This window comes from Oryx dammah, unplaced genomic scaffold (genome assembly GCF_014754425.2).
Source record: "Oryx dammah isolate SB20612 unplaced genomic scaffold, SCBI_Odam_1.1 HiC_scaffold_2, whole genome shotgun sequence".
Lineage (NCBI taxonomy): Eukaryota > Metazoa > Chordata > Mammalia > Artiodactyla > Bovidae > Oryx > Oryx dammah.
Genome location: NW_024070186.1, coordinates 121,899,738 through 121,971,826, shown reverse-complemented (window position 1 = coordinate 121,971,826; position 72,089 = coordinate 121,899,738).

The window sequence follows — 72,089 nt, the reverse complement described above, 5'->3', positions numbered from 1 at the left end:
AACCAGTCCATCCTAAAGGAGATCAGTCTTGGATGTTCATTGGAATGACTGATTTTGAAACTGAGACTCCAAGACTTTGGCTGCCTGATGTGAAGAGCTGACTCATTTGAAAAGACCCTGATGCTGAGAAAGATTGAGGGTAGATGGAGAAGGGGAAGACAGAAGATGAGATGGTTCGATGGCATCACTGACTCAATGGACACGGGTTTGGGTAAACTCCGGGAGTTTGTGATAGACAGGGAGGCCTGGCCTGCTGCGGTTCATGGGTTCGCAAAGAGTCGGTTATGACTGAGTGACTGAACTGAACTGAAAACACCTTCCCAAGACAATTATCAATTATAAATCAAAATAGTAACTTTACCATGGAAAAACTCTATGGAAAAAACTCTCAACCTAGTTGTCAAGACTAATAACACCAGTAATAAGACACATCTCATCATGTACTGTTTCACATAAAATGCTGAGAAAGACACACCACTTCTGTGATATATCTATTAAAACAAACAAACAAGCATAAGCTTACTCTTACCATGAGGACCCAGAGAAACTTAGTATGAAAGAATATTTCACAAAATGGCTAGTACTCTGAAAAGCATTAGTACATTGAGAGATATTATAAGACAAATAAACCCACACACTTATGGTCAATTAGTCTATGACAAAGGAGGCAAGAATATATAATGAAGATAAGACAGTCTCTTCATTAATTCATGCTGGAAAAAGTAAATGAAAAGTGAATTTAGAACTTTTTTTTCCAAACTTTAAACTTTTTATTTTGTATTGAGGTATATCTGAGTAACAATGTTGTGGTAGTTTCAGTGAACAGCAAAGGGACTCTATTATATATATATAATATATATATATATATTCATTCATTCTCTTCTCATCCAGGCTGGCATGTAACAATGTAATAGTGAGTAGAGTTCTATGTGATACACAACATGTCCTTGTTGGTTGCCCATTTTGAATATAGGAGTGTATACATGACCTTCCTAAACTCCCTAACTATTCATTCCACCCAGCAATCATAAATTCATTTTCTAAGGCTTTTTGTTTGTTTTAATTCTTTAATTGACCAAAACCTGTTTTCTAAGTAAGATTTGTCTCAAAGTATTCTCTATGTACAACAGAGCTGATATATATATTAAAGATACTCTTGAACAAGAAAAGGCATGCTTCTTATATATATCACAAAGTCAAATGAGTATGCAAAGTTTTTCAATTTTTTTTTTCTAATCAAGTTACCATAGACTATAAACTAAGAACACTGAAATATATCCAGAGACATAAAAGTGGTAAGTGAAAGTCTCTTAGTCATGGCCAATTCTTTGTGACCCCATGGACTATAGCCTGACAGGTTCCTCTGGACATTGAATTCTCCAGGCCAGAATACTGGAGTGGGTAGCCATTCCCTTCTCCTGGGGATCTGGCCAACCCAGGGGTGGAACTCAGGTCTCCTGCATTTCAGGCAGATTCTTTGCCATCTGAACCAGCAAGAAAGCCCAAGAATACTGGAGTGGTCAGCCTATCCCTTCTCTAGTGAATCTTCCTGACCCAGCAATCAAACCAGAGTCTCCTGCATTGCAGGTGGATTCTTTACCTTCTGAGCTACCAGGGCAGCCCATTCAGGGACATAAAACAAGGTACAAAAATTTCATTGTCTAAAAGTATTTAAATCATCCAGAGCTTCTTCTCTTATCACTGTAGAATTCTGTTATAACATACTATCAAAATAATTTTAAAATAACCCCCATAGTTCCAAGTGCAACGTTAAATTTACCAATGGAGATCTGTAATTTAGCTCTTGAAAGCCTTAAGAAAGTTAGAAGACAGAAAAAACATTGAGGGTGATCACAGATAAAAAGAATTTAAGTGAGAAATTAATATACCTTAAAAGATCCCGTGTATTTGGCAATTAAATGTCAACTTTTAAATGTTGGGTGTATCTAAGAAGCCATAACAAGTAAAATTAGAAAATATTTGTAATAGAATAAAAATGAAAAGATAATTCACTAGAATTTGTTGCATACAACTGAAACTACAATTAAATACATTGTGGAATCTTGAATAAGATATGAAAGCAAATAATGGACACCCTAACAAAATTTTGTGAGATTGGAAAAAAATCTGTACCTAAGTTAATAATACTGTATCACACGTTCATTTCCTGTTTTTTTTTAAACATAGTATTTCTTTATATTCTCAGAATTAGATTAGAAGTCTCATGCCACATTCAAATTTTTTAAACTGCTAAATTTCTCGACTTTTAGATGTCAGAATGCATGGAACTATATCAAAGTTTTAAGTGAATATAATTTAGAAATCTAACATTCTAGTCATACTAAGTCAAACAAGTGGAATCATAATGTCATAAGTTTTTAGCTAAGCAAAAGTTCATAATTTTTTATATATTATACATTATATATATGTATACAAAAGTTTCTCTATGACACTTGACAAAGTCTTGAAAATGAGCAAAAATAAAGAGATGGATCAAAGACCTAAATGTAAGACCAGATACTATAAAACTCCCAAAAGAAAACAGGCAAGGCACTCTTTGACATAAATTGAAGCAATATTATTTTGTACCAGTCTCTGAGAGTAACAGAAACAAAACCAAAAATAAACAAATGAGACTTAATGAAAATTATAAGCTTCTGTACAGCAAAGGAGACATAACAAAATGAAAAGACAATCTACTGAATGGAAGAGAATATTGTGAATGAAGTGACTGAGCAAAGGGTTTGTTTCCAGGATACACAAACTCTCATACAGTTTAATATCAAAAAACAAATAACACAATCAAAAATAGGCAGACAACCGAAACAGACATTTCTCCAACTTAGACATAAAAATGACCAAAATCACATGAAAAGATGCTCAACGTTGCTAATTATTAGAAAACTGCAAATCAAAACCACAGTGAGGTATCACTTCACATGATTCAGAATGACCATCAAAAAGTCTCTCATGTTTGGGAACGCATGTACACCTGTGGTGGATTCATGCCAATCTATGCCAAAACCAATACAGAATTGTAAAGTAAAAATTAAAAATAAATAAATTAATTTAAAAAAAAAAGAAAAAAAAAGTCTACATATAATAAATGCTGGAGTGGGTGTGGAGAAAAGGGAACCCTCCTATACTGTTGGTGAGGATGTAAATTGGTACAACCATTTTGGAGAACAGAACAGAGGTTCCTTAACAAAACTAAAAATAGAGTTACTATATGATCCAGTAATTCCACTTCTGGGCATATATTCAAAACAATGAAAATTAATTTAAGAAGATATATGTACTCCAATGTTCACAGTAGACTACTTAACAATAGCCAAGATATAGAAGCAACTTAAATGTCCATTGACAGAGGAATGGATAAAGAGGATATGGTGTATATATATGCAATGAAATGTCACTCAGCCATAAAAAAGAACAAATCAATGTCATTTGCAGCAACATGAACAAATTTAAAGATTATCATCATAAATGAAGTCAGACAAAGAAAGACAAATATTATGTGATATCAGTTACATTTGTAATCTAAAATAATGATCCAACAGAATTTACAAAACAAAAAAATCTCACAGATATAGAAAAGAAACTTATGATTACCCAAGGGTAACATGGAGGGAAGGGATAAATTTGGAATTTGGGATTAGCAGATATACATTATTATATGTAAATCAGATGAACAAGTATCAACTGTATAGACAAGAAATTATATTCAGTATCTTATAATGACCTATAGTGGAAAACAATCTGAAAAAGTATATACACACACATGCAACTGAATCACTTCACTGCATACCTGAAACATTGTAAATCAAGTATACTTCAATGGTAAAAATAAAATTTAAAAAAACCCCAACACCGAAGAATTGTCACAGATATGAACAGGCTAAGGAAATGTTACTCAACATTCAAAAAACTAAGATCATGGCCTCCATTCCCATCACTTCATGGCAAATAGATGGGGAAACAATGGAAACAGGGATAGATTTTATTTTTGGGTTCTCCAAAATCACTGCAGATGGTGACTGCTGCCATGCAATTAAAAGACACTTGCTCCTTGGAAGAAAAGATATGACCAACCTAGACATCATATTAAAAAGCAGAGACATTATTTTGTTGACAAAAGTCCATTTCGTGAAAGGTATGGTTTTTTCAGGAATCATGTATGGATGTGAGATTTGGACTATAAAGAAAGCTGAGCACTGAAGAATTGATGCTTTTGAACTGTGGTGTTGGAGAAGACTCTTGAGAGTCCCTTGGACTGCAAAGAGATCCAACAAGTCAATCTTAAAGGAAATCAGTCCTGAATATTCATTGGAAGGACTGACGCTGAAACTGAAACTCCAATACTTTGGCCACCTGATGTGAAGAACTGACTCACTGGAAAAGGCTCTGATGCTGGGAAAGATTGAAGGAGTGAGGAGAAGGGGATGACAGAGGATGAGATGATTGGATGGCATAACCGACAGGATAGACATGAGTTTGAGCAAGCTCCGGGAGTTGGTGACGGATAGGGAAGCCTGACATGGTACAGTCCATGGGGTTGTAAAGAGTAGGGCATGACTGAGCAACTGAACTGAACTGAAGGAAATGTGAGAACTAAAGGCAATATATAAACATGGATCAGATCTTAGATCAGAAAAAGTAGTGTAAAAACTGATGAAAACAGCATAAAGACTGTAGTTTACCTAATAGTTCTGCATTAAAGTTAATTTCATAATTTTAATTAATGTTCTGTTTATGCAAGCAATTAGTATTAGGAGAAGCTAAGTGGATACTACTTAAGAAACCTGAACTATTTTGCAACTGTTATGTAAATCTAAAATTATTTTAACATTAAAAAAAATAAAAAGCCTATAAGCAAGAGTGCATAAAGTGCATTGAAAGGTTTGGGATGTTAGATATACTTGGATTAGATATAGGAAGGTAGGAAGCTAGAGAGCTAAGCTACATGTCTAGGGTATACAAAAATATGCTATTCACTCAGAAATGAGAAGTATACCACTTTTTTTAAACAGGGGATTAACATGATCAGGCTTGTATTTTGAAAAGCATACACTTGTTAAAACTTAGAGAATAATTTAGAAAGAGCTAAACATGAAACTAAACCAATTAGGAAGAAAGGTCACATGGAGAAGGGGCAAGATTTGTCAGGATGGAAAGAACAGGATGGGTTTTAGAACAATTTTGGAGGTGCAATTAAAAAAATAAAACTTGTGAGTTAAGAGAGAGAATAGTGGAAGTCAAGCAGTCTGAGATTACATCAACATTCATGCTCTAGAAGCATTAGATATTTTGCTGTGAGCTGAAAATAATACTTTAATGGTCAACTATTTAAAATAGCTGCTTCAAAATTGTGAAGCAGCCTAATCTCAACCCTTTCCATCTTGAGATGAAATATCTATTCCCTCTATTTATATCCCTCTCTTTCTCAGAGCTAAGCCCTGTTTCTAAGGTGGGAACATGAGGTGTGATTAATAGTGTCAGATTAGAGTAGGTATTATGTGCAAGAAAAAAAAAAAAGGCTTAGTATTTAAGCTTTGGTGCTATAAATGAACAAGGCTCTTTTTCTACCTACTTCCATTGTTTTTTGTCTTTGGTAAGTTTCTCTCTCCCATATGTTTCTTCTTTTATATCTATAGAATGAGGATAATCCATTTAAATACCACTTTAGCAGTTTTAGTGTTAAATATATGTAAAGGCCTAAGATCAGTGCTTGGCACTAGCACACTTGAAGTGAATGGTAATTATTACACTGAAGCTGATTTTACTGTTAGCTTTGTTCCATTAACAAACCTTCCTCCTTTCAGAAGAGGCCAATAAGCCTGTTCAGTATCTGCTCATTCTCTAACACTTCACATATATCTTATAGAGGGAAGGGAGAGATACAGGAAAAGGGAGAAATATAGGGGACCCTATTTGAATCCCCATGTGATTAATTACATCTCAGATTGCCAGGAAATAATTAATAATTCTCAGCACTTAGACAGCAAAATCTGAAAATCTGAAAATTCATGTGTGTTTTTAAGAGTGAGATGAAAGACAATATTCATTATCTGAATTACACGATAATAAAAAGTATAGATATTTCTTTGTCAAAATATTCCTTTTATTATCAATTACACTGGGGCTTCCCTGGTGGCTCAGATGGTAAGGAATCTGCCTAAAATGCAGAAGACCTGGGTTTGATCCCAGTATCGGGAAAATCCCCTGCAGAATGAAATGACTCTCTGCTCCAGTATTTTGGCCTGGAAAATGCCATGGAAAGAGGAGCCTGGCAGACTACTGTCCAAGGGGTTGCAGAGTCAGACATGACTGAACAACACTTTCACTTCAGGGGATATAATTTCCTAAGTAAAAGAGTGATATAAAAGTAGATGAAAATTTACGGGAAATTATTAAGTTGAATATTCATTTTGAAATTCCTGTGTAATACTAGAATTCAAATATCTGAAAGGTAGTTGAATGGGCAAGTCTAAAGCACAGGTTAATAAACTAGATCAGAGGTACAGATTTAGTATAAATGATATGGAATAAATGTCAAAGATAACACAAGGCAAACCAAACTTTAGTATTACCCCAGAGGGGTGTGAACCATAAAGTTCTATCAGTTCAGTTCAGTTCAGTCGCTCACTGGTGTCCGACTCTTTGTGACCTAATGAATCGCAGCACACCAGGCCTCCCTGTACATCACCAATTCCAGGAGTTCACTCAGACTCACATCCATTGAGTAGGGATGCCATCCAGCCATCTCATCCTCTGTCATCCCCTTTTCCTCTTGCCCCCCATCCCTCCTAGCATCAGAGTCTTCTCCAATAAGTCAACTCTTCCCATGAGGTGGCCAAAGTACTGGTTTCAGCTTTAGCATCATTCCTTCCAAAGAAATCCCAGGGCTGATCTCCTTCAGAATGGACTGGTTGGATCTCCTTGCAGTCCAAGGGACTCTCAAGAGTCTTCTCCAACACCACAGTTCAAAAGCATCAATTCTTCAGCACTCAGCCTTCTTCACAGTCCAACTCTCACATCCATACATGACCACAGGAAAAACCATGGCCTTGACCAAGTGGACCTTAGTCGGCAAAGTAATGTCTCTGCTTTTGAATATGCTATCTAGGTTGGTCATAACTTTTCTTCCAAGGAGTAAGCATCTTTTTATTTCATGGCTGTAGTCACCATCTGCAGTGATTTTGGAGCCCTCAAAATAAAGTCTGACACTGTTTCCCCATCTATTTCCCATGAAGTGATGGGACCAGATGCCATGATCTCCCTTTTCTGAATGTTGAGCTTTAAGTCAACTTTTTCACTCTCCATTTTCATTTTCATCAAGAGCCTTTTTAGTTCCTCTTCACTTTCTGCCATAAGGGTGGTGTCATCTGCATATCTGAGGTTATTGATATTTCTCCCAGCAGTCTTGATTCCAGCTTGTGTTTCTTCTAGTCCAGCGTTTCTCATGATGTACTCTGCATAGAAGTTAAATAAGCAGGGTGACAATATACAGCCTTGATGTACTCCTTTTCCTATTTGGAACCAGTCTGTTGTTCCATGTCCAGTTCTAACTGTTGCTTCCTGACCTGTATACATGTTTCTCAAGAGGTAGGTCAGGTGGTCTGGTATTTCCATCTCTTTCAGAATGTTCCAATGTTTATTATGATCCACACAGTCAAAGGCTTTCGCATAGTCAATAAAGCAGATATAGATGTTTTTCTGGAACTCTCTTGCTGTTTCCATGATCCAGTGGATGTTGGCAATTTGATCTCTGGTTCCTCTGTCTTTTCTAAAACCAGCTTGAACATCAGGAGGTTCTCGGTTCACGTATTGCTGAAGCCTGGCTTGGAGAATTTTGAGCATTACTTTTAATAGAGTGTGAGATGAGTGCATTTGTGTGGTAGTTTGAGCATTCTTTGGCATTGCCTTTCTTTAGGATTGGAATGAAAACCGAACTATTCCAGTCCTGTGGCTACTGCTGAGTTTTCCAAATTTGCTGGCATATTGAGTGCAGCACTTTCACAGCATCATCTTTCAGGATTTGAAACAGCTCAACTGGAATTCCATCACCTCCATTAGCTTTGTTTATAGTGATGCTTTCTAAGGCCCACTTGACTTCACATTCCAGGATGTCTGACTCTAGATTAGTGATCACACCATCGTGATTATCCACATCATGAAGATCTTTTTTGTACAGTTCTTCTATGTATTCTTGCCACCTCTACTTAATATCTTCTACTTCTGTTAGATCCATACAATTTCTGTCCTTTATCGAGCCCATCGTTGCATGAAATGTTCCCTTGGTATCTCTAATTTTCTTGAAGAGATCTCTAGTCTTTCCCATTCTGTTGTTTTCCTCTATTTCTTTGCATTGATTGCTGAAGAAGGCTTTCTTATCTCTTCTTGCCATTCTTTGGAAGTCTGCATTCAGATGCTTATATCTTTTCTTCTCTCCTTTGCTTTTCACCTTTCTTCTTTTCACAGCTATTTCTAAGGCCTCCACAGACAGCCATTTTGCTTTTTTGCATTTCTTTTCCATGGGGATGGTCTTGATCCCTGTCTCCTGTACAATGTCACGAACCTCATTCCATAGTTCATCAGGCACTCTATCTATGAGATCAGAGTCCCTTAAATCTATTTCTCACTTCCACTGTATAATCATAAGGGATTTGATTTAGGTCATACCTGAATGGTCTAGCGGTTTTCCCTACTCTCTTCTGTTTAAGTCTGAATTTGTTAATAAAGGGTTCATGATCTGAGCCACAGTCAGCTTCTGGTCTTGTTTTTGTTGACTGTATAGAGCTTCTCCATCTTTGGCTGCAAATAATTTAATCAATCTGATTTCAGTGTTGACCATATGATGATGTCCATGTGTAGAGTCTTCTCTTGTGTTGTTGGAAGATGGTGTTTACTCTGACCAGTGCATTTTCTTGGCAAAACTCTATTAGTCTTTGCCCTGCTTCATTCTGCATTCTAAGGCCAAATTTGCCTGTTACTCCAGGTGTTTCTTGACTTCCTACTTTTGCATTCCAGTCCCCTAAAATCAAAAGGACATCTTTTTTGGGTGTTAGTTCTAAAAGGTTTGGAGGTCTTCATAGAACCGTTCAACTTCAGCTTCTTCAGCGTTACTACTTGGGGCATAGACTTGGATTACCATGATATTGAATGATTTGCCTTGGAAACGAACAGAGATCATTCTGTCGTTTTTGAGATTGCATCCAAGTACTGCATTTTGGACTCTTTTGTTGACCATGATGGCTACTCCATTTCATCTGAGGGATTCCTGTCCGCAGTAGTAGATATAATGGTCATCTGAGTTAAATTCACCCATTCCAGTCCATTTTCACTGATTCCTAGAATGTCGACGTTCACTCTTGCCATCTCTTGTTTGACCACTTCCAATTTGCCTTGATTCATGGAACTGACATTCCAGGTTCCTATGTAATATTGCTCTTTACAGCATCGGACCTTACTTCTATCACCAGTCACATCCACAGATGGGTATTGTTTTTGTTTTGGCTCCATCCCTTCATTCTTTCTGGAGTTATTTCTCCACTAATCTCCAGTAGCATGTTGGGCACCTACTAACCTGAGGAGTTCCTCTTTGGTATCCTATCATTTTTCCTTTTAATACTGTTCATGGGATTCTCAAGGCAAGAATACTGAAGTGGTTTGCCATTCCCTTCTCCAGCAGACCACATTCTGTCAGACCTCTCCACCATGACCTGCCCGTCTTGGCATGCCCCGCAGGCATGGCTTAGTTTCATTGAGTTAGAGAAGGCTGTGGTCCTAGTGTGATTAGATTGACTAGTTTTCTGTGAGTATGGTTTCAGTGTGTTTGCCCTCTGATGCCCTCTTGCAACACCTACCATCTTACTTGGGTTTCTCTTACCTTGGGTGTGGGGTAAATCTTCACGGCCACGCCAGCAAAGCCCAGTCGCTGCTCCTTACCTTGGACGAGGGGTATCTCCTCACTGCCGCCATTCCTGACCTTCAATGTGGGATAGCTCCTCTAGGCCCTCCTGTGCCTGTGCAGCCAGGGCTCCTTGGACATGGGGTTGTTCCTCCCTGCCACCGCCCCTGACCTCGGACACAGGGTAGCTCCTCTCGGCCGTTCCTGCACTGTGGCAGCCTGGCACTCTCGGCTGCTGCACTTGACCTCAGACGTGGGGTAACTCCTCTTGGGCGCCACTCTTTGGGCATGGGGTCCTCCTGGCTTCTGCCCTTGACCTGGGATGTGGAGTAGCTCCTCTGGGCCGCGCTTAGTGTGCCGTTCGCCGCCGCCTGTGCTTAGTGCACCGTACAAATAGAACCATTGCTGTATCAGGGTGACATTATAGCTTTCAACTCTTTAGTCAATCAAATATTTAGTAAATGTTTAATCAGAAATAATAAACTCATGGGATTTAATGGCAATTTATACTCTATATTAATAGTTTGTTTCAAAATAGGAAATTTAACAAAATTGAGTTTGTCATTCATTCAACATTAAAAAGCTCAAATCTCTGACTAGCTTCAGCCTTCCCTGCTGGCTCAGATGGTAAGGTTTCTGCCTATAATGAAAGAGACCTGGTTCAATCCCTGGGTCAGGAAGATCCCCTGGAGAAGGAAATGGCAACCCGCTCCAGTACTCTTGCCTGGAAAATCCCATGGACAGAGGAGCCTGGAAGGCCACAGTCCATGAGTCACAAAGAGTTGGACATGAGGGAGCGATTTCACTTTTCACTCACTGACTAGCTTTCTGTATTTTCTCAGTACAAATTTTATTATTTTACATTTTTGCATTAAAATTACATTAACATTAAAATTAGACATTATTTTGATTTTTTGCATTAAAAATCAGTCCATTTTGAATTGTCCACAAATACCTAACACATGCATTATATAAATTATTATGTGTATTATATATAAACAGGCATATATATTAATGTATAAACACGTATCAAGAAAGCTTATATTTTTCAGGGTTTTCACCAAGTTTTATTTATCCAGTTCAATAATTTTTAAGGAACTGATGAGGATCATGCTTCTTGGGAAGCCTACATCATTCAATTGATATTTTAGATTTATAAAGCAAATATTTTCTCCTATATTTGTCATGTCCAGTTTTCACTAGCTCAGTTGGCATTATCAAGACAGATAGAGCCTGAAAAGCCTTTCTATTAAAGCAACCAAACAAAAGGATAAGACTCAAGGAGCTCAGAGATCCAAAAACTAAATATTTGTTATAAACTGTTATTACCTGATCTTAATAAGTCTGAACTGAGTCCTAGAACATTCAGCTGTAGGTAAGACAACATTTCTGATTATTTCTGGTATCAGAACTTATAAGATTTTCTACTGCCTAGGGTTAAATGAAACTTCATCAGGGTTAATAACACTTTCCTTGATACCATGTAAGATTCTAAGATTTTTACTGAAGCTTATGGAAGTGAAATGCCAGACAAATATGCAGGTTTTTACTTTGCTGTCTAAAGAAAAAAATGGCACCTTCTAAAATATTTTTAAAAAACACCTTTACTATACTGTGTTAATATTACTCAAGTGTATTTTTCTTTGGGGTCATACGACAAACTTATTTGAAAATAGTGATGAAAATAAAAGTAAGATTCACAGATTATTAGTTTATAGTCCACACCCTGAGCAGAAATACCTTTTGAAAATAGTCAGTCAAAGTATAGTTTCATGATTTAAGAGGTCATATTTAATCAGGCCACAAATTCTACAATTGATATATCTTATAAACTTTGGTCACTTTCTTAATAAATTCCTTGGTCTTCTATGTGTTTTCTCAGTTGGAGCTTCTTGATGTCCTTTATCTATTTGCAACCTATAAGTAAGAGATTTCAGAACCAGACTATATCTTAAATCTCTACATGGCACTGAGAGATCAAAGTTTATGAAGCCTTGATGTTATCAAGTTTACAAAGCAACAGGACCTGGCAGACTATGCCCTCTGAGTCATGCTCTGTTGGAGTTTCACACTATTTCCAAAAGGCAAATTTATGATATCACTCTTACTTAAAATCTTCCAATTATCCCCCAAGCTTTTAGGATCAAATCTAAACTCTTAAACATGACCTACCCTCAAGACATTTCACAATTTGGCTCCTGCTCACCACTTCTGTCATCTTCCTCCTTCTGTATTCTAGCCTACAGAGGAGGATTTAAGTCATCAAGCAATACCATGTTATCTTTCTGAAGTTTGGGCTTTTGCCTTAGATGTTTGCTTTGCCTCTATTATCTAGCCTCATCCTCACGGAGGTTCTATTTCTACATAGACAACATTTGTCATCTCATATAAAAAGTTCCTGTTTAGAGGTCTGGACCCCATCTGAGAATACAGGGACAACAGCTTTCCTTCACAGTTATATCAATATTACCACAGTGGCAGACATTTAGAAAGTTCCTGACAGGGCTTCCCTGGTGGCTCTGTGGTAAAGAATCTGCTTGCCAATGCAGGAGACATGAGTTCAACTCCTGGTCTGGGAAGATCCCACATACCATCGAGCAACTAAGCTTGTGAAGCACAAATACTGAGCCTGTGCTCTAGAGCCTGGTAGCCACAACTACTGAGTCCACGTGTCATAACTGCTGAAGCCCGCAACTACTAGAGCCCGTGCTTTGTAACAAGAGAAGCCACCACAATGAGAAGCCCGTACACCATAACTAGAGAATAGCCCTTGTTCTCCACAACTAGAAAAAACCTGCACAGTAACACAGACCTAGCCTAGCCAAAAGAATAAATACAATTTAAAAAAGAAAGTACTTGACAAACACTTGTTGTGTGAATCAATCAATATATGAATAAATGTAGTGATTACCTTCTTTGCATAGTTCTCCTACCCTTTCAGCCTTCCCAGAAATGATTGTATTCCTATCCGTCCACCTCCAGACTCATTCTGGCAGTATTTTGAACTGGATACATTATTTCATTTCTAGAATAACTGATTGTATCTAGATCACATTGAATGGTAAAAGTGAATTATAAATTCTTCCCCAATCCATCACAGCAAAGCTGTGTTCTGTATGCCATATAAAGAGCCCTTTAGCTTCAAAACTCCATCTTTGACCTGGAAATCTGAGGCCTACTGTAGTACATAACGTTCCCTTGCTGCTACTGCTGCTAAGTCGCTTCAGTCGTTTCCGACTCTGTGCGACCCCATAGACAGAAGCCCACCAGATTCCCCTGTCCCTGGGATTCTCCAGGCAAGAACGCTGGAGTGGGTTGCCATTGCCTTCTCCAATGCATGAAAGTGAAAAGTGAAAGGGAAGTCGCTCAGTCGTGTTCAACTCTTCGCGACCCCATGGACTGCAGCCTACCAGGCTCCTCCATCCATGGAATTTTCCAGGCAAAAGTACTGGATTGGGGTGCCATTGCCTTCTCCGAATGTTCCCTTAGCCCATCAGTTAAAAAGTCACTGTTATTTCAGAGGGGGAAAAATTTAATGTCTTTCTTTAGAAAGTTATTAGCCCATCAGTTAAAAAGTCACTGTTTATTTCAAAAGGGGGGAATATTTAACATCTTTCTTTAGAAAGTTATTGTTTTAGATGAATTCTCTTCGAAATGGACTCAAGATGTTAAGTTGAATGCAGAAACTTTGTTGGGGAGTGCTCTAGAAACTAACACCTGAAATAAAGCAAGATAAACAGTATTGGGCCAAGGGTGAGGTTGAAATGTGATAGCCCAGCTGATCTCCGCAGGGAATTCTGCAGCTGAGATGATTCTTCTTAATTGTCTCAAGTTGAATACAACAAGTCTACATCTCTGCAGCTTCTCATCAAGTAGCCTTGTTTTTGGACTTCACCTGAGTAAGGTAACTTGGGGCAAATGTAGCACTCTAAGGACAATGTGCTGGAACAGAAACTAATGATAGGCCATCAGCAGTTAACACTCAGCATCATGCTGGAAATGTTTCCAGAGAGAGCAAACATTGCTCTTCAGTCACTAAGTGCTGTCAGATTCTTTGTGACCCCATGGACTGCAGCATACCAGGCTTCCCTGTCCTTCACTATCAGTTTGCTCAAACTCATGTCCATTGAGTCAATGATGCCATCCAACCATTTCATCCTCTATCCAAAAAGTTTGTTCAGGTTTTTCTATAGCTGTTATGGAAAAACCCAAACAAACTTTTTACCAACCCAATACTACATGAAGTGAGTTTGTCTAAAAGGCACAGATAGAGTAGCAGATACTAGGGTGGCTGCCCACTTCCCTCCTTCAAGTCTTAGGCACTCAGTTTTTTCAGATGCTGAAATCAACAGCAATGCAAGCATAAATATTTATATTAAACTTATAAGTTAATATATTAAATGTTTTATTCACACATCTCTAGAACCATATTACCATTATCTCATGGGTTCTTTGCCAAGGTTTAAATATTGTATCACAAAGGAATGCTGTATTAATTTTCTTTTGCTACAATAGCAGATTTCCCAAATCTAAGTGTCTTAGACAGTACAAATGTGTTATCTTACAGTTATGAAGAACAGAAATCTGAAATAGGTCTCATAAGGCTAAAAATCAAAGCCTCATTAGAGCTGAGTTACTTCTGGATTCTACCCTAGGGAGGAACCTACTTTCTTGCTTTCTGAAGTTCCTGTCTGTCGAAATTCCTTGGCTTCTGGCCTCATTCTTGCATTTTTCAAATAAGCATTGGTAAGTTGAGTCCTGTTCACATGGCCTCACCCTGACAGATTTCCTAGTCTCCTTTTCAGACTCTCATTTTCCGCTTCCTTCTTTCAACATTAAGAACCCTTGCACTTATATTAGAACATCCTGTATAATCCAAAATATCCTCTCTATATAAAGGTTAGCTTATTAGTGAATTTAATTCTATTGCCTACTTTAATTCTTCTTTACCAGGTAAGGCAAAAAGAAAGTTCAAATTATATATATAATACACACATGTTGACATATTTCACCCTACTGGTTCAGATGGTTCCAGAGATTAGGAAGTGGATATCTATTAGAGTAAGAGTGGGGAGGGGGCGGTGGGGGACACCATCCTGCCTAACACAGCTGCTATATGTGTGCTTAGTCACTTAGTCATGTCTGATGCTTTGCATCCCCATGGACTGCAACCCACCAGGCTCCTCTGCCCTTGGAGATTCACCAGGGAAGAATATTGGAGTGGGTTGCCATGTCCTCCTCCAGGGAACAGCAATTTCTCACATGTATTAAAATAACAAAACTCTTCCCTTTGACCCTCTTTAATCCTGTCCTGTAAGGATCCACATATATTCTCCTGACTCCTACCATTAACTTTTGGCTATCCCCCATACCCACCCCCGCCTTGGACTGCAAGTAGATCCAACCAGTCCATTCTAAAGGAGATCAGCCCTGGGATTTTTTTTGGAAGGAATGATGCTAAAGCTGAAACTCCAGTACTTTGGCCACCTCATGAGAAGAGTTGACTCGTTGGAAAAGACTCTGATGCTGAGAGGGATTGGGGGCAGGAGGAGAAGGGGACGACAGAGGATGAGATGGCTTGATGGCATCACTGACTCGATGGACGCGAGTCTGAGTGAACTCCGAGAGTTGGTGATGGACAGGGAGGCCTGGCATGCTGCGGTTCATGGGGTTGCAAAGAGTCAGACACGACTGAGCGACTGAACTGAACTGAACCCCCCATACAGTTATTGATGTGAAGAGTTGATTCATTAGAAAAGGCCCTGATGCCTGGAAAGACTGAAGGCAGGAGAAGGAGGGGATGACAGAGGATGAGATGGTTGGTTGGTATCTCTGATGCAATGGACATGAGCTTGAGCAAGCTCCAGGCAATGGTTAAAGACAGGGAAACCTGACGAGCTTTAGTCCGTAGGATTGCAGAGTCAGACACGACTGAGCAACTGAACAACAACTACAGATAATTTGGGTGCATACTATTTTTTGTCCCTGAGCAGGCTCAGCATTGCTCCAGTTGGGTTACAATGTGACTTAACCCAGGTTACTGGTATGGTGACTACAGTGAAAGTGGGGATAGAAGCAAAAAAATGTCTACCTCAAGTTCATGTAAGGATGGAATCCTAGCTTTTTAAGAGAACAATGGGCCATTTCTGAAGGTCCGATTTGTTTAAGGGATCTAGAAATTCTAGATTTTTAGGGGCATTCAATCAGACTATTACTTTCATAGGGTTCCATGCTTTTCCAATTAGGGCTTCAGTCCTAAGACAAACACATTGGTGGAGTTAAGAATTTGAACTTTTCTGTAACTCTTCTATTTTTATAATTAAATTATAGCCTCACACATTGCTGTTTTTGCCTTTCAGAAATGAAAATAACTTTACTCAACTTAGGAGGTCATCTGGCTTTTTCACTTCCCTAAATTGGTGATTAGTTATCTCCAGACTTCATTTTTTCCCTCCCAATGCATCTGTAGTAGCCAACAAAAACTTAGGACATAGCATGCCTGAGGTAATAGGTTTGGTTGAATTTGACTTGTCATCTTAGACCCATTTGATTTTAATTGGTTTATGTTATGCCTTTGGGTTATGTCATTTTTTCAAAAGTTATGCCCTGCCCCCTTCCCTCCTGTATTATACTCTTCTCCTGAGCCCTGCCAGGCCCACAATGTTGCCTTACAATCTTCTAGAGGGACAACCAGGATAGCCGGCCCTTGGGAGAGAAATGCTGTATAATATCCAATCTCTCTAGACATTCAGGCCTTCATCTTCCATGTTTCCTACAACATGTGCAACAGCAGCATCTCTCAGTGAACACAATAAAGTGGGTGACAGGCACACAATGCCTGCTAGAAGTCCATCTGTTGGTGGCATCCCTTCAAGGGCAATTGGCCTTACAGATATAATGTTCGCCACTTTGGGAGTCAGCTCTGCATGTCATTCGGGGCCAAATCCTTACCACCCTTCTCCTAAGGTTACAAACATACCCCTGGATCAGATCTCCACTCCACTGTATGGAACATCTGGTTTGTTTCTTCTTATCAATATGTTCTTAAGCCTCTTATGAATTCCTAAAACCAGGACCTTGCCCCACTTGAAGGCAAAATAGCCCCACCCAGAATATTATTAAAATACTCTTAATACCCCTAACAGGACCAGAAAACCCTTACTTCTGTTATTCCCTGAACCCTGAAGTGGGTCTGTGACAATGAGATATTTACCAGTGGAAACACCCTAAATGGCTCCTAGGGAGGACTAGGGTAGGAAATCAGTGACTTACATTTCCTCAGAGCAATAAGAGGATAAAACTTATGGCTGTTTCACCAGGTTCCCAGCCTCAAGACACAGACTTGGATTGCTTTACCTCTTGATATCTATTCCCATCAGCTGTGGACAAAGAAGCAATGAGTCAAGATTACAACCTCTGCAATATGTGAACTGTGAACTTCCAGATGTTCAAGCTGGCTTTATAAAAGGCAGAGGAACCAGAAATCAAATTGCCAACATCTGCTGGATCATGGAAAAAGCAAGAGAGTTCCAGAAAAACATCTATTTCTGCTTTATTAACTATGCCAAAGCCTTTGTGTGGATCACAATAAACTGTGGAAAATTCTGAAAGAGATGGGAATATCAGACCACCTGACCTGCCTTTTGAGAAACCTATATGCAAGTCAGGAAGCAACAGTTAGAACTGGGCATGGAACAACAGACTGGTTCCAAATAGGAAAAGGAGTACGTCAAGACTGTATACTGTCACCCTGCTTATTTAACTTATATGCAGAGTGCATCATGAGAAACCCTGGGCTGGAAGAAGCACAAGCTGGAATCAAGATTTCTGGGAGAAATATCAATAACCTCAGATATGCAGATGACACCACCCTTATGGCAGAAAGTGAAGAGGAACTAAAGAGCCTCTGGATGAAAGTGAAAGAGGGGAGTGAAAAATTTGGCTTAAAGCTTAACATTCAGAGAACTAAGATCATGGCATCTGGTCCCATCACTTCATGGGAAATAGATGGGGAAACAGTGGATGACTTTATTTTGGGGGCTCCAAAATCACTCCAGATGGTGACTGCAGCCATGAAATTAAAAGACGCTTACTCCTTGGAAGGAAAGTTATGACCAATTTAGACAGCATATTGAAATGCAGACATTAGTTTGCCAACAAAGGTCCCTCTAGCCAAGGCTATGGTTTTTCCAGTGGTCATGTATGGATGTGAGAGATGGACTGTGAAGAAAGCTGAGCACTGAAGAAATGATGCTTTTGAACTCTGGTGTTGGAGAAGACTCTTGAGAGCCCCTTGGACTGCAAGGAGATCCAACCAGTCCATCCTGAAGGAGATCAGTCTTGGTGTTCATTGGAAGGACTGACGTTGAAGCTGAAACTCCAATATTTTGGCCACCTCATGCGAAGAGTTGACTCACTGGAAAAGACCCTGATGCTGGGAGGGATTGGAGGCAGAAGGAGAAGGGGACGGCAGAGGATGAGATGGCTGGATTGCATCACCAACTCGATGGACATGAGTTTGGGTAAACTCCGAGTGTTGGTGATGGGCAGGGAGGTCCGGTGTGCTGTGATTCATGGGGTCACAAAGAGTCGGACATGACTGAGCGACTGAACTGAACTGAACTGAATCCTACCCAGTACTGGTCAGCACTAGAGACCTTGGGGATGCCCTTCTCCAATCTGGGGGTCCTAGGAGGTCGACCTGCCTCAACCTGCCTGGGGATCTGGTCCTCAAAATGTTCTCATGCCTCAACCTGCTCAGGGATCTGCCAGTCCACGGGTCCCAGGAGGTCAACATGCCTTGACCTGACCAGGGATTTTATCTCCAGGGGGTTGTTATGCCTCACCCTGCCTGGGGATCTGCACTCTGACCCAGGGACGCCTGACTCTCAGGTTGCAACAGTACTGGGTCGGATAAATTTCAGAAAGACTCACCCCTAAGGAAGTCCACCCATAGAAATAGAAGGAAGCCTATTAGTTGTGGAAGCCTATTTGCTGTGCCCGGTCTCAGCAATAACTTAGGAGTCCAAGAAGAACCCCATTGCCTTTCTGGAAAGTCTAAAAGATGCCCTCCAAAAGTGTGATTTTAAAGAACAAATTCCTGTCCCAGTGTGCATCAGATCAGGGTAAAGTTGCAATAGCAGCAGGACCCTGCTGCCTCTTTAGATGAGATGGTCCAAACATCCACTGATATCGTTTATAGCAGAGAACAAAAGGGGGAGGCCAAGGCCCAGGAAAGGGAGAGAAGGAAAGAGATAAGGCATGCACAGATGCTGGCTGCCCTCCAGGGAAACCCCATGGCAAACCCCAAGTCCTTGAAAGACAAGGCACAAGGCAAATGCCTAATCTGTAGACAGGCGGCACATTGGGCCAAAGAGCGTCCAAACCATGGCAAGTCTCCTAAAAGGAATTGTCAGAAGATCCTCCAACCAATCCTGAGGAAATTTGGTACACTGATAGAAGCAAATTTGTCTTGGATGGAAAAAGAAGAGCATGCAGTAGTCTCCAATTTTGAGACCATAGAGGCTTGCTACAAATGCCATCAGTTGGGACATTGGGTGGCACTCTGCTCTCAGGACTCAAGAGCCTCAAGGTCAAATGCCAAACCTTCCCTCACAATGGTTCAACAGGACTGAGGGGCCTGTTCCACACAGCCCACCTGTCATAGATAGCCATCACAGGGCTAGAGCCAAGGGTGCAACTGGATGTGGCAGGTAAGTCCAAGAATTTCTTGGCTGATACAGGGGCTTCCTACTCTGTCCTGACCTTCTACCATTTTGGGTGCTGCAGGGGAAAAAAAAAAATACAGAAAGATTCACCTGAGCGTTTTGTTGCTGGGATGGAAAAATATTTTCCCACCAGTTTTTGGTGGTCCCTGAGTGTCCTACTCCCTTATTGGGAAAAGATCTTTCCTTGCCTTTCCTTTCTTTGCCTATAGCAGTCCTGATAGAAGATGCTACAAAACTCTTTTGGGGGCAAACTACTTTTACCAGCCACCAAGTGAAATAATTCCTGAGTGGAAGAGGCCATTTATAGATGTTTGATCAAAGAATCCTCAGATATCAAGTAATGCTGATGGAAAATCCAGGCCTCACTATATCCCCTTGTGAGGTTCTTAACCCTGCCACCCTCCTTCCTACCCCCGAGGGCTCTCTCCCCTTTCACCCTTGCCTAGAAACATTGGACCATTGGACAAAACTGCTAGAGGGATTGTCAGAAGATCCTCTGACCAATACTGAGGAAATCTGGTACACTGATGGAAGCAGCTTTATCTTGGATGGAAAAAGAAGAGCCTGATAAGAAGTAGTCTCCAATTTTGAGATCATAGAGGCTAAAGCTTTGCCACCAGGTACTTCAGCCCAATTAGCTGAGCTAATAGCCCTGACTCAAGCTTTAGAGCTGGGAAGAGGAAAGAGTAGCCATTTACATTGACTCCAAGTATGCTTTTCTGGTGCTACATGCACCTGATGCTATTTGGAAAGAAAAAGGCCACTTGACCACCCGAGGATCCCCAATCAAATATGGAGATCAAATTCTTAGGATCTTGGAGGCAGTCCAGCTGTCCACTGAGGTTTCAGTCTCCCATTGGAAAAGATATAAAAAAGGGAGCATGGAAGTGACATGAGGGAACCAAGCAGCCAATCAGGCAGCTAAGAGAGCAACATTACAAATCAATGTCCTAATAGGGGTTGCCACCTTAGTTCCACAGCCTAATTTGCCAGAAACTCCTTCATATACTGAAGGTGAGACTATTAAAGCTAAGAGTGAGGGCTTTTAAGATCATATGGGGTGGTTACTAAAGGAGGGACTCCATTTTCTACCTGAACCTCCAATGGAAGTTGTTTAACTCCTTACATGCCACCACTCATTTAGAGAAGGCCCTCCAAAAATTACTGAAAAGGTCCTTCAGAGGAACAGGCCTCCAAATGACTATAAGGCAAGTGGTGATCTCTTGTCCCACTTGCCAATTAAACAACACCCAAGGAGCTCAAAGACCCCAGCTGGCCCAGCCTGTCCAACGACTTGGGACCTACCCAGGAGAGGACTGGCAGATGGACTTCACCCAGATTCCAGTTTCTCAAGAGTATCAATACCTATTAGTCATGATAGATACATTCACAGGATGGATTGAAGGCTTCCCCACCCAGACTGAGAAGGCTGAGCAGGTGGTAAAAAAAAAAAAAACTGCTCCATGAAATCATTCCAAGATTTGGTCTGCCTTGGTCATTACGAAGTGACAGTGGGGCATCATTTACTTCTAAGGTCACCACAGGGATCTCTAAATCACTGAGCATTATTTATTATCTCCATTGTGCTTGGAGGCCTCACTCTCCAGGAAAAGTAAAAAGAGCCAACCAATCTTAAAATCAGCAATAAAAAAAAAGATAGCCCAGGAGACCTCCCTGAGTTGAAATAAGTCTTTACCAATAGCTCTCCTCCACATCCATATTGCCCTTAAAGAACAAGTTGGTTTTAGTCCTTATAAGATGCTATATGGCAGACCTTTTGTTTATGTCAATGACCTCTTCCTAGATCCAGAGCCTCAGACCCTCAGGTCTTATGCCATGGCCAATTGGCAATTCCAACAAAATATACACTTGTGGAGTGTCAACCAGGACCCAAAAGATTCTAAAGAGCCACCACTATATGCTGCAGGGACTCAAGTCTTAAAAGTCTGGAAAGATAGTTCCCCAAAGACTCAACTCCAGCTCACATGGAAGGGCCCCTACCCTGTAATACTTTCTACCCCCACAGCAGTCAAGTTACCAGGACATGACTCCTGGATTCACTACTCATGAGTCAAGCCATGGAATAAAACAGAAGAGGACACTCAATACACCTGTGACCCCCTGAGCAATCTCAGATACCTATTCAGGACTACTAATGAGTGCTGTTCTAATAAACACCTCCAAAACTAAGTTTCTGTGAATAAGATCCCTCAGGACAGCTCTAAAGAGCCAACACAGCTTGGTAGGTGTTGCACTCCAAAATAGACAGGAGATAGATCTCCTGATCCTTGAACAAGGAGGGACTTGAAACATCTTGAATGAGATGTGTTGTTTCTGGGTAAGTACCTCCAGCTAAGTTAAAGAAAGTCTCATAGTCCTCAAGAAAAACATTCATATCCTACAGGATCTCAAAGAATGAGCTAGAGAGTTCTAGGGGTGGCTACAATCTCTCTTTGGTGGATCCTTCTCCTGGCATGAGGAATTTGGAGTTGGCTGATGCCCCTGCTAATCCTTGTTATCACCATATTGATGTTTCTTATGATTGCTCCATGTATTATCAATTGTCTAACCTGTTTTATGTCTGCCCGGGTCAACAAGCTACAATATGCAGTGCCAGTTCAACAAGGATATATAGAACTATAGCTGACCACGGAAAACATCACTCACCCTTGGACACTGTTATAAGGACTCTGAGGCCTGAGACTAGCAAGAGGGGGAGGCCCAATGCCCCTCATTGTTCCAGTTCAGCAGGAAGTAGCCAGAGACCTCAATGCCCCTACTCTGAAAGAATTGGGCCTCCCATCTCTTGAGGGGGGAATTTTAGGTAGTTAGAATAGGAAAAAGTAGTCCAGAATGGTTCTGGCTAAAGAAAGGAAAAGCCCATGAAAATAGAATAAAGGAAGGTCTGAGGACCAGACTGAGGCCCTCAGGTGAAGTAAACAGCCTCCTGGCTAGCCAAGTTTACACAGGGCAGACTCAGGGGGAGGAGAAAAAAAAAAAAAAACATAAAAGCTTCACCTTAGAACATTTAGTAATTGTACATATATAAAGAAATCAACAAAATATCCATCTCTTCAAATTTTTGCTGTGGCAAGACAGAACCAAGGAAAGTACACACTCCCCCAACACATATATAAATATCATTTTACAGATATAAAATTTAATCTCAAGTTAGTTGTCATTACCCCCAGGTGAACAGTGGGTTGTAGAGCTGTATTCTGTAAACTGCAAAGTGCGTGTTCATCTCACTCAAATATGGTTTTTTTTTTTTTGTAGTCTTGTTGAAAACAAAATAATCTTCACACATGGCATCATTGAGAGTCCAAGACAGAGGTGGTTGTCAGAAAAAGATTTGATTGCAGGTAGTATGTATCTGAGCCAATTGCCATAAATATTGGTGGGAGACCAAAAATGTAAGAAAGAGAAAGAAATCAGCAAGGGAGAGTCACCAAGCAGGTCATCACTATGAACAACTAAATCTCAACTCTGCCAAGGGAAGGACATATATCAAGTCATTCCTACAATAAGGAAACTGGGGTATATATTCACCACTGATTGAGAACAACATATAGGAAGAATTTTTCTGCATTGTGTGGTCCCTGAGACAGGTAAAGCTTGTCCACAGAGTCTTGAGGTGTTTGCAGTAATCTGCTTAAAGAGGTAGTACCAAGAGGATGTAGGATTGGGCCTTGCATCAACACTGTATTTCTCTTAAGCTGAGAAAGCAGAGGTTGAGAGTTGATGTTGAAAAAGAAACTAATTAAACACATTACTAAAATGGGTTCAATCTATTGAGGTGGTTTAAGGTTCTGACCTTGACTTCCAAGTGTACTTGGGATGAAATCAGAGGCTGTAGAAGGACCTTTGCGACACCTGAGTTAGAGGCATTTGGGATGTTTTGATTGAAAGATATTAAATTTTTGCCTTCATTTTAATATGCAGCTTATTTGGTGCCATTTTTTAAGACATTCAGATATGTCATAAGCATTTATTTATTTGAGTGTTGGTTTAGCACTAACAGTCATTTCTAGAAATAAAGTGTTTTATTAAATCACATAGTAAGAATGTTCATAGCCCAGTGATTGTGTGACCCTCCAAATTTCTCAAGTAATGGTCATACTTTAGTACATGCAGTTTGGGGAATGATAAAGTAATAGATTTGGAGAAAACTAGTAACACTTTTACATAAGCTCTAAATGGCTAGGTTCTTGCTAGTTTTCAGCATTAAAAAAATAACGAAGACTGTTGTTACCACTGTAAAAACAAGTCTATTGTTATATTACATTTAATTATATGTATTTCTTCCATATCAGGGGAAATTTGTCTCCCTTAAAAGTTTGAAAGCACATTTGTAGATTCATGGATTATAACATATGATATTAAATTTGCCATTCTAAATCAAGCAAGCTCACTTAAATGACAGAAATTTTGTGGAGCTCATACTAAAATCTTCCTCAACTACAATTTTATTTTGTTTGATTTATATTATTTTCAATTAAAACTGTGGGGAATGTATTTCACTGTGCTTCAGTACACTTCACATATACAACCAGTGAATGCTTTTAATGAATAATAGACAAGAAATTACTGATTTTTTGTTTAATTTTCACTTTGCCAATGGAAGAGCAGATCAAGCAGATGGTTCCCTTATAACATGTACTTGTACAAGAACGAAGAACAAGCAGAAATACTTAAAACCCTGATTTTTTTTCATATACTGGAAATGTCAAGGACATAATTATAACTTTGTTCTTCAAAACACACACTTCAGCACTGAACAAGGGAAACATAAACATAAATCCATTGAAAATGTGATCCCATATATTGGACTACTCTTTGTTGGACATTTTATATATTACATATTATCAAAGCAAACATTGCAGTAGACAAGGTAAAACAGAGAAGGAAGACTCTATTCAAGTCTGTATCAATAAAGGACAGAAGCCAGAACTCAGTCTGTCTCAACTCTATTGAAACAGAAGGCTAGAGAGCATTTAAGAGCTGGGTTGGAAGTAGGGGAATTGTAAATCAATATTTGTTAATTGGCCTTAGCCTGAGAAAAAGTTAATTTCTTCAGTCTTCTTGATAGAAGTTAGCTTTACATTTTGAAACAAAATGTACATCAAAGTTAGGCTACGACTCTCTCCCAGAGACTAGATGATGGGGCACCATCTTCCTATCACACATTTCAAAGTGATGACTCCCAGGTCCTGAGGGGCGGGAAAGAAGCCTGTCCAAAGTTTAATCAAGAGAGAGAACTGCTAAGGCCATCTTGGTCAGTCTCCAACTTAAATGAAATTTGAAGATAATTTATTCATTAAATTATTTCATTTATTATACTTGAAAGTGAAAGTAACTCAGTAGTGTCTGACTCTTTGAGAACCCATGGACTATAAAGTCCATGGAATTCTCCAGGCCAGAATATAGGAATGGGTAGCCTTCCCTTTCTCCAGTGGATCTTCCTGACCCAGGAATTGAACCAGAATTTCCTGCAGTGAAGGCAGATTTTCTTTAATGAAGGAGAACTGGGTTTGATCCCTGAGTTGGGAAGATCCCTGGAAGAAGGAAATGGCTGTTGCAAAACTCAGACTTAAATTTCAAAATTTGCCTTGTTGCAAAATTCAGAGCTAACTGAAGAGTAGGGAAAACCACTAGACTACTCAGGTATGACCTAAATCAACTCCCTTATGATTATACAGTGAAAGTGACAAATAGATTCAGGGGATTAGATCTGATAGACACAGTGCCTGAAGAACTATGGACAGAAGTTCGTGACATTGTACAGGAGACAGTGATCAAGTCCATCTCCAAGGAAAAGAAATGCAAAAAGGCAAAATGGTTGTCTGAGGAGCCTTACAAATAACTGAGGAAAGAAGAGAAGTGAAAGACAAAGGAGAAAAGGAAAGATATACTCATTTGAATCTAGAGTTCCAAAGAATACCAAGGAGATAAGAAAGCCTTCCTCAGTGATCAACACAAAGAAATAGAGGAAAGCAATAAAATGGGAAAGACTAGAGATCTCTTCAAGAAAATTAGAGATATCAAGGGAACATTTCATGCAAAGATGGGCACAATAAAGAACAGAAATGGCACAGATCTAACAGAAGCAGAAGATAGTAAGAAGAGGCATCAAGAATGCACAGAAGAACTAATCAAAAAAGATCTTAGTGACCCAGAAAACCATGATGGTGTGATAATTCACCTAGAGCCAAACATCCTGGAATGCGAAGTCAAGTGGGCCTTAGGAAGCAACACTATGAATGAAGCTAGTGGAGGTGATGGAATTCCAGTTGAGCTATTTCAAATCCTAAAAGATGATGCTGTGAAAGTGCTGCACTCAATATGCCAGCAAATTTGGAAAACTCAGCAGTGGCCCAGGAGGGGGAAAGGTCAGTTTTCATTCCAATCTCAAAGAAAGGCAATGCCAAAGAATGTTCAAGCTGCCACACATTTGCACTCCTCTCATATACTAGCAAAGTAATGCTCAAAATTATTGAAGTGAGACTCCAACAGGATGTGAAATGAGAACTTCCAGATGTTCAAGCTAGATTTAGAAAAGGCAGAGGAACCAGAGACCAAATTGCCAACATCCATTGAAACATAGAAAAAGCAAAAGAATACCAGAAAAACATCTAATTTTGCTTTATTTACTATGCCAAAGCCTTTGACTGTGTGGATCACAGCAAACTGTGAAAAATTCTTAAGGAGACGGGAATACCAGAGCACCTCATCTGCCTCCTAAGAAATCTGTATGCAGGTTAAGAAGTAACAGTTAGAACTGGGCATGGAACAACAGACTGGTTCCAAATTGGGAAAGGCGTCTGTCGAGACTGTATATTGTCACCCTGCTTATTTAACTTATATGCAGAATACATCATGAGAAATGCTGGGTTGGATAAAGCACAAGTTGGAAATAAGATTGCTGGGAGAAATATCAATAACCTCAGATATGCAGCTGACACCACCCTTATGGCAGAAAGTGAAGAGGAACTGAATCTTTTGATGAAAGTGAAAGATAAGAGTGAAAAATTGGCTTCAAAAAAATAAGGTCATAGCATCTGGTCCTATCACTTCATAGCAAATAGATCAGGAAACAATGGAAACAGAGACTTTATTTTCTTGGACTCCAAAATCTCTGTAGATGATGACTGCAGCCATGAAATTAAAGGACACTTGCTCCTTGGAAGAAAAGCTATGACCAACTTAGACAGCATATTAAAAAGCAGAGACATCACTTTGCCAACAAAGGGGCATAGAGTCAAATCTAAGGTTTTTCCAGTAGTCATGTACTGATGTGACAGTTGGACCATAAAGAAGCTGAGCACCAAAGAACTGGTGCTTTTGATCTGTGGTGCTGGAAAAATCTTTTGACAGTCCCTTTGACTGCAAGGTGATCAAACTAGTGAACCTTAAATGAAATCAATACTGAATATTCATTGGAAGGACAGATGCTGAAGCTGAAACTTCAATACTTTGGCCACCTGATGTGAAAAGTTGACTCATTGCAAAATATCCTGATGCTGGAAAATATTGAGGGCAGTAGAAGTGGGTGACAGAGTATGAGATGATTGGATGACATCACTAAATCAATAGACATGAGTTTGAGCAAACTTGGGGAGATAGTGAAGGACAGGGAAGCCTGGCATGCTGCAGTCCATGGGGTTGCAAAAAGTTGTACATGACTTAATGACTGAAGAAGAACAGAAAGTCATCATTATTTTAATCATAGACTCTGTCATGCATGTGGTGATGCAATAAACCATAATCTCATAAAATGAACAGTATAAAAATAATATAACTAGTAACATTAAGAAGGTTATAAGAAGTTATAGTAGATGCTCAGGTTCCAAAACTTTGGTCACCTGATGTGAAGAGCTGACTTATTAGAAAAGACCCTGATGTGAGGAAAGACTGAAGGCAGGAGGAAAAGGGGATGACAGGGGATGAGATGGCTGGATGGCACTACTGACTCAATGGGCACGAATTTGAGCAAGCTCTCGGAGACGCTGAAAGACAGGGAAGCCTGGTGTGCTGCGGTTCATGGGGTTGCAAAGAGTCGGACATGACTGAGCGACTGAACAGCAACAACATGGTATTTATTTAAGATAAGAACTTCTATTAGGTGTGGTTCAGTAACAACCCAGGCATCAATCACTATCTTTAAGGGTAATGATTCATTGGCATTGTACGCAAAGTTCAGCTAAGATATTTGCACTTACAAGGAGAGGGGTGAGTCAACCTGACCACTTCCAGGACTGAAAATGTAATGTTATTGTCTAAGGAGTTACATTGTTGTCACCAAAAGGAGAAAACTTGATCTTTATGGTTAAACAGGTATTTCTGACATTGTGAGGCCTGGTTAATGCATAATGCAGACACAAAATGCACAGTACAGGGGAGAGAGGTGGCCAAAGTATGGAGGAAATATTTTATGATTAAATTTTTCTTATCTTAAAATATGAATTTTAATTTTATGACCTAATTTATTAAAATAGAGATTGCCAACTATTCTGTTTTATTATAATTATTTAAAGTGTTAACACACACTACAAAGTTATAAAGAGTTTGTCTAACACGGAATGGTCTTTCAAATACATAGAGATGATAGACATTTAAAAATATCTCTTGTATAAACTTTGTATTCAGAGTATGAAATGATGGAATGAAGTCATATTATCCATTTTTGTGACATTAACTACAATTTATAACTTAAAGACTTTTAAATCTGTTATCTCCTGCGTGGCTCTCTCCTAGGGTCCAAATTTGTATCCCCAAATGTTCAAACCCAGGGATCGAACCCAGGCCCCTGGGCATTGCAGGTAGATTTTTACCAACTGAGCCACAGGGAAAGCCCAAGAATACTGGAGTGGGTACCCTATCCCTTCTGCAGCAGACCTTCCTGACCCAGAAACTGAACCGGATCTCCTGAATTACGGCAGATTCTTTACCAAGTGAGCTACCAGGGAAGCCCCAAAGGGCATGTTGCTTCCCCGTTAGGGAATCAAACCCATCTCCCATGTGACAGAACGGGATACTCACCACTATATTAACAAGGAACAATTTATAACTTAAAGGCTTTTAAATCTACATCTCCTGCAGGGCTCTCTTTCCTAGGGGCCGTATTTGTATCCCCAGATGTTTCAGATAAATAATGTATCCATCTTCCACTTGGATGTTAAAGAGGGCCAAAATTTCGGTATGTTGAAACTGAACTCAGTATTTTCTCTAACCGTTCCTTTTTCTCAAATCTGCTTTCTTTAAAAAAAAAAAAAAAAAAGTTTTTTATTGATTTATTTCTCTCTTAATCAGGATAGAATGAGATACTCCATTATAAGACATAATCATTGATATTTTAGCGAATTAAGACCATAAGTTTCATTGTTCATTCTTCTCACTATGAAATGAGGATCAGCCATGTCTCCTCAGATATTTTGCCATAGGAACTAAGAGAACCAGATTGTCATCAATCTTATGGATGAACCATTTTGGAGAGATGGATTTCAACACTCCCATGGGAGAGATAGAATGACTTGTGGATTGTGTGGGAAGTTTTGTAGGGCTAGGTATGAAAGTATCTGTAATCTCTACCACCTATATGATCAGTTAGAAGTCATACTGTTTAATTGAAAGGGAGGCTGGTAAATGTATTTTTTTCCCCAAAAAAGAACACGGTGAGCTGAACAGAATGCATTATCTTCATAGATTCACCATTTTTCTAGCTGACCTAGCAAGAAATCTAGGAGTTATAAACTTTTCCTTTTTTTGGCATCCTACTTCAAATCAATTAGTTGGTCTGCTTATTAAACTGATTGGTACCTATTGAACCTACAAGTCACATTTTTTATAGTAACTGGTGCCAGGGTCCAGCCCCGGTGGATCCAGGGAATTCGAAGGGTGGACGGAGTTGGCGAGGAAAGACTTATTTATTTATTAATATAAGATTAGACTAGGAAGAAATAATGTAGTAGGAAGATTAAGTGGAGAGAAGAGGCTGATTAACTTGGGTTACGTGGAAAACCAATAAAGCTCCAGACAAGGAGCTTGTACCGTCTAGTTAGGCCGCCAGCGCCCGTTTGAATATCGGAGAGTGCTCCGCCTTGGGCTCTCTCTCTTATGGATCTTAGAAGCCAAAACAAGTAAGTAGACACAGCGAGCCTCCACGTTCCAAGGGATCAGCCTGAAAAGGAGAGGGAGGGAGCAAGAGAAAGAATCGACACTGGGGAGGCCAGGCTTGTGCAAAAACCCCCTCCAACTTTATTATTTAAAAGGTGTTTACATACCCTAAATTTTACATAATGAAAGATACAGAGTCACGCAGGGGCAGCAGTCCTGACCCTTTCTGTATATCTTTTTTGTATACAAAAGGTCGCAGGTGATTTACGTTATCTTCTGGCCAGGAGGCTTACTAACACTTTTTTGGCTCTCTTCCTTAATGAATGTTAATCTCGTTTCCCCTGAAGTGTTTTTCTTTAATCTGCATCTCCTTAAAGCATTAAAGTTATATCTCTATAGAACAAAGGTGCAGTGGGTTATAACAAAGAAGGTACTTAAAGATCTAATGTTGCTAATACCAGGCCTACTACTTGTTTTTCTATATACCAACTATATCTAAAAATAAAGGATATGAAAATTTGGCAGCAAGTATTGGCTCAACAAATGAAACTTTTAATCAGTCCTATTCTAATGATTTTGACTCCTCAGAAGCCCCTACATTCCTAGGATGTTTTAAGCTTCCTGTGCCTCCTGTGGTCAGGAGGCCTCAAACAATCACATGTGCAGCTGTACGAGTCCTGCAGGCAGGCTAGAAAGCCATCAGAGGGGTTTTTGGATTGAAACACTCTTTCAAATGCAGAAGACTAAAGCCCTGAATTGACTTTTTCCAGAGAATGTCAGAAGAGTGGAAAAGCAGGCAGATTCTTAATTTTGGGGGGTGGATGCTCAGGAAATTCCAGGAGGAAAACCTGAGGTCTGATTAGCCTTGCCATCAGAGCTCTGCCGCATGACCTTGTCACGGGTGGAATTCCTCATGCTGGCTCCCGGCATCCTGGTCACTATCTTACCTTAGTGCAACAGTTCAAGTTAGTCTCCCATCTGACACTAGAGAGACCATTCCATATTACAATTACAATTAAAAAACTACTTCATTAAAATTCTTCAGTGGCCTCCACTATTTTTCAGGCTACTATGCAAACTTCTTCACTTGCTCTAATAGGCTTTATGATGTAAACTTTGCTTAAATTTTCACTATCTACCTTTATCTTCATCATAGATTTGGATTCTGCAGGTAAATAAGGCTTTCTCCTCTTACATATTCACATGTTCTTGCTCTTTTTCATGGATTACCCTTCAAAGACTCTTTAACTCTTACTGATGTTTTAGGAATCAACATCACTTTTTCTAATGTCTCCCTGTTAATCTGGGTACAGACCTTGATCCCCCCATTTACTTATTCCTCCCAAACCTTGTAGTTACCCGTGTTTACTTTTCTCATACCATTCTTTACACTTCATTTTAATTATCTCCTTACTATCTACTCTCTGTAAGGAGTGAGTAAATATTTTAGTCACTCAGTCGTGTCTGACTCTTTGAGACCCCATGGACTGTAGCCTACTAGGCTTCTCAGTCCATGGGATTTTTCAGGCAAGAGTACTGGAGTGGGTTGCCATTTCCTTCTCCAGGGGATCTTCCTGACCCAGGGATTGAACCCGGGTCTCCGGCATTGTAGGCAGATGCTTTACTCTCTGAGCCACCAGGGAAGCTATTTTAGACTTAGGGTCATATTTTTCATCTTTGCATACATAACGTGCTTAATACATAGTAGGGCTTCAGTTAAGATTTCTCGAATAATAATTTTTGAAACCAAAGTGTTTTATATGCCTGTAGTCCTTTTATCTTTTTAAATTTCATTATGATATACTCAAGTATGCTGATTACATAGGTTCCTATAATGAGTTTAAACATTTCCCAACATTTTACAACCTATACTTTGAATGGGTAGAAATGGTTGAGTAGTTTTTTTTATTACTCTCGATAAGTATGGTTCTTACATACTTCCCAAAATAGTCCCCCAGGGGAAAAGTATGGAAGGGATATTAAAAAAAAAATACGGTCAATTTTAGATTCCTCTTTGTATCATGTAATATTTAGAGGTTATGGATATGTTTATGACATAGATTATTATGAAGGTTTTGCAAAAGTACTTATCTCTAGATTCATCAAGTTTTTAATGTATTAAACCTGTGTGTACGTCAATTGGTTAAAAAAAAAAAAAAAGGAAAAACCAATGACAGAAAATAAAAACAACAACCCCTCTAATGGCTTGACCACTTATCTAATTTACTATAATCAAGTTTTATTCTGGCTTATTTGTTTCTCCTTTTGATGTATAAGAACATATGAAAGAATAACAGAAGGCTAGATCATAAGGATGTCTGAATCAGATTGCTTTATATTCAGTTGATGAACTGTAAATACCTGTGGGTCAGATCATGAACTCCTTATTGCCAAATTCAGACTTAAATTGAAGAAAGTAGCGAAAACCACTATACCATTCAGGTATGATCTAAATCAAATTCCTTAAAATTACACAGTGGAAGTGACAAATAGATTCAAGGGATTAGATTTGATAGACACAGTGTCTGAAGAACTATGGGCCGAGGATCGTGACATTGTACAGAAGACAGTGATCAAGACAGTCCCTAAGGGGGGAAAAATGCAAAAAGGCAAAATGGTTGTCTCAGGAGGATTAACAAATAGCTGAGAAAAGAATAGAAGTGAAAGGCAAAGGAGAAAAGGAAAGATATACCCATTTGAATGTGGATCTCCAATGAATAGCAAGGAGAGATCAGAAAGCCTTCCTCAGTGATCAATGGAGAGAAATAGAGGAAAATAATAGAATGGAAAAGACTAGAGATCTCTTCGAGAAAATTAGAGATACCAAGGGGACATTTCATGCAAAGATGAGCACAATAAAGAACAGAAATGGTATGGATCTAACAGAAGCAGAAGATAGTAAGAAGAGGCATCAAGAATACACAGAAGAACTGTACAAAAAATATCTTAATGACCCAGATAACCATGATGGTGTGATGATTCACTTAAAGCTAGACATCCTGAAATGTGAAGTCAAGTGGGCCTTAGGAAGCAACATGATGAATGAAGCTAGTGGAAGTGATGGAATTCCAGTTGAACTGTTTCAAATCCTAAAAGATAATGCTGTGAAAGTACTGCACTCAATATGCCAGCAAATTTGGAAAACTCAGCAGTGGCCCAGGAGGGGAAAAGATCAATTTTCCTTCCAATTCCAAAGAAGGGCAATGCCAAAAAATGTTGAAACTACTGCACAATTGCACTCATCTCACATGCCAGCAAAGTAATGCATAAAATTCTCCAAGCCAGGCTCCAACAGCATGTGAAGTGAGAACTTCCAAATGTTCAAGATGGATTTAGAAAAAGCAGAGGAACCAGAGATCAAAGTGCCAACATCCAATGGGTTATTAAAAAAGTAAGAGAGTTCCAGAAAAAATCTACTTGTGCTTTTAACTATGCTAAAGCCTTTGACTGTGTGGATCACAATAAACTGTGGAAAATTCTGAAAGAGATGAGAATACCAGACCACCTTATGTGCCTCCTGAGAAATCTGTACACAGGTCAAGAAGCAACAGTTAGAACTGGACATGGAACAACAGACTGGTTCCAAATCAGGAAATGAGTACATCAAGGCTGTATATTGTCACTCTACTTATTTAACATATATGCAGAGTACATCATGGGAGATGCCAGCCTGGATGAAGCAGAAGCTGAACTCAAGTTTGCCAGGAGAAATATCAATAAGCTCAGATATGCAGATAACACCACACGTTATGGCAGAAAGTGAAGAAGAACCCAAAAGCCTCTTGATGAAAGCGAAAGAGGAGAGTGAAAAATTGACTTAAAACTCAACATTCAGAAAACTAAGATCATGGCATCCAGTCCCATCACTTCATGGCAAATAAATGGGGAAACAGTGGAAATAGTGAGAGACTTTATTTTGGGGGGCTCCAAAATCACTGCAGATGGTGACTGCATCATGAAATTAAAAGACTCTTGCTCCTAGGAAGAAAAGCTATGACCAAGCTAGACAACCAATTAAAAAGCAGAGGAATTGCTTTACCAACAATGGCCCATCTAGTCAAAGCTACGGTTTTTCCAGGAATCATGTATGGATGTGAGAGTTACCTATAAAGAAAGCTGAGCGGTAAAGAATTGATGCTTTTGAACTGTGGTGTTGGAGAAGACTCTTGAGAGTCCCTTGGACTGCAAGGAGTTCCAACCAGTCAATCCTGAAGGAAATCAATCATAAATATTCATTGGAAGGACTGATGCTGAAACTAAAATTCCAATTCTTTGGCCACCTGATGCGAAGAGCTGACCCTGACACTAGGAAAGATTAAAGGTGGGAGGAGAAGGGAACAACAGAGGATGAGATGGTTGGATGGCATCACTGACTCAATGGAAATGGGCTTGAGTAGGCTCTGGAAGTTGGTGATGGACAGGAAAGCCTGGCATGCTGCAGTCCATGGGGTCACAAAGATTCGGACAAGACAGAACAACTGAACCGAACTGAACTGAACTGAAATACCTTTTCAATGATTTTTAGTATTTTTTATGCATAAGTAATAGTGTTAAGAATATCCACATAGATAAAAATTGGGAACATTTAATTCACTACATTCTCAAAAAATATTTTAGATTGCCTATCTGAAATAATTTGGTAATTAATCCAAACTCTTTAGTTGATGACAGAGGACACTAAAACCAAAATGGGATCTATAATACTCTCCAAGTAAGGTATAGACCCATAGGGGTGCTAAGCTATGCAAGTTTAAGTTGAGCATTCTAAAGCCCCTGAGACAAAATATAGGACCATGTCTAGAATCCAAGTCTCTGGGCCCCAGTTTAGTCTCTTGCATGTTTTCATTCTACTGGAAATTCTCAAACTTATATAAACTCTGCTTCATTAAAAACAATCATCTCATAAATATATTCTGTATCTAAAATAGCCCTTTCTGCCTTGAGACTCAATAATATGCAAAATAGTAAAGCTTTCTTTATGAGCTTACTTTCTTGAATTTGTATTAAAAATAGTAATTTTAAGAAACAATTCTAAAATAAAATTATACTGTCATAATGAATATGCTTATTTATACTTTATACATCCTTTCAAGGATGCCGCAATATTTCTCTCCATCAAGCTGACAGCCTTATAAATCTCTGCAGTGTACAATGGTACTGCCTGTTTAAAACCTTCTGATGCTTTAAACTCTAGAATGCCATTTGAAGTATGTGCCAGGTTTGAAGCTAGCGTTTTATTTCATATTTCATGAAACATAAAGTTAATATCTTTGAATATTAAATATAAGTAGAATCTAACTATTATTTTGCAAAACCAGCAGCTTAAAATGCTTTCATTTTATATCATCAACAAAGATTTCTGAAGGTGATCCAAGGCATGTGTCTAATGCAGAACTGATCTTGTTATAGGTGTGAGATTATCTTACTTTAAAACCCAAATCCTGCCATTAAATCACCAACAAAGCTTTCATTTGAAATGTGGCCTTTAAATGCATAACACAACAGAAGGACAATTAAAGATAGCCATAGTCTATTATCATCGCCATTGGTTCTGCTAATGAGTTCTGTGACTTGTTTCAGAATCAAAATGCTACTCCTGAGAAAGCTTATCAACCTAGGTAAGTGAGTCTTTATCACTTTGCCCTTAAATAGCTAGTGTTCTGAGCCTTTGAGTTTGGGGAGCAGTGCTAAAAGAAACTCTTTATAAAAGAGCTATTAGTCTTGTGCAGTCTAGGATTTGACAGCTCATGAGGTTACACAGACCATTACATTACCAACACCATTTCCAATTCCTTAGGCATCTCCTCCAGTACCTAGGGAGCATTACCTCAGCTTACTTTGTTTCTCTCTCTTTCCTTCCTCCTTTCCTTCACCTTCTTCTTTCCTTCCCTCCCTCTGTTTCTTTCTCCTTCTCTAAATCTCTCCTTCTCCCTCTCTGTCTCTTTGGCACTTAAAATTTTACTAATATATGCTGGATAATTGAATGAAAATATGATTTTTGAAATTTTAATGTTTATTCTGTGTATAATGATATCATATTAATATTTTAGATGGAAAAGGAACAATATAAATAGCAAAAAGAAAATTATTCAGTTTTCTTTTGCAGAGTAATCAATTGATTACATTTATTTATTGAAGTAAAATGGAAAGATTATAATCATGCATGTAGCATTGTTATTACTTGTAATTAAAACAATTTATGGAATAATAAGGCCTCTGACTTCTACACAGGAATAAACTAGGCATTTAAATAAAAAGATTGGAATATGATCATTTCCAAAAGGACAAAGAACATGAATGGAGTTTCATGATAAAATGCCAGTGTCTGATAATATATCTAACATGGTCTTATTTTAGTACTGACACATATATATATATTTCTAATCTAAATTCATCTATAAACAGTCCCATTAATCTACACTTTGAAAATAGCAGCAATTTATTTTCAGCTTTATATTTTAATTTTCTTTTTTGAAGATATCACTGTATCAGAACATCTAGGATCTTGGTAAAAAATGATATTCTAACTACTGTCTGTTATATTATTTAAGTGCATGTTTATTTCATTGAGCTGAACTTTTCCACTGAAACATTGTATACTTTTAAAAGAGAAACTGGATATTATTCACAGTATGTGAATGTGACCTTTCCTATAAAACAGTGGTGTTTTTCAAAGGCATGAAACTGACAACATCCAGTTACATGTTACATACGTTATGGATGTAAAGGTGTCACAGAAAAAGTGAATGCTAACTAAAGCCAATTGTGTAGGCTTTCAATTTTTTTCCCTAGTTTTACTCCTTCTCCCTCTACTCAATGCTTAACATTTTATTCTAATTATATTCAAAGTTGTTAAAAGTATATTTTAGGAAGCATGTGTGAAAACAGGCAAACAAAAGTCCTGTTTGAAAATCAGTGCCTTGCAAGTTTCCATGTTGCTGTGCTGCTGAACACTATGTGGTCTCATACATTATGCGTGTTGGGATGATGAAAGTCAGAGCATCAGAAAGACTGCTCTAGACAACATCTTCTTAACATTCCAGTTCTTTCTATTGTGATAAGAAAAAATAACTTGAGATCTACAATCCTAACAAGTTATCAATGTACTGCATAATATTGCTAACTATAAATGTAATATTATACAGCAGATTTCTAAAACTTATTCATCTTGCATAACTGAAATTATATATATATTGAATAGAAACTCTTCATTATAATGTAGGATGCTTAACTATCTTAAAGGATATTCAGGACTCTTACTAAAATCATTGTCAGAAGAGAGTATGTCAAGTTTTGCAATTTTATGCAATCCCAGTTGGAGCAAGGTGTTCATCTGTGTCTTCTACCCTTGGGGGATGCAGGATTTATTATGCTCCCTTAAAAGCCCTTCTTTGATTTTTATGTCTTGGATTCTTATTTCATGGATCAAGGATTAGCAACATATTTGTCTCCAAGCTCTTTTGGTGGCAATAAGAAATGTTTGAGATCTAAGACAAACCTTAAGGAGAAGAAAAAATCAATCAGAATATCTTTAGAGAAGCAAAGTGTCCATAATTGTATTCAGTTTTTGAAAATTATATATTTTCTTCAAAATTATCAAGATAAATTAATGTATTATTATCATTTTACATTTTGGCTCCAGTTGAAATTAAAAAAGAAATCAGTGCTACCTTAATAAATATCACAAATTTACATGGAATCTACATGTTAAAAGAAAATAACTGAAAGATCAATAAGAATAGATGATTTTAATTCATCTAGGAATCTTCTTTTAGGAAGTATATTTAATCTCATGATAATTTAATTTTGTAATTTTCTATGTATTTATATTCAAACGTGAAAAACTGTTAGAAGGAAATTGCATCTTGGATTTTTCAGAAGGTGACACATGAGTGTCCATAGTTTCTTCCTAGAAAACTCTAATTCCAACAAATCTAATAAGACCAACTTAAAAATCTAGAATAACAGCTGTATTTCTTCCATTGTGTTAAAAGGCAAGTTCATCAAAAATGTTTCATAAATTTCTTCATACATTTAAATGTGAAGTAAATAGCTTTTGAAAGGTGACTCAGAATGCTTCAGTTTGATTAATTGGTATTAACCTTGAATCTACTTTGGTTTCATCTATTCCCTGATGGCTCAGAAGTAAAGAATCTACCTCAATGCAGGAGACACAAGAGACATGAGTCTGATCCCTAGGTTGGGAACATCCCTTGGAGAAGAAAATGGCAACCCACTGCAGTATTCTTGCCTGGAAAATTCCATGAACAAATGTGCCTGTCAGGCTCTAGTCCACAGGGTTATAAAGAGTCGAACATGACTCAGCACACATACGTACGTGTTTAATGAATTCGTTTAGGAAAACATTACAGTGCTCTATATTCTAACTGGTAAATATGCTTAAAATAGATCAAGATCTTATAAAGATTATCTTTAATAAAACTAACCAATTAAGCGAACATACCTATCGTCCATCTGGTTAAGGTATCACTTTCTAATGATCATCTTTGCTGCATTATTTTATGGAATTTTTTAAACAAAATCCAACACAGATTCCATGTATGTTAATGCAAATTTGGTTTTATAAAATAACTAGTATATTTGACAGTCTATGATGTGGACATAAACAAAAACTAATCAAATGAGAAAAGCAAACAGTATTTATTCTGAGCTCATTAGAGCAAAGCAGTCAGCCTCCATTACTTGCACTTGGCAGTTACTCAAAGGCAGACCGCAGTGGGAAAAATTTACATTGAGAAAAAGGAAGTCTTCAGATATGCCCTGACTAAAGATTGTTTTTCTGGGGAAGCTATAGGTGGACTGACTGGAAGTAAGTATCCTATGTGATTGGTTTGGGCTGCATATTTGGCTTCCTCTAATTGGTCCTAAATTGGAAGCAGGGATAAAGATTGAACATGCTGTCAGTTATTAATCATGTCCTGCCTATTCTGGGCCAGTTGTTACAGAAAACATTGTTTAGCTTTTTTGATTGTAACTAGAGACAGCAATCTGAGCATCCAAATTTCTTGTGTTGTTGATTGCATATAAGGGGTTGGTTTTCTAGGCAGGTTGCTACATTGTAGGTCAAAGATATATTTTTACATATCATCTGGCCATTGTTTGTATTTTCAATCTCTCCATGTTAATTAGGACTTGATTAAGGGACAAAGATTGGATTAAATGACCTATGCGCTAAGATTCTGTGACCCTTTTTTATGAGTACAGATAATATTGATCTGAAGCTCTCATTAACTCAGAGATCAATTGTAAGTATAAAAGAAAGAAAATGACTAATTTTCCTTCATACAAAATTAAATTATTATTTGGAGTGTATTTATTTAAACAAAATTAATTTCCTCAAACATCTCAACTACTCAACCTCTGCAAATAAAGTGGTTTTTTTTTTTTCATTTTTTTTTTCCATATCACTGACCTCAAATGTAGTAGAAATCACAATATTATAGACTGCACTAATTGCAAGGAGTCTTCAATTGTTTTTAAGCACATTTTCCAAATATCCAAATAAATGGATAAAAGTATTCTTTCTTTAAAATGTATATTTAGTATGTACTGTATGAAAGACATTGTGCATATAGCAATGAACAAAGCAGAAACAGCATCTGCTCTCAGGAAGACTTTATTAATGGTGGAAGACAGACAGTAAATAAATAGTTTATAAGGCATGTCTATGCAGTGATGATTAACCTCTTTCTCTAAAAGTTAAGAATAAGAATGAATGTATATAAATTGAAACATAAAATTTTTAGGCATATTTAATGTATTCCTTCTTACTTGAAGGAATACATAATCAATCTGACCTTTATTGACGTGACTTTAGGATTCATGCTGTACAACGTTTATGTGATTCTGTTAATTAAGATATTCTCAAGCAAAAGCAACATAGTCCCAAAATATAGATATTTTAAATAGCAGAGACCTTCATTTTCTCATACAAAACAAAGTCTGGAACTTCTGTCCTGTGCTATTTTATTCAATGTATCAACTATGTCATCAAAAATCTAGTTTTTTCTATCTTTCCCCTTGTCTTCCATAGGGGAGTATGACAGATACAGATAGATTCACTCAGCACCCATCTTAAGCACTGGTTCCTTTCTTTCCTCAACTACAGAGTCTGAGAAGAAAAAAATAATAATTTTCCCATGAAGAGTGTCCCTGTGGGAAAGTATTTTGTCTTCTCATGCAGTTAGTTAACTTACTCTTCATTCCTCCTTCCTCTTCTGATTGTTTTGACAAAGATTTGTTGGTTGAGACTATAACAGCCATATACTAATATAGAAAGTGAAAGTCACTTAGTCCTGTCCGACTCTGTGACACCAACGACTGTAGCCTGCCAGACTCCTCTGTCCATGGGATTCTGCAAGCAGGAACATTGGAGTGGACTGCCATTTCCTTCTCCAGAGGATCTTCCCAACCCAGGGATTGAAACTGGGTCTCCTGCATTTCAGGCAGATCAGAAGAATTTAAGAAATCTTGGTTTTAATATTCTTACAGCTACTGTTCCAAGCCCAGTGATTAATACCTTTCAGATATTTTGCTGAATTAAAAAGTAACCTTTTAAATATGATCAAGCCTTTGTGTCTGTTGTTTACAATGACATGAAATAAAGACAAGGGTTTTCTCTTTTACAGTATACGTCTCTTCATGGTGACAAAATGACTGCAGCAGTACCAGTATCGTATGCAGACATAACCGTTATTCAGGGAAGAAGAGAGAATGCATTCCTCTTCATCTCTTTTATTGTGAGAAAAATCTCCCACAAAAGTTTACTGGTAGTTTTTTTTAGGTTGCATTGACCAGGAGTTGGTCACATGACAATATATAAAATATCCACTGCCAAAAGGAACAAGACCAAGCTGATTTGACTGAACCAATCATGGTTCACTCCTGGGTCTGGAAATAGGGTCACCATTCTTGAGCTCATGGCCATGCAGAGGGGGAAAAAAAAAAATAATGGTGATAACAGGCTTTTGTGAGCAGAAAGGAAGAGAGAGTGTATCTGGGTAGCAATCAGCAATACACTCTACATTGACACAGACTCTTTAATAATAAGGTCATAAAAATCTGATAAAATCTAGCACAGTGCCAAGGCCAGACTTAACATAATGAGGATACCTTATTTGAAATCCAAAGATATCCTTCATGAGATATCCTTCATGGGTATATAATATTTTTTAAAAAAAGGAACAAGAAGAAGTTCTGAGTTGTTTTGAGTATGATAAAATTATTTGAAAATTTTAAGTCATTGAACAAGTATAAGAGTTGATTTCTCTGTTTCCAAGTCTCTTTTCTGTTAAATACTTTTATATTTTAAAATCCATGCTGAGAAAGAGACAGACCAACAGAGACAGAGAGAAAGAGAAGGAGGGACAACAAATTTTGCCAGTCTACTTCTCTCATAATAATTGTATTTAGTGTCTTAAGTGTAGGCTTCCTATTGTAGTTTCCTTTGGAAAAAAAAAATGCAGAAAAAAGATTGATAATCCACTGAATTGCCCTACCTCCAACATCCCTTCCCAAATGAACCTATTGTAGTTCTATACATCCTCAAAAGAATCTGAATTGTTTCTCAGGGTGAAATTTGTAGTTTTCTCTTTTTCTGGTATTCATATATAAGATTTTATGTTTTAGGCAAACTCATAGAGTGAGCATAATTCTGAAGAACTGTACATGTGTGTGCAAGTTTCTGGCTAAGGATTTAGAAAGTAGGTACAAATCTTTGTTTAATCTACATGATTGAAATATTCAATTTAGTTTGGATTATATGAATATGTTCTTTGATTAATGACATCAGTTAGCTATTTTATGTTATTTCTGTTCCAAAGGAGGAATAGTCTTCAATCTGTAGAAGAGTTTTAGACCTTACTCAAAAAATTATAACTTTTTTTTTTCTTAAAATATTGACACCCAGTGACTGGTAACAATATAATTTATACCAGTGGTCTTCTTGTGAAATTTTATTCCTAATTTGTCAGCTTACTCAGCTCTGTTCTTCAGAGCTGTGCAATAAATTACAATAGATGTTCAGCACATTCATCAATTTGACATTTGTCCTGAACAAATATAGTCAGAGAAAAATTGATAAGACTTTTCAGGTTTTAATGTATTAATAATAATTCAAATATTTTTAATCACTGATGCTTTTTTTCAACTTTTATATTTTGGAAAAATATTTTTTTTCTTAATAAGCATAGTGCATTTCATAGAGAATTGATAACTCACAAATGGAGAAGTAATAACAAAAAATGGAGGTTGAATGTTCTTTTTTTTTAAATAAAAATAATTTTATTTTTTTATTTTTGGCTGTGTTGTGTCTTCATTGCTGCATGGGCTTGTCTCTAGTTACAGTGAACTGCAATGTTCTTTTTTAAAATTCAATAATTTACACAGTTAATTATATATTTTTCCATTATGAAAGAATATATTTTATCATAGAAAATATAACAAAGTAGATAGATGATAAATGTGTTATCTGAAGTTTATTCACCAGCATAACTATATCAGATTTTCTTCTAGATTTGTTTTCCATGGGTAGTATTTTCTTTTCCTTTCCTTTGTATTTGTGTGTGTGTGTGTGTGTGTGTGTGTGCTTGAGGGTCATTACACTCTAGTTGAATGGTCCCTAAGACTTATCCAAAGATCTGTTGTAGGAGGGGGTGCTATGTGAGCTTTCCACTATGCTGAGATATGCTTAGTCGCTCAGTCATGTCCGATTCTTTACAACACTATGGACTGTAGCCTGCCAGGCTCCTCTGTCCATGGGGATTCTCCAAGCAAGAATACTGGAGTGGGTTGCCATGCTCTCCTCCAGGGCATCTTCCCAATCCAGGATAGAACCCAGGTATCCCACATTGCAGATGGATTCTTTATTGTCTGAGTTTGTGTGTTTAGTAAAGTCGCTCATTAAACACTGCATTTCTCTGTCTTTGCTGCCCTCTGGGTGCACATGGCAGGTTGGCAGAACCATACCTGCTTTGCAGTGCTTGGTAAGGCATGTGACTTAGCCAATGGCTTGTGAGGGGAAATTACATGTGCCAATTTCTGGAGCAAGTTTTAAAAACCATCGTTCAATCACCATGTTTCTCTTCCAATGCTGCAGACCTGGTGAAACAATATATCTGAATGAAGCCTGTTAGCCTGAGTCTCTGATGAAAGAATAAAAAAAGAACCCCTTGATGGCTTGCAATTATATACCTGTAGTACCAGTGAACATTTAACATTTGTTGTGTTGAGAATACAAAATGTGGAAATGGTTTGTTGTAGGAACATAAAAAAGCCTGATCTAACTGACATGTAATATCCTATTTTCCTATTTTTCTTCTCTCTCAACATCAGGGTGAAGGCAATTGTCTTGTTATTTAAAATCTTCATTAAAAAATGTATGTATGTGTGTGTGGGTGTGTGTGGGTGTGTGTAAATATATGTAAAATCTTGATCAGCTGATGAGAGAGACCTGGAAAAACCCATTAGTTATTTCATCTAGGATTTCTGTCCCCTAGGACAGTGAGAAAATGGGGTTCTGTTGTTTAAGCTCCCCAGTCTGTGATCTTTTGCTACAGTATCTCTATCAAACTAATACAACTAGCCTGGTGGAAGATATGATCATCTGGAATAGATGAGACATTTCAGGAGGGGTCCCTTAGAGCAGACAGCCTCCAAATAAAAATTCAGATGATTGTAGAAAGATCTATCTGAATACAGTATCAATTGCTGACACACAGAATAATAAACCAATAAAATGGTGGTTATTTTAAATCCTGAGGTGGTTTATAAGCAATAATTGATAAATGAGATATTTCATTAGGGATGTACAGCATCATTCTAGGTCCTCTGAGCTTAGGACCTCATTCAATAATTATTTTTTTGCAAATCAAAACCATGAATTGAATACTAACAATCTACCAGAGACTGAAGTCACAGTCCTACCAAAGCTATAGGATTAGAATCTTAATGAAAATATTCTGAATAATTTTCTAATTTATCTATTTTCTACTATTTCATATATTACCTATTAAATTTTTGCAATGTGTGAATTACCCTAAACTAAAAATATCATCAAAATACTCTTTATCTGTCTCTCTCCACACCCACTCCTTTCCCAGAAAGACTTCTCTAGTGTGGACTCTATTTTTAGACCAGATTTTCCATCATGGTTTCATGATGGTTTTGTCAGCTCTTGATGCTACATTTTCCCAGGTTCAAAAACATAACAAATATTGTTGAATTCTCACAAAAATACCTGAGAAACACTTTGATTAACCTGGAGAAGTATGATGAAGCTGAAACCCACATTTACAACTGTTCTGAAAGTGGGGCAGGAATGGGTTCCCCTATCTTAGCTGCTTTAATAAAAAAAAACACCAGTGGGTGGCTTAAGCATCAGGCATTTATTTATGTCAGTTCTGGAGTCTGGGAAGTCCAAGATCAAGATTGCAGCTGGTTATTAGTAGATTTTTAGCAAGGATCCTCTTCCTGGCTTGCAGAAAGCTGTCTTCTTGCTGCATCTTCAGAAAGCAGGAAGAGAGAAAGAGAGCAGGCTCCCTGGCCTCTACTTATGAGAGAACTAATCTCACCTTATGAGCACCTCACACTTAGAACTTTGGTGTGTGTGCATGCCCAGTCATGTCTCTTTGCCATCCCATGGACTGTAGCCCACCAGGCCTCTCTGTCTGTGGGATTTTCCAGACAAGAACACTGGCGTGGGTTGCCACTTCCTTCTCCAGGGGATCTTCCCGACCCAGGATTGAACCCATGTTTCTTGAACTCCTCCTTGGCAGACAGATTCTTTACCACTTAGCCACCTGGGAAGCCTCCTCTGGACCTTATCTAAACATAATTACTGCCCCCAAAGTTCCATCTCCAAATATCACCCGGAATAGAGAATCAAGATAAAAATGTTGTGAGGGCATAATTTAGTCCAGAGCATCTCACAATGTAGAGAAGTCCTAGTATGACTGGATAAATAGGAAAGCAACAATATCTAGTAACAAGATCATCAAATGGAAATCATATTTTTAAGAGAAAATAAAAATCTTAGACAAAGAGATTTTATTAAGTCCCAACTATAGCAGAAATTGACTGTGCCCTGCCTTCCAGTCCAAACAAATGTTAGCATAAATAGACTGTCTATTAGAAGCTCAGTTTTTTTGGAATATCTACCATGTTCTAGGCATCACATTAACATGTTCTACTAGATAAACATATATAATTTTGCAGCTTTTAACTGTATATAAATATAATTTAATAAAGTTTTGCCCCAAATTATATTCATTGGAAAGTTTATAATAAGTATATTTATACTAAGCATTATATTAATACAAAGGAGATGGTTATCTGAGGTGATTATAGTAAACATTTGAGAGGCGCCTCATTAAAATTTCTATAACACACTCATTGACAGATATTTATGTGTTTTTTAAATCAGGTGAGAATAGCAAGATATCCAATAACTTTTTGTTATAGTTATCTTCTCCTTCACTCCCCTCAAAAAAATTTTTTTTCAGTACCTCCTTATATAACTGAAAAGGTCTCTAAAATGTCTCCCTTTTTTAATGGCAGAATACCAATTTCACGCTCAATGCATGAGAGCTCTCATTCCATAGGAGCCCATATCTATTAATCTTTCCTTTTCCCCCCTTCTTTCTTTTTAAACAGTAGGTCCACTCTACACTGGGTTTTTCTTTTAGAAGTTTTCCAATTTTATTTTGTAAATATATAAGCCTCAATTATATTTACCCTTCTTGATATGGTATTTCTCTATCAGAGTTAGAAAGACTGCTAAGACAGCAACCTTCTTGTCAAAGAAATGTACAAACGTAGAACAAAACTGTTTTCTGAAATCATTGCAAGTGATGGTGCTGAGACTAAATATTGTTGCATCATCTTCTAGTGATTGTTTCTATGGGCTTCATAATTAATATAATAGCCTTGGAGGAATGAGGCAATGATGTAGTATAAAGATGGTTTTGTTGCTACTTAATGCTCTACCTTTTCTATTGTTTGCTAGTGAGCCCCAACAGCATTCTCTCAATTCTGTTCAGCTGAGAGCTCAGTTGTACAGTGACTACGTAGCAGGTATTTAGAGATTTAGTCCTTAGCACAATGTGGCATATGATTCTCTCATTTTTTCTTCCTTACAAGTCAGTGTTGGGAAGATCCCCTGGAGAAGGGAATGGCAACCCACTCCAGTAATCTTGCCTGGAGAATCCCATGGACGGAGGAGCCTGGTGGGCTACAGTCCACGGGGTCGCAAAGAGTCGACACGATTGAGCAACTTCACTTTCACTTTCACTTTTACAAGTCAGTGTAGTCAGTCACTTTCCCTACCAGGAAAGGGAAACCTACTTTCGTTCTGAAGTCTTAGTTACTGCAATTAAAAAAAAAAAAAAAAGAATCTAATTCAGAATGTAGGGCACAGCTATTCAGGCAAGACTGTATGAAGATGGAGGGGAAAAAAGAGGAGCCTTTAATCCAAATTTTGAGTTTCTAAACTCTTTTGGCAGACTCTTGATTATTGAAGATTCATAATTATATTCATTTTATGGTTTTGATTGATTGATTTTCATTGCCCCCTACTGGATTAGGGAGAGAAACAATATGGAATGCTCAGAAAAAAATAAAAAAGGCTTTAAGGAGACAACTAGACAATCTGACAACAAACAGGGTAAAAACTTTCCACCACTCAACCTTACCTAAACCCCTCCCCCATCCTGACCCAGTTTCCTGCTCTCCATACACAAATGCACAACCAACCACAATATTTGCCCTTTCAACTTTATGCTGCAGTCCATGGGGTAGCAAAGAGTTGGACACTGAGCAACTAAACTGAACAACTTTATCTGAGGTTCTGCAACACAGAGGTAGGCTGGCTGTGGCCAGAAGAATAAATATGCCCCCACAGCCCATTTTAGTAAATAAAGTTTTATTGGCACACAACCACACCCATTTGGTTTATGTAATTAACATCTGTCAATGGCTGCTTTCCTGCAGTGCTGAATAGAGATCATAAGGCCCACAAGACCAAACATATTTGCTATTTGGGCTTAAAAAAAGGTCTCTCAGCTCTGTTAGACCGTTGATTATTACATTTGAACATAATTCACACAAATTGCATCATTTAAGCAATGATGCAATTTTCAAAAAATATGCAGTATGAGGTTCAAAAAGTCTTTGTATTTTAAAGGCAGGGGAAGTATTTCATCTTAGAATTTATTGAACAACAAAAAAAGCAAGCATTCTGTAGATTATGTAAAGTTAGTAATACACATGCTATTTTATGGTTAGAGCTCTTTCATAATCAGAAATCTTCTGGCTATGCATCAGTGGCTAATGGTTGTGTGTATTACAACACAAACAAATATAAGTAATCTGAATGCAGTAGTAATCTGATTACACTCATGCAAAGTTGTACAGTAAATAAATGCAGGAGCAACTGATACAGTAAATAAATGTAGGAACAATAATTAAAAATGAGTAACAATTTACTTAGCCATAATTTGTAAATTAAAACATACTGACAGTATACTCATAGTAAAATGTGTACTGGTTGGAGAAAATTCAAAAAAAAAGACAGACTATTTGAATCAAATCTTACAACAACAAAAACACAGCAACTTTGAAAGAATGCACCTTGCCTAGTGCTATATGACTTGCCCTTAAGCCTTGCCAAGGCTAAACTATACATCAGAAATCCCTTGGGTCCTGCTTTCTCCTTTATCACACAGTTGCAATACAATATGTTAGCAGAAGGGCAAGATTATTAACTAAAGGAATATGTGAACTTATCCTCACCTCAATACTCTAAGAATACTCTAACATCACCTCAAACCAGAAGACAAATAGCTTTCTATTCTCCTCTTGAACACTCCATTTCTGCCAACCATGTGACTTTGAGAGTCATCATCTTTTCACTCTCCCTCAGTTATAATGAAGGGACTTCCCTGGTGGCTCAGACTGTAAAAGTGTCTGCCTACAGTGCATGAGACCCGGGTTCGATCCCTGTGGGAAGATCCCGTGGAGAAGGAAATGGCACCCCACTCCAGTACTCTTACCTGGAGAATCCTATGGACGGAGGAGACTGGTCGGCTACAGTCCATGGGGTTGCAAAGGGTCGGACACAAGTGAGCGACTTCACTTCACTTCATTTCACCTCACCTATAATGCATGAGTCCCCCAGTCCATCCATACGGAACTGCTTATAGTTCCTTTAGTATCATGTTCTCTCTTACTTTCAGGCTTCTGTACAGGCTGCCCACTCTCTGTATGATACCTTCCTGTTGCTGTTTTTGTTGTCAACAAGTATGTCAGACTCTTCACTACCCAATAGACTGCAGCACGCTAGGCTTTCCTCTCACCATTTCCCGGAGTTTGCCCAAGTTCTTGTCCATTATATCTGTGATACCATCTAACCATTTCATCCTGTTACCCACTTTTCTTTCTGCCCTCAATCTTTCCCTGTATCAGGGTTTTTCCCAATTAAGTTGGTTGTTTGCATCAAGTGGTCAAAGTATTGGAGATTCAGCTTCAGCATCAGTCCTTCCAATGAGTATTCAGGATTAATTTCCTTTAAGATTGACTGATTTGATGTCCTTGCTGCCCAAGGGATTCTCAAGAGTCATCTCCAGCAACATAGTTCAAAAGCATCAATTCTTCCATGCTCTGACTTCCTTATGGTCCAGTTCTCACAACCGTGCACGACTACTAGAAAGACTACAGCCTTGACTCTATGCACTTTTGTCAGCAAAGTGATAGCTTTGCTATTCAACACATGATCTAGGTTTCTCATAGCTTTTCTTCCAGAAGCAATCATCTTTTAATCTCATGGCTGTAGTCACCATCCACAGTGATTTTGGAGCTTAAGAAGAGGATATCTGTAACTGTTTCTACCTTTTCCCTTTGCATTTGCCATGAAGTGATGGCACTGGATGCCATTATCCTAGTCGTATTATTATTATTTTTAATAGTTTTAAGATGGCTTCTTAATAATTCTCCTCTTTCACCCTCATCAAGAGGTTCTTTAGTTCCTCTGCACTTTCTGCCACTAGAGTCGTATCATCTATATATCTGAGGTTGTTGATATTTCTCCTGGCAATCTTTTATTATTATTATTATTATTATTATTATCTGAAGGATGATTGCTTTACAGAATTGTGCTCTTTTCCGTCAAACCTCAACATGAGTCACCCATAGGTATACATATATTCCTTCCCTTTTGAACCTCTCTCCCATCTCCTTCCCCATTCCACACCTCTAGGTTGATACAGAGTCCCCTTTTGAGTTTCCTTAGGCATACAGCAAATTCCCATTGGCTATCTATTTTACATATGGTAATATAAGTTTCCATGTTACTCTTTCCATACATCTCACCCTCTCCATCCCTCTCTGCATGACCACAGTCTATTCTCTATGTGTGTTTCTCCATTGTTATCCTGTAAGTAAATTCTTCAGTACCATTTTTCTAGATTCCATATATATGTGTTAGAATATGATATTTATCTTTCTCTTTCTGACTTACTTAACTCTGTATAATAGGTTCTAGTTTCATCCACCACATTAGAACTAAATAAACAGTGCTTCCTCTTTATGGCTGAGGAATATTCCATTGTGTATATGTACTACAGCATCTTCCTTTGTACGTTCTTCTATGTATTCTTGCCACCTCTTCTTAATATCTTCTGCTTCTGTCAGACCCATACTATTTCTATCTTTTATTGAGCCCGTCTTTTCATGAAATGTTCCCTTGATATCTCTAATTTTCTTGAAGAGATCTTTAGTCTTTCCCATTCTATTGTTTTCCTCTATTTCTTTGCACTGATCTCCAAGAGAGGCTTTCTTATCTTTCTTTGCTATTCATTGGAACTCTGCATTCAAATGGGTATATCTTTCCTTTTCTCCTTTGCTTTTTGCCTCTCTTCTTTTCACAGCTATTTGTAAGCCCTCCTCAGACAGCCGTTTTGCCTTTTTGCATTTCTTTTTCTCAGAGGTGGTCTTGATCCCTGTCTGCTGTACAATGTCACGAACCTCCGTCCATAATTCATAAGTCACTCCCTCTATCAGATCTAGTCCCTTAAATCTATTTCTCATTTCCACTGTATAATCATAAGGGATTTGATTTAGAACATACCTGAATGGTCTAGTGGTTTTCCACACTTTCTTCAATTTAAATCTGAATTTGGTAATAAGAAGTTCATGCTCTGAGCCACAGTCAGCTCCAGGTCTTGTTTTTGCTGACTGTATAGAGCTTCTCCATCTTTGGCTGCAAAGAATATAATCAATCTGATTTCAGTGTCGACCATCTGGTGACCTCCATGTGTAGAGTCTTCTCTTGTGTTGTTGGAAGAGGGTGTTTGCTGTGACCAGTGTGTTCTCTTGGCAAAACTCTATTAGCCTTTGCCCTGCTTCATTCTGTACTCCAAGGCCAAATTTGTCTGTTACTCCAGGTGTTTCTTGACTTCCTACTTTTGCATTCCAGTCCCCTATAATGAAAAGGACATTTTTGGGGAATATTAGTTCAAAAAGCTGTTGTAGGTCTTCATAGAACCATTCAACTTGAGCTTCTTCAGCATTACTGGTCAGAGCATAGACTTGGATTACCATGATATTGAATGGTTTGCCTTGGAAATGAACAGAGATCATTCTGTCATTTTTGAGACTATATCCAAGTACTGCATTTCGGACTCTTTTATTGACCATGATGGCCACTCCATTTCTTCTAAGGGATTCCTGCCCACAGTAGTAGATATAATGGTCATCTGAGTTAAATTCACCCATTCCAGTCCATCTTAGTTCACTGATTCCTAGAATGTCGACGTTCACTCTTGCCATCTCCTGTTTGACCACTTCCAATTTACCTTGATTCATGAACCTAACATTCCAGGTTTCTATGCAATATTGCTCTTTACAGCATTGGACCTTGCTTCTATCACCAGTCACATCCACAATTGGGTGTTGATTCTGCTTTGGCTCCATCCCTTCATTCTTTCTGGAGTTATTTCTCCACTGATTTCCAGTAGTCTATTGGGCACCTACTTATCTGGGGAGTTCATCTTTCAGTGTCCTATCTTTTTTCCTTTTCATATTGTTCATGGGGTTCCCAAGGCAAGAATACTGAAGTGGTTTGCCATTCCCTTCTCCAGTGGACCACATTCTGTCAGACCTCTCCACCATGACCCATCCAACTTGGGTGGCCCCACATGGCATAGCTTAGTTTCATTGAGTTAGGGAATGCTGTGGTCTGCCTGATCAGATTGGCTAATTGTCTGTGATTGAGGTTTCTGTCTGTCTGCTCTCTGATATTCTCTCTCAGCACTTACCGTCTTACTTGGGTTTCTCTTACCTGGGACGTGATGTATATCCTGACAGCTGTTCCAGCAAAGTGCAGCCACTGCTCCTTACCTTGGACGTGAGATATCTCCTCTTGGCCGCCATTCCTGACCTTGGACATTGGGTAGCTCCTTTTGGCCGCTGTTGCACCATGCAGATAATCACGATGGTGTGATCACTCACCTAGAGCCAGACATCCTGGAATGTGAAGTCAAGTGGGCCTTGGGAAGCATTACTACAAACAAAGCTTGTGGAGGTGATGGAATTCCAGTTGAGCTATTTCAAATCCTGATAAATGATGCTGTGTAAGTGCTGCACTCAATATGTCAGCAAATTTGCAAAACTCAGCAGTGACCACAAGACTGGAAAAGGTCAGTATTTATTCCAAACCTAAAGAAAGGCAATGCCCCAAATGCTCAAACTATTGCACAATTGTACTCATCTCACACACCAGTAAAGTAATGCTCAAAATTCTCCAAGCCAGGCTTCAGGAATATGTGAACCATGAATTTCCACATGTTCAAGCAGATTTTAGAAAAGGCAGAGGAACCAGAGATAAATTGCCAACATCTGGTGAATCACTGAAAAAGCAAGAGCATTCCAGGAAAACATCTATTTCTCCCAAAGCCTTTGACTGTGTGGATCACAATAAACTGTTTAAAATTCTTCAAGAGATGGGAATACCAGACCACCTAACCTGCCTCTTGAGAAACCTATATGCAGGTCAGGAAGCAACAGTTAGAACTGGACATGGAACAACAGATTGGTCTCCCAAAGCCTTTGACTGTGTGGATCACAATAAACTGTTTAAAATTCTTCAAGAGATGGGAATACCAGACCACCTGACCTGCCTCTTGAGAAACCTATATGCAGGTCAGGAAGCAACAGTTAGAACTGGACATGGAACAATAGATTGGTTCCAAATAGGAAAAGGAGTATGTCAAGGCTGTATATTCTCACCTGCTTATTTAACTTATATAGATAGTGCATCATGAGAAACTCTGGGTTGGAAGAAGTTCAAGCTGGAATCAAGATTGCTGGGAGAAATATCAATAAGCTCAAATATGCAGATGACACCACCCTTATGTCAGAAAGTGAAGAAGAACTAAAGAGCCTCTTGATGAAAGTGAAAGAGAAGAGTGAAAAAGTCGGTTTAAAGCTCAACATTCAGAAAACAAAGATCATGGCATCCAATCCCATCACTTCATGGCAACTAGATGGGGAAACAGTGGAAACAGTGGCTGATTTTATTTTTGGGGGCTCCAAAATCACAGTAGATGGTGATTGCAGCCATAAAATTAAAAGTCTCTTATCCCTTGGAAGGAAAGTTTTGACCAACCTAGACAGCATTGTAAAAAGCAGAGACCTTTGCCAACAAAGGTTCATCTAGTCAAGGCTATGGTTTTTCCAGTAGTCATGTATGTATGTGAAAGTTGAACTATAAGGAAAGCTGAGTGCGAAAGAATTGATGCTTTTGAACTGTGGTGTTGGAGAAGACTCTTGAGAGTCCCTTGGACTGCAAGGAGATCCATCCAGTATATCCTAAAGGAGATCAGTCCTGGATGTTCATTGGAAGGACTGATATTAAAGCTGACATTCCAATATTTTGGCCACCTGATGCGAAGAGCTGATTCATTTGTAAAGACCCTGATGCTAGGAAAGATTGAGGGCAGGAGGAGAAGGGAAAGACAGAGGATGAGATTGTTGGATGGCATTACCAACTCAATGGACATGGGTTTGGTTGGACTCTGGGAGTTGGTGATGGACAGGAAGGCCTGGCATGCTGTAGCTCATGGGGTCGCAAAGGGTCAGATATGACTAAGTGACTGAACTGAACTGAACCAAACCACAACATATTTATCTATTCTTCTGTTGATGGACATCTAGATTGCTTCCATATTCTAGCTATTGTAAATAGTACTGCAATGAACAATGGGATACATATGTCTTTTCAATTTTGGTTTCTTCAGGTTATATGCCTAAGAGTGGGATTGCTGGGTCATATGGTGGTTTTATTCCCAGTTTTTTAAGGAATCTTCATACCATGTTCCATAGTGGCTGTATCAATTTGCATTCCTAGCAACAGTGCAAGAGTGTTCCCTTTTCTCCCCATCCTCTCCAGCATTTACTGTTTGCAGACATTTTGATGACGGCCATTCTGACTGGTGTGAGGTGATATCTCATTGTAGTTTTGATTTGCGTTTCTCTAATAATGAGGGATTTTGAGCATCTTTCCCTGTGTTTGTTATCTTTAATTTCTCTTTCTGAGTTTTCATTGTTAGTATATAAAAATGCAAGTGATTTCTGTGTATTGATTTTGTATCTTGCAACTTTGCTAAATTTACTGATTAGCTCTAGTCATTTTCTGATACTATCTTTAGGGTTTTCTATGTACTGTATCATGTCATCTGCAGACAGTGAGAGATATACTTCTTTTCTGATCTAGATTCCTCTTATTTCTTTTTCTTCTCTGATTGCTGTAGCTACGACTTCCAGAATTATGTTGAATAGTAGTGGGGAAAGTGGACACCCTTGTCTTATTCCTGATCTTAGGGGAAATGCTTTCAGTTTTTTACCACTGAGAATAATGTTTTCTGTATGCTTATCATATATGGCCTTTAATACATTGAGGTAGGTATGCCCATTTTTTGAAGAGTTTTATTTATAATGGGTGCTGAATTTTGTCAAAGTCTTTTCCTTGATTATCATATGGTTTTTATCTTTCAGTTTGTTAATAAGGTATATCACATTGATTTGTGTATATTGAAGAATCCTTGCATTCCTGGAATAAGCCCAGCTTGATCATGGTGTATGAGCTTTTTGATGTGTCCCTAAATTCTGTTCACTAAAATTTTGTTGAGGATTTTTTGCATCTATGCTTATCAGTGATAATGGCCTGTAGTTTTCTTTTTTTGTGTGTTGTCTTTGTCTGGTTGTGGTATCATGGTGATGGTGGCCTTGTAGAATGAGTTTGAAAGTATTCCTTCCTCTGTAAGTTTTTGAAAGAGCTTTAGAAGGATAGGCATTAGCTCTTCTCTAAATGTTTGATAGAATTCTCCTGTGAAGCCATCTGGTCCTGGGCTTTTGTTTTTTGGGAGATTTTTGATCACAGCTTCAATTTCAGTGCTTGTAATTGGGTTGTTCATAATTTCTATTTCTTCCTGGTTTAGTCTTGGAAGATTGAACTTTTCTAAGAATCTGTCCATTTCTTCAAGGTTATCCATTTTATTGCCATATTGTTGTTCATAATAGTCTCTAATAATCCTTTGTGTTTCTGCATTGTCTGTTGTAACCTCTCTTTTTTCATTTCTAATTTTGTTGATATTTAAAAATTAATTCATTTATTTTAATTGGAGGCTTACTACTTTAAAATATTGTAGTGGGTTTTGCCATACATTGACATGAATCAACCATGGTAATTTTGTTGATTTGATTCTTCTCTCTCTCTCTCTCTCTTTTTTTTTTTTTGAGTATGGCCAAGTTTCATCAATTTTGTTTATCTTATCAAAGAACCAGCTTTTAGTTTTATTAATTTTTACTATTGTTTCTTTCATTTCTTTTTCATTTATTTCTGCTTGTATCTTTATGATTTCTTTCCTTCTACTAATTTTGGGGTTTTTTTGTTCTTTTTCCAGTTGTTTAAGGTGTAAAGTTAGGTTGTCTATTCAATGCCCTTCTTGTTTCCTGAGGTAGGGTTGTATTGTTATCAACTTCCCTCTTAGAACTGCTTTTGCTGCATCCCATAGGTTTTGAGTTGTCATATTTTCATTGTCATTTGTTTCTAGAAATTTTTTTTGATTTCCCTTTTGATTTCTTCAGTAACCTATTGTTTATTTAGAAACATATTGTTTAATCTCCATGTGTTTATCTCCTGGAAATCTTGATTCCAGCTTGTAACTCATCTACCCTGGCATTTCTCATGATGTGCTCTGCATATACAGGATGAAAATCAACAGCTCTGTCATACTTCTTTCTCAATTCTGAACCAGTCAATTGTTCCCTACACAATTCTAACTGTTGCTTCTTGACCTGCATACAGGTTTCTCAGGAGACAGGTAAGATGATCTGCTATTCCTGTCTCCACAGTTTTCCAGTTTGTCATGTTCCACATATTTTATCATGATCCATGCAGTCACACAGTCAAACGTTTTACACACAGTCTCACAATCAGTCAAAGGTTTTAGTGTTGTCAATGAAAGAGAAGCAGATGTTTGTCTAGAGTCCCCTTGCTTTCTCTATAATCCAACAAATGTTGGCAATTTGATCTCTGGTTATCCTGCCTTTTCTAAACCAAGCTTGGAGATTTGGAAGTTCTCAATTCATATAATGGTGAAGCCTAGCATGCTGGATTTTGAATATAACCTTACTAGCATGAAAGATGAGTACAATTGTCTGATGGTTTTAACATTCTTTAGTATGCCCTTTCTTGGGAATTGGGATGAGGATTGACCTTTTCTAGTCCTGTGGCCACTGCTGGGTTTTCCAAATTTGCTGACATCTTGAGTGCAGCACTTTGATAGCATCATCTTTTGGGATTTTAAATACTTCTGCTGGAATTCCATCACCTTCACTAGCTTTATTGACAGCAGTGCTTTCTAAGGCCCACTTGACTTCACTTTCCAGAATGTTTGGCTCTGGGTGAGTGACCACACCATTGTGGTTATTTGGGTCATAAAGATCTTTTTTTGTACAGCTCTGTGTACTCTTTCCATCTTTTCTTGATATCTTCTGCTTCTATTAGGTCTGTAGTGTTTCTTTCCTTTACTGAATCTGTCTTTGGATGAAATGTTCTTTTGATATTTCCAATTTTCTTGAAGAGATCTCTAGTCCTTCTCTTCTGTTCTTTTCCTCTATTTCTTTGCAGTGTTAATTGAAGAAGGGTTTCTTGTCTCTGCTTGTAGTACCTTCCCATACTTCACCTTTATTTGGCCAGTTGGACCTAACGCAGATACCTCCTCCATGGAGAGCCCACGCCAGGTTTTTATAGGCTTTATTCACTATGTTTCCTTTGAAATCCTTTAGATGTCAATACATATGATTCTTAATATTACCTTCTCTTAGGAAACTTTACATTTAGGTAACAGAAAACCTGCAACATGCTAACTAATGAGATGTATTATTTCACATTAAACCCCACAAAGTATACTATTATCAAGGTTCTAGTACTCTTGGCTAAAGAATGAGTTTCTGCATGCTTCTTGATATTGGCTTTATTCTCTCGTTGACTGTCCAAGGAACACAAAGTAATTGCAAGTAATAACAGAGCAAAGTGTCTCATCATTTAAGTCTAAAGAATGAAAAAGAAAGCCTTTCCCTGTTATTCTGATTAGACCAACTGAACAAATAGCAGTTGCTAGAAGAAAACTATCATCTCATGCTTATTATTCCTAAATGAGGAAGAGATGGTGTTACTAACCTCAGTTAGCCAAGGGTTTCTCAACAGTGACAACATTGCTGTTTTGGACTAGACACTTTTATGCTCTGTTCATCATAAGGTATTAGTAACATCCTTTGACTCGGCACACTATTTGCCATCCCCCAGGTTGTAAATAACAAACACTGTCTTCAAACATTGCTGAGTGTCTTTTAGATGGCAAAGCTACTTCCAATTGAGGGCCACTGGCTTTGACTAATGAAGACACAGTCTGGATCCCTGACCTCATGGAGGATTTATAGATAATTTAAGAAGAAGAAGGGAAGAATGGATGTTGGGTAAGTAATCTATAGTATCCACCAGCTCTGTTGTAATTTACTTGTCTTTGTCCCTACTAGAAAGGACATTTCTGGAAGTTCTATTTTCTTCTTGCTTTTCTTATCCCTAGTACCTGGCAGATGCTGCTTTCTTAATACATTTTTATTAAACTGATGTATGAATTATGCATTGGGAAAGGGAATTCTTTAGTGCTTTTTCACCTCTACTCAACAAGCACTATAACATTGATTATTTGAGTATCTATGCTTTCAGTGGTGAAAATGCTTTTAGGTTTATGACCAAAGATATTGAAAACACATTCTCCAACTGTGGAGATGAAGGCAAAGCAATGAAGTGAAAGTGAGGGGTGAAAGAGAGGTGAAGTTACTATTTTAAGCCTGAAAAACTTGTCGTCTAAGTGAAGAGTGTGTAATTACCATGGTGGATGCATAAAAAAGACAAGGCACCTGTCCAGACCAGTCACTTACTAGTTGCTCTAAATTAGAAGCAAAAGTTGATATAGTGACAAAATATGCCACTATTGATTTTTTCTATCAACAAGCCCTTCTTAAATCACTTGTCTTAAGTTAAAACTTGCCTGAATTTGGGCATATTGGAATTCATGAATGATTTCTTCATTTGAATGTTTGACAATGCAGATATAGTTGTAAAACTATGAACCAACTTTTCACTGGATGTGTACATGGATTTTTCTCTTCAGTTGCTTAGTTTCTCCACTAATAAGGCAGTTAGTTTCCCCTCACTCTTAAGGTGCTGAATTTATTTAAATGGTTAATTCATGACAAAATAAACTATAATTGTATAAATATTTACTTTCATGATATGAATGTTAGCTTTGTAAATATTTTAAGAAAAATTGAAATGCATTATAATTTCTAAGGATTTTGTGTAAACCAATGAAACACTAAGACTGTAAATATTTTAATTTATTCTAATATTTGAATTTCATAAAATTTTACAAAATGATGTAACTTCATTATTATTGGCCAATCTTCTTCTTGAAACCTGGAAATAAGTTAGCTTTCCTTCTGGGTACCTCTCTGGATCATTGTTTAGGTGCCAAGCAATTTGTCACAGCCTGAGTTTCCGCTTTCATTTAATAACTGAAACCTAAATGTTACAATCAAAAACCACTGGTCTGTTGTGCAGTGATCCATGTGAGAACAGTGAACTTATGTCTCCGTAAATTTGTTAGTCATCTATGAGGAAAAGCAGTGCTGACCTCGTAATGTCAAATCCCATTTAGAGTTGGTGAATAGGTTGGATGAGGAACTTGATGTCTTTTGAGTTGTATTAAGAAATACACTTCTGTGTAGGAGGATGAAAGCCTTGGTAAAATAAGGTGGAGATTGTAGCCTATCCAAATAATTTATAGTTGAATTCTATCTTCCAGAAGAAAAGAATGCAGTTAATAAAGGTTCTGACTTGAGTAAACAGTTTTAAGTAACACACGCTTTTCAGTAAGTTCTTAAAGTACTAACTCTGACCTTCCACCTTAATAGTTTTCTACTTGTGACTTTTCCTAAAATCTGATTAGTAAGAAACTGTTTATAGCTTGGGATACCTATTTCCTATGTATGTAGGAATCCCAAACTCATTGTAAGAGAATAATTGAATTTTAAGATTATTTTACCTGTCTAGTTTGAAGAACTATGTTATACAGCACTTTCTGTTTACCTTTTAGTATGGTTTTCTTAAAGCTATATTTATCAAGTCAAAAGCAGAAGTTTTAGGTGAAACTAATTTTAGGCATTTTCATATTTTAAGGTCATCAAAGGATAAAACAAGATTTATCTTGAGATTATTAACTAATTGCCAGGTTTGCCCCTGTGACACAAGTCAGTATGTGACTTCTACCATGTGAAGAAGGGTATTCCTTGCAAACTGCAACTACTGTGTGTTTCAGAGTAGGAATATCAAGACAGCAACATCAGTTGATGACAACTATATTGCATAAATATTTGCAGTAGTTAATTTAAAAAGCAACAGCGTTACATAGAAATATGGGTTGTTTAGGTTTCTGTATTGAAAACTTGAATTGAAAATGTTTGCTTCCACTGCTTTCAAGCTCTCATAATTTCTCTCTTAGATAATTGGTGTAACTTGTCACCTGGTTTTTGTTTTCTGCTCTCCAATCATATTTTAAACTTCCCAGGATTAACCTTGTGATTTGTAAATCTAATTATATTACTCCCTGTTGAAATTGTTTCTGAGGTATGATCAGGGCTTCACTGACTCTGGGTAATGCTCAAAGTATTTATGACAAATAAGACCTTTCCTGATCAAAACTCTGCTCCCTGTTCCCTTTTCATCATCTGTCATCAGTGGGCAAAGTGAACCACTTTTCATTCCCTAAGTTTATCCTGCTCCTTCATGCATCTGTCTTTAAAGCCACTGTTCAATGGGACTCCCTTGACTTTTGTTCTTCCTAAGAGTTGGGTGTCCTACCCAATACCCTCTCTGTGGGCTTCTTAGATATACACTGTATACACACACTTATTTTGATGTAGATTTTTGTTGTTGTTGTCCTGTCTAGCCCATTAGTCAGTGAGCCCCTTGAGGGCTTGGCCATGCAAGGCAAATGCTGGATAAATGTTTACTAAGTGAAGGAAAGGACAAACCATGAGATGATGGTTGCGTGCTCTCCACATGCTCTTTTCTTTTGTTTATGTTTTTTCCCTAGTCTTTGGGAAGCCTGGACCACATTGCCTTGAGGATATTTAAAATTATTAGAGCAGAAATGCTTATTCTAATGTTTATTTTTAGCTTCAATGTAGATTCTTAAAAAGAAAAAGAAAAAAATGTTTTGGAGAAAGCCAGATAGGGTTTACACCAAATAATAGACCAGAAAGAGATTAGAGGAGGAGATAAACTGCATTATACCCAGACCCTGAATGATCATATAGAACCAAACAATGTTGAGGTTGGAAGGCGCATGGCAGGGAAGAAGGGGAGTGAACTTTGAGGATTTTAGAGATGGGGCAGGTCAGTGCTGGTAAGGCAGAGGCAGGGAGTTGGTAAGATGTGGGCAGCAGTATGAGATTACCAAATGCTACATTTTTGTTTTTCTCATTGCTCTCATTCTGTCACCTCTGGGTTCTATCTCAACTCCCTGAAAAAGACAGGATTGGTAGTTTTGGCCTGTACCCTTCTTACATCTCCCCTTCCCCCTCACCAAAGTACACTTGTTTTATACTAAACAGCAACACCAGGGAAACAGAAACAAATGCCTCAACATGTGAAGCTGGTAACAGCTTATTAATATTTCATTATCTAAGAAGAAATCTCAGAAATTTTGATCAACACATATTGTCTTATTGGATATTACTTGGTTTCTCGCTAATTTACGATACAGACATTAGAATTATTGCTGAAAAATTTTTAAAGTATGCAATTTAATTTTGAAGGCCCTTGGAGAGTGTGGGCACAGTTACTTGCATTTCTTGGGAAAATAGACTCAATAAATGTGATTACAAGGTGAACATTGGAGCAAATGCATTTATATCCTGTTTATCTCAAGCACAGAGCCAATCTGGAACTCTAATGCTTTGAGATGATAAATGTTTTCTGCCAGTCTTCCAACTGAACAAACTCTGTTTGATTGGTATTAATCACTTCTGGCAGGCGATGCTCAAATCCTGCTAACTGCAATCTAGGTGAAAAGCTTGTCATCAGTATCACATAATGAAATGAAAGAGTGAGGACAAAGAGCAGAAATATTTCCATTTACCTAGTCATCAGAGTAAGTGTCAAGCTAAATAAGACATGAACTATTATATTCAAAAGTACAGTTTAAAATGGAAAATTTTAATAAAATTATGTTCCTCTTTATATTTAAAAGCAGAAATTGACCCAAATAATAATCTATGATTTTTTTATGATAAAAAGTACTTCCCTCATTCTCCCAAATTATCTATGGCTTCAGAAAGTTTTCCTAAAATCATGCTTTTCCACAAGCAGTGTATACACATATATATACTAACATATATATGTATGTATACACACACACACACACACACACACGCACATACATATACAAAGTACAAATGAACAAAAAAGCCCTAAAAAAGAGCTGGAGTAATCTGGAAAATAGAATTGTTGTGGATTGGATATATGTGTACACTTCAATTTCATATGGTGAAATCTATTCCTCATGTGACAATATTAGTAAGTGAGAGATGATTCAGTCAAGACTGAGCTCTCATAAGTGAGATTGGTGTCCTTCTAAAGGAGATTCCAGCAATCTCTCTTGCATCTTCTGCCATGTTGAGGTTATAGCAAGAAGACTGCCTTAGATGAACAGGAAGTGGGTTCTCTCCAGACACAGAATCTGCTGGTACTTTGAACTTGGACTTCCTAGCCTCCAGAACTATGAGAAATAAATTTTTATTTTATAAGACACCCAGTCTACAGTATTCTGCCATAGCAGCACAAACAAACTAATAGGCTTTGAGATTGTTATGTAAGATTTAACTGTTAAAAGAGAAAAAAAAAATCCATCCTAGTTCAAAACAGCCTTTTTGTCATGATTTGGTTTCATTTTGCTATGTCTTATTCCCTGAAGAACCACCATTAAAAAAATTAGTCACTGAAAATGCAAAAATCCATGGGGACAGTGGGTGGAGATATCATTCATTCACTTCATAGAGTGATTCAATTTGATTGTCAGCTTCCTAATAAGTTGGTAATAGCTAGATTGAGAGAATTCATTTGCTTCCTGGAGTAAAACTCAGCCAGAAATTCTAGCACTTTATTTGATAAATCAACTTATTTTTTTGCTACTCTATGAGAGAACCCACATACCTTAGTCTTTGAGTTAATGATCACTTTAAATTGTGTGTTAAAAATGACTTAAATACATCCATTAAAACTGGTACTTTGAGTGAGAGATGGAACATTTCTTAAAAGTACTTAATTGATGGTCTATGGACACCCCCATTATTTCCATGATTAATTAATTGTATTAAATCTTGAAATGCACCTTGAAACTGTCATTCACTTTTGCAGGTTAACTCAAGGCAATTCTTTTGAAGCCAACTGTTTTGAAGTGAATGAGGATCCAAGATAGGTGAGTTTTCTATGGGGTAGGAAAATACTCTATTTTGATGATAGCATAGTGAACTCAGCAGTTAAATTTAACCTACTCTCTGAAGATAACAGTGGGGTTATCCCTATAGTTCTAACTGATTTTTAAATTCTAAATGTAAGAAATTTTGAGTTAAATAAGAAAAGATACTAAAAAGCAACCTAAGAAATTAGGCTCCATTTCTAGTAGAGAAAATAGAATTTATTTTTTTTTAGCATTCTACTTCTGTTTAGGTCTAGTCAAGTGCATTTCAATGTCTGCATCTGTTTTATTTTATGTGCTTTTAATTCTCCCTCTCCCTCCCCATTTGTTTAGTTTAGATTGAACTTAAAAAAATGACCTCACTACTTTCCAAAAGCTGCTGCAAACATCTCAGGTTACAAGATATTTGATTAGCATCTGATTATTTAATCATTTAAGTCAAATTCATTATACTTGATTTATTTTTCTCTTTTTTTCCTTTAAACCATGAAAAAATTGCCATTTAATTTTAAGATGCAAGAATCTTTCAAGATACCTTTTTAAAAATATTAACTATCAGTCATGTGAGTTTCTCTTTTCATCATCTTTTAGAGATGCTTCTCTCACTTTCTAATACAACCACCATTTCAGGGCACTTTGTCCCAGTACTGAAGCACTGGTCACCTACTTTCATGCTGTAAAATTCATAGAAGTGATTCTCAAGCATTGAAATCTCAAGTTTTTCAGGATTAGTTCTTACACTTGCATTATATTATAAAATAATTTCCTTGGCAGATTATTTTTAAATTTATTTCTTTGTAATCTAAGGTCCAGAATTGGGTTGATTTACACAAGGGTTTTTTTTTTTTTTTTTTTGAAGATTGTGAGGAAGTTCTGACAGGTACCAGAGACTGTGTGTTATGAAGAACTTTAAAGTGCTGTGAGGTCAGCGAGGTGCCTGGGGAGATAGGCATATTATCACTATGTTTGTAAAGGGTACAGCCTAAGTAGAGAACCTGAACTGTAAAGGAAAGAGTTTATTACATCACTTTAGCACATCCAAAAAGCACTGCAGTGGGAAATGCAACACAAGACTGAAGAATTCCCAGGTCACTTTCTCAACGCTTGAATTGATTAAAGATTGAGAATTATTTTTTTCTTAAGTAAAACTTCTGAGACTGAAAAAGAGAAATTTCATAAATTTAGAACAAACGTGCTTTTGTTGGGTTTTGGTTGGTTCTGTAACTAATATAGAATAATAAAAAATAAGTATTGTGAAATAATGATTATGGAGTATATTACTATGATGCCTGGATGTTGCTGAATGATATTCATATTTCCTTATTTTGTTCAATATTAAGCTTTCCTGGGTGTGAAACATGATTCAATCAGAATCATTTGGGTTGTTTATCTATACCATACTTCTTATATAAGAAATAATGTTTTTTCAGTTTGTGACTTTTATTGTGTTTTTGTTATTAGGTTATAGGAATAAATTACCCCAATGTTCATCACAGCACTGTTTATAATAGCCAGGACATGGAAACAACCTAGATGTCCATCAGCAGATGAATGGATAAGAAAGCTGTGGTACATATACACAATGGAATATTACTCAGCCATTAGAAAGAATATATTTGAATCAGTTCTAATGAGATGGATGAAACTGGAGCCAATTATACAGAGTGAAGTAAGCCAGAAAGAAAAACACCAATACAGTATACTAACACATATACGGAATTTAGAAAAATGGTAATGATGACCCTGTATGTAAGACAGCAAAAGAGACACAGATGTGTAGAGTGGACTTTTGGACTCTGAGGGAGAGGGAGAGGGTGAGATGATTTGGGACAATGGCATTGAAACATGTATACTATCATGTAAGAAATGAATCACCAGTCTATGTTTGATGCAGGATACAGGATGCTTGGGGCTGGTGCACGGGGATGATCCAGAGAGATGATATGGGTGGGAGGTGGGAGGGGGGGTTCATGTTTGGGAACTCACATACACTGTGGTGGATTCATGTCAATGTATGGCAAAACCAATACAGTATTGTAAAGTAAAAAAAAAAAAAAAAAAAGAAGAAGAAGAAGAAAAAAAAATAATAAATAAAATAAAATAAAATAAAATGAGTATAAAAAAAGGAATAAATTACATTTGTGGTTACCTTGAAAAAACTCCAATATTGATAAATGTATTACTATTTTTCTCTATTTTTGAAGATCCAATGTTTGAAAGTGATGATGTTAATTAAAAAAAAAAAAAAAATCACTTGTAGCTGCAAGTCTTGACCCAGTGGTTCTTCTCCTCAAAGCTTTATTTGACTCTTCTCTTAAAATGCCCTTTAGGTATTTCTTTTTTAAGCGATCTATTTTTTGCCACCTCTGTTATATTATAGAATTTATGCTTGTTTTCATACTACCAAATGTTTAATTTTCTCATAACATCACATTATCAGGTTCTATCAGAACAGAGGTCTTGTTTTATTTTTCTGTGTATCCTTTGTACCTTGAAAAATTCCTGGTATTTGGTGAATCCTCCTCAAATATGTGCTTAATGAAGGATTATTGGCTCTCTCTTCAATCTATTATATGTGGGAAATAAGAGTATACACGTAGTTGCACATATAACCAAACTTAACCCATGTGTACCCTCAACATCCTAGCTAAAGGCAGAGTCACTGAGGAATCTTCACCCCTAGTTAAGCTACCACTAGACTCTCAGCCTCTGTCAACAGCACACATCATAAGTACTGGTCTAACAGTCTGATCTAAAATTTCTCATATGTCTATGTTGACTTCTTGAGGTCAAAAAACTCTGATGCATCTTGTTTTCATCTACAGTGTTCTTATGTGCCCAATATTATAGATCCATTACTTCATCTTAAGCATATAAATTCAAGTTAACTATATAATAGTGCACCGTTTAGTTAAATGACAGTCCACTTTGCTATATTGTTTATAGAGTTAAACAACTGCTTAAGTTTTAACAAACAAAACAACAAAATAAAAACGCTTGAAGTTCCTTGATTCCTTATTCTCCATCTCATTCTACCTCACTCCTCTCCTTTACTATATCATGTCAACCACTTCCAATAAAAAAGAAATGAATTCTAAAATGTATCCTTATAGTACAACTTATCATTGTTTTCTGGAACACTCAACAATTCTGAACACATTTGCTATGTTCAGGAAATTTCCATCCTTTGAATCCTGCTTTCCCCATGTAGAAGAAAAGTCAGCTTCCTGGATCTTTGTGTCTAGGACCTGATCTGTAACAAATAGAGTTGTTTGAGGGTCTAATACAAAAATAAGCAACTAAGGAAGGAGTTTCTATACAGAATCCACTGTGTTGGCAAGGGGTGATGTGAGAGGTGCCTGACAATGATTGTATTATCAAGATCCTGGCAAAGAATTAACAGTGATATTAAATTCTAGGTCATAGCAATAATAGCAATAATGCTAGCTGCATAGCATCACAATCAGTGGCTTCAGTGGAAAAAGAATGCTTTCTCATTGGGTCACTTTGATAGCCAGGATTGTAGCTTTGTTACTGAAAGCTCAGCTGGGAACCAGATAGAAGTAATCTAGTTTCCTCAGTTTTTTGAGTCACCCGATATTCTTTGAGTAAACTTCTTGTCTGCTTAATCTGCCAGGACGTTTCTGTGCTTACAATGTAAAACACATACTTAGAGTTTACTAATTATAACTCTTTCTCCTTTCATCTCTGCTCGTAACTAGGACCTTATTACTCTTAACTATCTCCTGAGTGATCTCCTTTCAATGATATTCTTCTTCAATGTATTATATCAGCTAATTTTTAAAATATGAACTTTATAATGTTTATGTTTTCTGATTAATTGTATCTCCTACTATTATAACATGGTTCACATATTTTAATCACTTCATAACAATAATAATCTTTTTTATTTCTTGTATTTTCTGCAAAGTTGATTTGAACCAAGTAATTGGTCTTTTGGTTGTAAATGTATGTCTGCAATAGAAGATTAACATTGAAAGCTACAGTAATTGAGGTTTATTTTATATATATATATAATAAATACAATATTTGAGGTTTATTTTATAAATATACATATATATAATATATATGCATGTAGTATGTTTTAAAAATAAAAGTGTAGTTGAGGGAAAATCCTGCAAAAGTTAGTCTGGTATGATAAATAACTCAGCCCTCCATCTTCTGGATATTAACACTGACCTTGTCTTTGCCACATAGTTTATTATAATAACAAATGCCACTGTAGCAAAGATGACAGGTAAAGAGCAGGATGATAATTTATGAATTTATATGATAAATATAAGAGCTAAGTGAAAGAAATTGTTGCAGCTTTCATACCCACACATTTTCTCCTAGTAGGCAAACTTTATGGGCAGCAACTAGCTAAAGATAGGTTGCTGACTGAGACTGAACCTGAATTCACAGCAATTCTTCCCTTCCTAGTAATTAAAAGTTTCTTGGTCCCAGACTCCCATGTCCACGTATATGTTGACAGATTATCATGAAATTTGATACATGATTTCTCTCAAAGAACACCAACTTCCCACTTGGCATATTGAATAGCTTGCTTAGCATTGACTCCAAGAAACTGGCGTGTCTTTTTATTCATGTAGGGACTCTCCTAGTGGCTCAGATGGCAAAGCACCTGACTACAATGTGAGAGACCTGCGTTCGATCCCTGGGTCAGGAAGATCCCTTGGAGAAGGAAATGGCAACCCACTCCAGTACTCTTGCTTGGAAAATCCCATGGACCGTGGAGCCTGGTAGGCTATACAGTCCACAGGGTCACAAAGAGTCGGACAGGACTGAGCGACTTCACTTTCACTTTGTTCATGTACAGTCTATACTGTCAAGATAATGTTGGCTATCTCAGTTAGAATCAATGTGTTGATTCTGGAGTTTAACACCCAAGTGACATTTGACATATTCTTCAGTTTTATTCTTGTTGCCATCTGTGCTAAAGGAAATTAGCAGGTTTATATTTAGTGGTATAGTATCTGAATTGCAATATGGTGTACATCACTGTAAGATTATTTTTATTGTTATTCTTTATGTTTTTTATTTATACAATAAGTAGTTTAACAAAAATTAGCTGCCAGAAGATAAATATGATATTTCTGCTTTTAAAAAAAATCAGCTTTTAATATCTAACTTTAATTTCTATTTATTTCTAGTGCTTACCAAATAATTCTGAATTTTTTTCTTTAAGATGGGTTAAAGCTTTTTTATGTTTTTCTTTTTCACTTTCTGTACCACCACTTCAGGAAAAAATTTGATGAGGACTGTTTGCCCCATATTACCTGATTAAATCTTCATAAACATTCTTAGAGGTAGATGGTATCTCCCTTAGGTAGCTGGCCCAAAGTCAAATTTCTTGTTCATACTTTGGTAATTTTGGTCTGTTGGTATCCCTTTAATCTGCAATTTTAAATTCCATAATTTATAAATCCATAATTTGAAATCCCATAACCTATTTCACAGGTTCAATTGTTTGTTTTTTTTTTTTTTCACTTTTTTGCTATGAAGATGAGCCTTCATTATTAATTCTTGGCTCTGCCCCATGTATCTTCTAGGTTTTTACTCTTTCTGTAAGATTTACACTATCTCAGCAGTTCCCCTGGTAGCTCATTGTTAAAGAATCCACCTGTCAACGCAGGAGACACGAATTCAGTCCTGGTCCAGGAAGATCCCCCACTCTGCCGAGCATTTAAGCTCATGCATCACAACTATTGAGTCTGTGTTCTAGAGGCCAGGAACCAAAACTACTGAGCCCAAGTGCCACAACTACTGAAGCCCGCACATTTTCTAGAGCCTGCGCTCCTCATAAGAGAAACCCACACTCCATATCTAGAGAGTAGCAGTTTTTGCTGCACCTAGAGAAAAGCCCATACAGCAAACGAGGACCTAGCACAGCCAAAAATAAATAAATTAAATTGTTTTTATTTTTTTTATTATTATTATTTTTTTTAACAACAAAAATGATTTATTTGCAACACAACCCAGTCCCCATCACTTCAATACAGCACAGGAATAGAAAAGAGTCACAGTGCAAGCATTATTTAGTCCAAGGCAGAACTCCATGCCTCCCAATACAGCAAGCCTGTCTCCCCCAGAGATCCATGCTCAAAGCCCAGCTGAACATACAAACAAGCAAGCCCAGTATGAAGTCAGCCCCAGGTCTCAGCACATTTCATCCTTCCCCCACAGCCCTATTAACCTTCCTAACTGCAGCCTTCTATGCCTTCCACTCCCAACCAAGCCAACTCTCAGGCTCTGAGCCACCAGCAAACTTTCTCTGTGGGATCATTAACAAGGGTTTAAGGATTACCTAAAATGAGAAAATACCCTGTGAAATCTATTGTTCCAGAGAAATTTTAAAATGACTCCCCCATACATAAATCTAATCAACAATGACAACTCTTCATTTTTTCACTATAGATATAAGAGGTTTTGAAATGATTGTCATCTCTGCTCCATACACATTTCCCTACTGGCTTTATTAAAGGCTGCTCTCTTCACAGCAGGGTAATAAAGGGATCATCCCAGGCATTTCTGCCAGATTCAGAGCCTGAGAGGAAAAACCCTGATGGCTTAGAAAAAGAGTCCCTTCTGTTCCCTTCAAAAGATTTCTAGGGAGATTACTGCTTAAAAGTGTCCTAGTCCATCTAAGAAACAGTTTTAGATTTAGAGGGAAATCCAAACACAGAAGTAAGCAGTCTCTTCAATTAGGTAATAGTTTCTAGGATTCAGGAGGCAAGGAAGAGGAGTATAAAATCTCAAGTTGCTGTCTTCACCCCAAACCTTCTAGATCCTCAGAAGATTGACTAGCGGTCAAAACATACCCATATTTGGCATTAGAACTGTTTTTATAAAGTGAGGCACTCATAAATAGGGGAAGACGACTTAAAGTACAATGCTGAAGGCAAGGAATAGAATCTACAGATTGGGTAGAGCACTTGGGTTGAGCACTCTCAGATTTAACAGTATTTGTTTATTATAAATCCTTTTCTAATTCCTTGGGCAAACCTGATCTAGCTGCACCTTTGCTGTCACCTGCATGTGCAGGACTGGGCAATCATACCCTCATACTCCTTGTACAAGATACTCCCATTTGCCTCAATCAGAAGGATGCTAATGGGAACATACTTATAAGGGACACAGGAAGGCTGACACATTTTCTAGAGCCTGCGCTCCTCAGTAAGAGAAACCCACACTCCATATCTAGAGAGTAGCAGTTTTTGCTGCACCTAGAGAAAAGCCCATACAGCAAACGAGGACCTAGCACAGCCAAAAATAAATAAATTAAATTGTTTTTAAAAGATTCACACTATCTCACAATTCACAACACTCACAATATCAGCATAGACTTTTAACTCACTCAAACTATTTCTCTAGCCAATCCTTATTTTTAATATATTTTAAAAGTTTTCTTATTTATGACAATTTCAGATAATATTACCTATCTAGATGAAAGTTTTAGGTTCTGCTAACTTACTGCTTCATTTGGTATTTGTTTGTTTTGATTATTATAAACAGTATGCTCCTTACTGGAAATTTGAGAGGTACAGAGAAGTTCAAAATGAGAGGAAAAACTACCCATAATTTCACTGTACAGAGACAAAAACAAATGAAAAAGACAGCATAAAACCTCTATACCCAGATGTAGCACTGCATACATCTTGTGTTTCTCTGTTCTTTGCAAAAAATTTCCTTTAATTTTCCCTCCAAGGAAGGCAGTCTTGCTCTAAAGGACTGCATATAAACAGACATCATATTCTCCAAGGCACCAAAACATTCTTACTTCTAACTTTGCTCAAAGAGAAGCACGTATTCAAACTGAATCCTCTAGGTTCTTTTCCACCAGGTTGGCTATTTTCTGGCAGTAACATTACCTTGTCTCATTCATTAAAATTCAGATTTTAGTAACATTAAAAAAAAAAAAAGCTTTTTGCTTATTTATTTCAAGCCTTTTTCTGTGTTTGGATAGTAGACTTAGTATAGGATACTAGAAATAATCACCAGGTAAAGATAACATTGGTTGTTTTTCCTCTTTGTACTTACTCACTTATTGAGTTTACTTCTAGAAAAGGCACTTAATATATATTTTCCACCACATAGCTTCATCTAAATTGTACTAGCTTTGACTTTAGTGAGACTTCATTTAATGGTCTGAAAATAAAACCGGAGCTGAAGATGATTTAAGTCCTCAAGGTCTTAAATATTTTCAGACCTTTTTTTTTTTTTAATTTCATGCATTTACTCAAGGAAAACTTATTGAGCAGCTACTATGTACTTGGCATTATTGTGGTCCTGGTAACAAGGGTAAACAACAGCTGTTTGGGAACTTGGATATAAAATACAAATTTGGATTGCACTTGGGTTAAATCTGATAGAAAAGCAGTTTTGTCTTGGTATTGTGGCTTTGAAAACAAATACAAAGACTGTTTTAGGTGATCCTCCTCCTTCCCCATGTCTTAAGAAAGGGCATTATGAAACTCGGTAACTGTGATTTTTAAACTGTTCACATTTTGGGCCAATTTATAAATATTGAGACAAAACTATTTATCTGCTTCTAAAGAAGATGGTCACCAACTCAATAGACATGAATTTGAGCAAACTCTGGAAGATAGTGAAGGACAGGGGACCCAGGCATGCTGCAGTCCCTGCAATGGCAAAGAGACCGACACAACTTAGCGACTGAACAACAACAGAAAAGCAGTTGAAGTAGCTAAAATGGCAGTGAGGTATACTATTGTGAGGTACTTTTTTACATTGTATGTGAATTAAGTCATTTAATTCTCACAACAACCCCATTGTACAGGAAATAAAAACCTAAGCATATAGAAGTTAAATAGCTTGCTGAAAATCACACAGCCAAGGTAGTGGCAAAGCTGGAATTTGAAGAAGAGCCATTCTTGCATTAGAGCCCACATTCTTATAACCACATTGTCATTATGCTAAGTGTCCAGAAAGCTAAAGCTAAAGTGCACAAATGAGCTTAGAAAGCAACTCAAGCACTAGGAAATGCTGCTGCGATTTAACAGAATGAAGAATCTGTATGCACCCCTCTTTCTTAAGGATGAATCTCAAGAACTGCTGGAGGACACTACTGCTTGCTAGAAACCTCTCACATGGTCTCACCTATCTGTCAGGGAAGGAAGAAAATACAATCATATCTGGAGGGTAGCATGCTCAGTTAGCCATTTTACTACTGTGGGCAAAAAGCAGAATGAATTTAGGGAGAAAACCAATGATTTCTATCATAACCGTGTCCTCTAACTCCGGTATTATAGTGTATTCTACTGAAGTAGCTTTAAACAGATCAAATTAAGATACTTATTGTAAGTAATATGACCTTTTTATATAAGGATTAATGGAAATGATTTCACACTTTAAAGTTAGCTAGGATATAAGTATTATTTTAGGCATTATCTAAATACTATATATAGAGATAGATAGATAGATAACATATAACACATAAAAGATAATGTGTTATTATGTATTCCAATAAAAACACATCACTTCCTGCACAGAAGCATCCAATGCCTATTTCACGCAGAGTAAAAGCAAACGTTTCAAATGGCCTACAAGGCTTTAGCCAAACTGCATCTTTTCATCTGTCTTCATTTTTTACTCTCTTTTTCTCTTTCTCACTCATTGCCCTCCAACTGCTCCATGACATTCCTGGAGTAGTTGCAACACTTTGGTTCTGGTCATTTGTACCAGCAAGATTCAACTGGAGAGGATTTCCCCTGAGAGACAGGAGGTTTGAATCCTTGTCTCCTTCAAGTCTCCTTCATTCATGTCACTTTCTCTGTGAGTCTTCTTCTGACCATCTGTTTGTATTTCAACCCTTACCCCAAGCCCAGGCACTTTCTAGCTCCCTCCCCTGCTTCATTTTTATTATAATATGTAGTACCCCCTCTCTCTCTCTCTCTCAGTCATGTCTCATTCTTTGCAACACCATGGACTGTAGCCAGTCAGGCTCCTCTGTCCATGGAATTCTCCAGAAAAGAATACTGGAGGGGGTTGCAATTTCCCTCTCCAGTGGATCTTCCCCGATTAGGGATTGAACCCACATCTCCCGCATTGCAGGCAGATTCTTTACCTCCGGAGCCACTGGGGAAGCCCTTCAATATTCCCTATCTTTCTTGTTTTTTTTTTTTTTTTTTTTTTTTTCTGTTTTGTCTTTTCCCACTAGAAATCCAGACCTGTGAA